Here is a 72,089-nt window from a genome sequence, read left to right on the forward strand (position 1 = left end):
ACAAAACTTAAAGATAAGATGGAAGATATGAAGATAGATTTGACATAGTTGCTACACGAAATGATTACTAATGGCGACAAGGTAGTAAACGAAACTCGTGATGAGAACAAAAGAAATGTTAGTCATGATTTCATAGACTTTAACGTAGGATTGAAGACCCACCATGTTCCAAAGATCGATATGAGGAAGTTTGATGGAAAGGATCCCGTAACATGGATACTATAGATGGAGCAATATTTCGATCTTCATAATGTGCAAAACACACAAAAGGTACACATTTCAACTTTATATTTGGAACCCAATCAGTTTGTATGGTATCGTTGGCTTTGCTCTCGTAAACAAATTGTCTGTAATATCCCTTCCCTTAATAATACATAATAAATAATAATATAATAATATAATAATAAATAATAAAAAACACAAATAAATAATAATAATAAATAATAAATCACTTAATAATAAATAATAAAAATAATAAATCATAAATAATAAATGAATTTAAAAATATACAAGAAAATAAATAAAAATAATAAAAAATGAAAATAGTAATAACTATACTAAAACTCTAAATAAGAATAAATAGAAATAAAACAAGAAAACTATCAAAAAGAAAGAAATAAAACAAGAAAGCTAAAAATCAAAAGAAAAGTAAAGAAATAAAACAAGAAAGCTAAAAATCAAAAGAAAGTTGCATGTAGACACATGGAGTGTGTGCATGTGGTTCCCCTTCCAATGTTGTTCTATTTAATAGATGGTGAGGAAATGGTGAGGAAGATGGGAGGCATTCCTGCATTCTATCATTCCGAGATTCTATCTTTCATTCTCTTGGGAGAATGGTATACTAAGACTTAGGAGCACTGGCAGTAGTACGTTGATTGAGGGCTCGGGGGTGGCCAGTTGTAGCAAGACGTTGCACAATTGAGCCTATGGTTGGGTGGAGAGTCGTCCCCAAAACCTTGTTGCAGATAGCAGACTTCAACCGAAATCACAGATAAGTGTTCTAATCATAGTTTTGAGCTTGAAGTTAATTAGTTGAATTGCATATTGATTACTTACATGTTTAGTAGGATGTTTACTTGATTGATTAATTAATTAGTTGGATGTTACATATGGTATCAGAGCTTTGGCTCAACCCTTAGGGCCTATGGGCATTTTAGAGAATTTTTTTTTTTTTTTAACTTGATTTATTTTAAAATTATAGGTTGATTACTTCCAATCAGCCTATAAGTGTTATGACTTAGAATACAAATGGAATACTATAACATGCTGATCGCACCTTCTAAAATATCGATGATAGATTTTGTTCTGTATCTTAAATATCAATATCTATCTGTTGACTATTCCTTGATTGATGTTCAAGCGATCTCCAGTAACCTAACAAGTGACTATCTCTCACATAATATGCCATATCCTGAGTTGACAAGCATATCCGTCCTGTGCTTTTATTTGAGGTTTACAGCTCTTTTTATTTAAGTTCTCATCACCTGGGAGACTTGAATGTCTGCATGGAACCCACGTCTGTGCTAGTGGTAGTTTGTAAGTCTCACAATTTGCTGTCAAAACTTCTAATATAGAACAGCGAGACGGTACCAACAAGCAATCTGTGATCTAGGATGATCCCATAGCTCTCGGAAATTTAAGTTCGCAGTTTGGAAAGCTCTGCAAATATGATCGATTTCTAAAGCAAAATTGATTTCATTCGCCGTATTGGCCACTTCAACAACCGCAATACAGGATCGAGTATCCGGCTCAAAAAAAAAATTGGTACGGCAAAGGTTCCCTGAACATTATGAACCCTATATATTTTAGTGAGCAGTTGATAATCTGTATAGTATTTTGATGTTATTACTCTGTTTGACAGCCAGATTAGTTGCCCTAACCAATAAAATTTACAGAGAATAGCCTGGTTACTCTGGGTTCGCACTGGACTCTCTTGAAAGAGAAATTGCATTATCAGTCAGATAAATTTGCAATAAGCCATTTATTAGTTAAAGAACACAGGAAAAGTTGATATTCTAGTGGGATCTGCACGATTATTTCGAAGCTAATGAGCAGTCGGAATGCCCATCTGAGGTAAGTGCAGGGGTAGAATAAAGGTCGATCATTTTTCCATTTGGAAATTTTGATTTTATGTATATGTTTGTTGCATATATGCTATTTTTTTAATAGCCTGGACATCAGGCATCCCGAGGCTCATTAAACCGTGGAATGGAAGGCTCTGTATTGCAATGAAAGCCGTGGGAATGGAAAGCTCCCTTATGTAAATGAAATTGGTGGAATTTGTCATTTGTCATTTTTAATTTATATCATAGGAATTTTTGAATCATTTTTTATTTGGATGCAAGACTGCCATGCCCTCTGCTGGTTGATACATTTCCATTTCCAGCACCAGTTAAATTCAAACAGCCGGAGTGTCCGTTAGCGTATTTCACTCCCACAGCCAATCGGGTAAGCGCATCCGTGCCTGGAGGTTGACTATCTCTGGCTCCTTTACATGATTCTCTGCTATCTTGTAGAGAAAATGAATCAGGGCAGCCATGGGGAAGAAGCTCCCGGACCCTGCCCTTCGACAGGGGGCCATGTACCAACTATCTACTTGTAAAAAGGTTACTTGTTTCCCGTTACTTTTTATCATGATACCAAATTAGAATTCTATACATGACTATCAATGGTATATACAAATTTATATTTGTTACTCTGTTGACTATGTTAGGAGGAGTTTTCTGTAAATATACTATGGATATGTCTCTATCAATCACTCATTAAGACATGACTGTTATGGCCATAGTCGTCGTTCATGGTTGTGGATCCTTCATGTCGTTCTGGATTTGATGAGTGTACCCTTAAAAAAATAACCGAACAAAAATAATGTTACATGATTTTCTTTATGGCAATGACAAGCCAAGAAATTCTATCAATATTTGACAAATTTTGATTGGTTAGATGTCATATTCCATAGTGAGTTTCCACCATCTAAAGTTATTTCCTAGCCATATTGCTTTCACTCTGGAAAAATTGTACTGCGCCGCTAGTTGGAATTCTGGGTAAATCCATTCGAATAAGTCTGCCCAACCGCCAATAGGTTGGCAGGTGTTGAAAGTTTTTGACAAGTTTTGCAGCCTTTAGGTTGAGGCGCAACTTTCGCCATCACTTTCCAGGCTTCTTAATCAGATATTGGCAGATATTGGGATATTTTGCAGAGGACTGAAAAAAATTGCAGCGGAGATATAACCGTAAATAGGCAGCAACCGCCTGCATATAGTAGACCTTGTGACTGCCATGATGAAGGCCGTAAAAGATATCGTTTGTCGAATCCGTTTGCACATTACCTCAGGTTTACATGTTTGACGAATAAGCAAATAAGCTAGGGGCATCAGGAACATCTCAGGAAGATCGAGGTTCAGGCATTTCATGCATATTGAATTATTAGCATAGAAAAACTGAGATAGAGTTGTTTTCCTCTATAAGCCATCTGAATCCGGTCCAATTTTGCAGGGAAACTTCATCACTTTACCAATCTATGACTGACATAGATTGATATGAATTCAAAATATAAGGGGCAGCCAAATTCAGTTGTCAAGCACTCGTCGATTTTTCTTCTTTCTGTCTGGCTTAAACAAGCTCTCTAGGTATAGCAGTAAATGCACCTTGAATAGGGCACAACTGTTGGAAATGACTATATGTATTGCATGATATAACTGTGCCATTTGATGATCTTTTAGGGTGGTTTTGGGTGTTTTAGATTCGCGTCCATAGGAGTAAGGATCGATATCAAAGCCATCTTCTCAAAACCCTAACGCTTGCAACATTCCGTTATTAGCGATATGAATAATTATTCCGTCACAATCTACTGAGCAAGTTCAAATCTGCCAATCAAGTTTTTCAACCATCCTGTACACATGGATAGGTAACACTCACCGTCCAGTTCAACATCACACACTACACTAAGCTCTTGACAAGACATTCTTATACGTCTTGGATCTATGTTATCTGTGGATGAGGTTGTTACTAATGAGAGATAGGTGTAATGCCGCCTTCTCCCTCTGTCATTTGTAAACCCTTTATTCTAAGTTGTTCTCAAGAGGGGGTATTATATATTAGGTGATTGCTTCATACCAACTTGGTTTAATGTTCTAATGAGGCGTGCTTCCTAGTGTGTTTCTTCTTAGTGTACTTCTGTATCTTAGTGATCTGATGGTTCTCAATCTTGATATACACAACAGTTCCGCATGTGTTATCACCTTTTCTGTTAAGGATATTTATTTAAATAAAGGTCATGGAGGGTTATTTGTGGTTGTGATGCCCAGATGTTGAATGATTTATAGTAGTGCACTAGAGGTAGCCTTTTTTCTTCCACACTTATACAACTTTTCTGTTGCTTTGTGGATGTTGCCCTCTTTGATGGTTTCACTACATAAATCTTGGTGTCTTGGTCTGTGATCTATGTGAGTTATTACTCTCTGTTGTTCATTCCTGTGGTTCCCACCTGTTGATTTCAACAGCTCAATCTGATAACATGCAGAATTTTAGGAGAATGCATGAAGACAAAATATGTAAAAGATAAGGGTAATCATTAACTTTTATTAAAATTAGTATCATTGATGCGTTGTGCTAGATGCACTTCTATTTGTGCAAAGGTAGTTTGACTATCGGACTACACCAACTACAAACATTTAACAAACATAAATCTTGGTCACCTACCTTTAATGTGACCTTTATGAAGCTCGGACATTTATGACTCCTATTCTTAATTATTGGAGTGTTACTATAACACAACTGCCAACATTTCCGTAGTTCAATTTAAGACTCTGGACATTCCAAGTTTAATTGACGAGGTGAAAAAAAAAGGTTTAAATTGTGTAAAAGTCAAACTTAGTGTTTACTTGTGCAAGATATGGGAATTGCAACCATCCTCTAGAGATGATCAGTTGCAATAAAGTAGTTTCGATTAATGGCATCACAATCAGCAAACTAACCTTCTGTTAAAAGATGATGACTTTTCTCTTTCTTATACACTTAGAATTTGTAATTCACAAATTGAATTCTTGACCTTCTAGGACATAGTAGTCTATTCAGTATCCTTTTTGCAAGAACCAGGCAATCCATTTCCTGGAGCAAGGTTTCTATATGACTAGAAATTTCCATAATACCTAGCCCAGACCACTCATGGGGACAATCGGACTTTTAATGTTGAAGGTGTTGAACTAATGAACATAAATACTCTGAACAAGAAGTTTAGAACTACCGGTTAGCACTAAGTTATTATTTCTTAATAGTAACATTTTCCTAGAATTCGACAATTTGACTATAAAGCAAGCCTGCCTGGGAATAATTAGTTTTTTTAACAAGTATTGAGAGAACTGTTTCAGAGTCTTTTGGCTATTTCAAAAATGCAAATTCATGAGGGCTTCTATAAAAAAAAATTGTCCAAAGCCAGTAAAGAAAAGTCCAAATTCTTTAAACAGAAGTATACTAACTGTGCAAAGTCACGGAAATCCAAGACCATTGAAAATATACCATTGAATACTTAAATCTAATTTCTGTTTGAAAAATACTCGACTAGAGCTGAGTCCCAAACATCTGAATGTTGCCCCTAGCATAGGGCTAGCCGTTTTGTGCATTTGCAATTTTGTAAGTGGAAAAGGACCCCAAGCAGGAGAATGATGGGACATTGTCCATTCTTCACCGCGCGACCCAACTTTCTGCCTCTATTGAACTTGCAATAGCCTCTGCTATAACCATCCCCTAGCTCGCCTTGCCACATATTGCTACCATAATCATGTGACCTGAATATAGGTCCACCAGATGAATTAGTCCAATCCTGTAAAGGTTCGCTCCCCTGCCTGCATAAGGCCATGATAAAATTACGAATTTTGAGATAAAATGTCCGCAAGATGCAGGATTCAGGATGTTCGTACAAGCGAAATTCTTCGATGCGTGAAGATTCGAAGTTTACCCAGCTGATTCCACCGTTTTGTCTCCCGAAAATAGCGAAATTATGAAGTTAATTCAGCTGCTTTCAGCAGTTTATTTCTGAGATCCCTCGACGAACCGAACCAACCGAACTTTCAAAAGCTCCCTTACCTGCGGTGCGGTGTGGTGAGGTGCGGCAACCACCTGCAACAAAGTTGTAACCAAATACATCACTTCACATGCTTTGCTTTGAATTGGATTAAGTGTGTGGTATTTTTATAATTATAATTAAAAAGGTTAATATCAAATTATTTTCGCTGTTTATTTCACAATTTCACCCGTTAAAAATAAATCTGTAATTTATTGCAACAGTTATATGTTTGTTATTTTACTACAAGGGTCGTAATTATATCCATGATTTTACCATCCATGGCGTTGATCAGTACTCTAGCTTGTTACATGTTTTATTTTGATTTGAAATTTAAAGTTTTTATATATCTTGGGATAAATAAGTTGAATAAGTTAAAATCCACCGCCATTTCCAGCACTCTCGATTTTTGTGGCTCGAAGAGAATAATTTTTATTTTATTTTTAATGCATGTGAACCATTTATTTCTCAAAGAGAGAAAAAAAAAAAAAAAAATAAAGAAAGATTATCTCTTTTAAAATGACAATGAAGAAATCTGCAAGGACCTTGTCACGTGTTAAACCGAATGTTTCCTCGTTCTCTGAACATTTCATTTATATCAACACTATTGTATTTTTTTGATTGCTGTAAAAAGTAATTTTTATAATTGTATTGATGGGTGTTCAGATTGGCTCTTGGTAAGAGAGAGCCCAGAATGCCTTTATTTTCTTTACAATTTGTCTTATTTATAAATTATTTCAAGTTTAACGAGGATTGGAAGTCACAAGTCATAAGTGGATTAATTAAGCATAAAAGAGGAATTTGATAAGTTATTTTTGGAATATTCTATATATATAGAATATTAATTAATTGACAAATTATATTGTGAACCAAGATTGATTATAAGTGAAGATTTTTAAGAGCACTTTCTAGCATTAGAGTTAGTGTTCTAACATTTTTATGTAATTATTATTTTCTTTGCTTGCTTTATTGATTATAAGTGAAGTATCTTGTTTTGAGAGATGAGAGTTTGACATTGAGTGAAGTATCTTCTTTGGATGGTTGCCTGAATTGATTTATTTTATGCTAATATTTTCAAAGTATTGGGAGTGAAACAATGTTTTATAGAACGTTGGTAAGGCTAGTAATAGCTTAATTAAAGGTTAAGGCTCTAGATGTTGAAACTTGCAAATAAATAGACTACATCAGAATTGTAGCATACAAATGGTGTGATGAACTAATTAGGAGTGTTTACTTAGCTAAGACAGTTACCTTTATGGACAATCTAAATCATGTTTTATTGTTTAAACTTTATGATGCATCTAAATCGTACACTATGATTTTAGTTTAGTTAATTGTTATGATGTTGAGTATAATGTCACATGAGGTTTAGTGATATAATCGTAGGAGGGTATGACCTCTCTACACTACTATACAACTGCTTTGTGTAACAAATAATAAAGTTGAATAATAAAGAAGGTCATTTCAATGGCCTAAAGGGTATGATAACATTAGATTAAAGAAGAGAATCCATAATAAAAATGAGCAATTCAAGGAAGATAAGTTATTGTATTGGAAGAATAGTAGCAACATTTCGAGTGTAACATGTTTTAAATTGAGACTAAGGGAAAAATAAATGGTATCTATGAATATATGGTAGGAGGAAGTAAAGCATGTTTATGTCAAGAAGAAAATTCTCTTAATGATATTAATGATTGAACTGAGCAACATGATTGGTAAGGTCAAAGTGATGGCCTATATAAGTGTCATTATTGGAAGTTCTAAGCACTTCTAATCAGTGAGAAGTGACAAATGATAAACTAGGAAAATGTTCCGAGGATGATAACTGTTTAACTTCTTGAAAAAGAAATACATGATGTAGACTAATGAGAAAACATTGAGCATGAAGTGTAGGAAGAAATATTGGTGGAAATATAGTTAGAAATTCTATAATGAGACTTGATATGGATTACATATAAATTGGCAAAAGAATTCAGATTCAACTAATAAAGGGTGCAATTGAATAAATTTCACTCACGAGGGGATTGATCATATATTGTTACCTCATACAAAACAACTTATTAGTGCACGTCATTAGTATTGAAAGAAGTTATGGTAAAAATACAATGGGCATACCAAATCATTCATAGATGATAATGATGGTAGTAGTCCCAATCATTTCAAAGTCTAAACTGAATAATTAATGAGTGAAAATTAAAGTGGAAGAATCCCTATTCCAACTTGAACATGGGTGAATCTACGACAATAGAGATCAAGTGGAAACTTGACGATAAAAGCAAATCTTTTTAGGATGAACAATGAAAATTATGCAACTAATGAGTAAATCATGAGGGGGCAACAAGCCCTCATGCAGGTAAATTAAGCATAAAATAAGACTTAAATAGAGATGACCTCTTGTATGTGCGCTATTTGGTTAAGAAAAATATGTATAGTGATCATGGAATTTTAACTTGATATTGATGATTTAAATGATTATACAAATGTTAATATCTTAACAATGAATTTCACCAGAATTTCCTTGGGGAAGGAAGAAATATGACGAGAGATTAAGACTCAAGATAATGAGGCTCATGTGAAATTTAACAATGTATTTAGATAATTATACCTATGGTGTAAATGGTAAACTTCTTAGTTGAAAGAAGTGGAAATGATTATTGAAAAAAAACTAATTGGCGTCTTGATGAAAACATCACACTAATAACATTGATGAGATAACATAAATCCTAGATGGATGTTGAATAATCTTAGTTCATAGTTGCATGTTTATGAAATTCATTTTTCTAATGAATCATGATAAGAATGCTTATAGAGTATTATTCTATATTTGATAAGTATTGAGATGTTTCTCATATTGATGATGTTTCATAAAATGATGGTATGAGGGTGATCATGCCCACGTGGTTCATATTTATATACTGGTTACAATAGTGATGATGTATACTTATGATGAGGCATTATGATTGACATATTCATTTACTACGTGATGATAGGTATTTAATGTTGAAAACTCATGATGGATATGATATGCATAACATGGCCTAGGAATTATGATGTTATAATATAAGGTTTATTGACATGTGGTTCATTTATTATGTGAAGTCATCATATATTTTTATTGCAAATATGTTGATGTTATAACTTATGATGGTATTTCATGAGGTGAAGCAGGCGATACTTCCGTAAAAATTTATGACATGCATGAGCATGTGGTTCGTTATTATTCATAATATTATGATTAACAATGATGAATGTTCTCATGATGACATGCAAGACTTGGCATGTGGATTATTTTTATGATACTATGATGGTATAGCTAATCCATTGGTTGCATGTTGAGGTGTGATGATTGACAGGACTCCACAAATGGGCCAAGAGGGCCTGTTTATTTGATGATATGGTTAATGCATTGGATGCATGTGGAGATGTGAGGATTCACAGGACTCCACAAATGGGCCGAGAGGGCCGGTTTATTTGATGATCTCGTGTGAGCCCATACGCACGAGGGAGAATAAGTAACACCATATGGGCTGGGGACAAACTCAATCAACACTACATATGCCAGTGGTTCCTTTGTCTTGTGTATAGCTCTTGATGGATAGCTCTTGAAGAGCTATGGGACCATCTTGAGGAGGCCAAGTGCCTGATGTTCTAGGCTTGGTGCCTGTTATTGGATTGGGATGCCGAAGTCTGGAAGGGTTGTATAAGACTTCGATGCCTGGGGCTGTGCGCCTTAGTAGTTGTGGAGGGAGTGGGCCAGCCTTGCCAGATGCCCGGGGTCATTGAGTACCGGACCGGATGCCTGCCTTGGGGCAGATGAGGTCTGAGTCAGGCGCGAGCCTTGGGGCCAGCCTTGGACTACGATACAGACTGGGTCAGGCTTAGACTGGTGCCGAAAGTGGGAAAAATGACAGAGATTCCTTGAGATTTCCCGGGGTGTTGGGGACTTTCGATGCCTGCTGGTTATACTAATTCAGCAGAGGGTGTTGGAAACAGGAAGTAAATATAATAATAAATAATAAATAATAAAAACAATACATAATACATAATTCAACATAACTTTGGGACAAAGTTCCTTAAAGGGGGGGAGTATGTAATATCCCTTCCCTTAATAATACATAATAAATAATAATATAATAATATAATAATAAATAATAAATAATAAAAAACACAAATAAATAATAATAATAAATAATAAATCACTTAATAATAAATAATAAAAATAATAAATCATAAATAATAAATGAATTTAAAAATATACAAGAAAATAAATAAAAATAATAAAAAATGAAAATAGTAATAACTATACTAAAACTCTAAATAAGAATAAATAGAAATAAAACAAGAAAACTATCAAAAAGAAAGAAATAAAACAAGAAAGCTAAAAATCAAAAGAAAGTTGCATGTAGACACATGGAGTGTGTGCATGTGGTTCCCCTTCCAATGTTGTTCTATTTAATAGATGGTGAGGAAGATGGGAGGCATTCCTGCATTCTATCATTCCGAGATTCTATCTTTCATTCTCTTGGGAGAATGGTATACTAAGACTTAGGAGCACTGGCAGTAGTACGTTGATTGAGGGCTCGGGGGTGGCCAGTTGTAGCAAGACGTTGCACAATTGAGCCTATGGTTGGGTGGAGAGTCGTCCCCAAAACCTTGTTGCAGATAGCAGACTTCAACCGAAATCACAGATAAGTGTTCTAATCATAGTTTTGAGCTTGAAGTTAATTAGTTGAATTGCATATTGATTACTTACATGTTTAGTAGGATGTTTACTTGATTGATTAATTAATTAGTTGGATGTTACATTGTCAGTTGGGAAATTTTTATGGAAGAAATGATAGCACATTACAAGGATACAAAAAGAAACACTTTTTTTATCCAATTGATAAATCTCAAACAAAAGGGTTCATTGGTGGAGCACATTGAGGACTTCCAAAAATTGAATATAAGGGTAAAATATATTCCAGAGGAGCATAAGATTGATGTGTTCATAGGGACTTAAAAGGGTAACATCTAACATGAGGTTTGCCTTTGGGAACCTGATTCATTGGAGAAAGCATTCAGGTTGGCAAGAAAAATTGAAAGAAAAATTATGGAAATAAGGAAGCCTACCACTCAGAACTATAAATATGGAAGTGTTTTTTCCCTAGCCTTCCACAACCTACAAGGTTGACACCATAACAATTGGAAGAAAAAAGAGCAAAAGGGCTTTGTTACAGTTGTGATAGCAAATACACTAAAGGTCACAAGTGTGCTAAGAAGAAATTATTTTACATAGATTGTGAAGAGGAGGAAGAAAAGGAACAAGAAACATCAAAATAAGAGGATACACACCAGCAACAAACCCTATATAAAGAAGAAATGAATCTGACCATATCTTGTAATGCATTGGCCAAAATTACCACTCCTCAAACTATCAAGATAGAAGAACATATCAAGAAGAAAAATGTAATAGTGTTGATTGATTCGAGCAGTAGCCATAATTTTATTCATTGTAAGATAGCCAAGGAATTGAATTGCTTCCTCTATCCAACACTAGAGTGTCAAGTGATGGTTGCAAATGGAGGAACCATAAATTGCTCTAGAAAGTGTCATAATATCAAGCTATCCATGGGAGAATATGTGTTGAGTAGTCCAATGCTTTCCATTTCAATGGGTGGTGCTAATGTTGTACTAGGAGTCCAATGGCTACAATCTTTGGGTACAATAACTTTTAATTTTCAAGAAATTTTCTTGAAATTTGTTTTGGAAGAAAAGGAAGTTGAATTAAGGGGTATCACAAGGAAACCGGGAAAGATAATCAACTCTAACGTCATGACAAATCTTCTAAAGAAAAAACAACGAGGCGTAATTGCACAATTATGTTCGCTAGAGGTTCCTAAATTGGAATCATCTATTTCTCCAAATCTCCAAAAATCCTTGGACAATCATTCCAGGGTATTTGAGACATCCAAAGGCCTCCCACCTATTCATGATCATGATCGTGTTATTCATTTGATTCTAGAAAGTGTTCCTCCAAACATCAGGCCTTACAAATATCCCTATGCCCAAAAGGGTGAAATTTAACGTATGGTTGCAGAGATGCTAGAGGCTGGTATAATTAAACCTAGTCAACCTTCTTTCTTTACTCCAGTAGTATTGGTACACAAGAAGGATGGATCATGGCACGTGTCCGGATTATAGAGAGCTCAACAAACTCACTATTAAAGATAAATCCCCCATTCTTGTCATTTATGAATTATTGGATAAATTGCATGGAGAAATTTACTTCACCAAGTTATACCTTTGTTAAGGATATCATCAAATCAGAACGAAGACTGAAGACATTTCGAAAACAACATTTAGAAATCATGAGGGTCATTATGAATTTTTGGTCATGCATTTTGGCCTTACCAATGCACCTTCTATAGTTCAAGGTTTGATGAATTCCATTTTCAAACCCACCCTTAAAAAATTTGTGTTAGTATTTTTTGATGATATACTAATCTACAACAAGTCTTGGAAAGATCATGTTCAACATGTTGACAAAGTGCTCAAACTATTGGAGGAGAAACAATTATATGCAAAAACCTCCAAATGTTTTTTTGGACTACAAGAGGTGGATGGGTCATATTGTATCTCATGAAGGTGTTAAAGTAGACCCTAGCAAAATTAAAGCCATTAAGGAATGGAAAATCTCCACATCCATAAAGCATCTACGAGGATTTCTCGGGTTGATATGGTATTATCTCAAGTTTGTTAAGAATTATGGGAGAATATCGGCACCTCTAACAACATTACTGAAGAAAGATGCATTTTCTTAGACTCCAAAAGCAATGAAGGCCTTTGAACATCTTAAAGAGGCAATGTGCCAAGCAATAGTCTTAGCCACGCCAGACATCACAAAAACCTTTATTTTGGAACGTGATGCCTACGGAAATGGAATTGATGTTGTTTTAATGCAAGAAGAAAGACCCATTGCTTTCGAAAGTCATCCAATCAAAGGAAAATAATTACACAAAGCTATTTATGAGAAGGAAATGTTGGAAATACTACATGGATTTAAGAAATGGTGACCTTACATAATGGGAAGACACTTAAGGTAAAAACAGAACATGATAGTCTTAAATACTTTTTAGAACAAAGATTATCTTCAGAAGAGCAACAACAATGGGTCACAAAGATGTTGGGTTATGACTTTGAAATCATCTACAAAAAGGGAAGCAAAATGTTGTTGCAAATGCACTCTCAAGAAAGGATGAGGATGTGGAAGCATTGCTTTGTGCCATTTCTATTATCCAACCAGATTGGATAAACGAAGCAAGGGATGAATGGAAGAATGACGAAGAAGTGTGGGCACTCATTCAAAAGTTGCAGCAAGATCCCAGTACATCTGATACATTTAGCTGGAAAAATGATTTGTTATGGTACAAAGATCACTTATACCTCTGTAAGAATTCCCAACTCAAATAAAAGGTTCTTAGGGAATTGCACACATCTCCCTTATGATGACATTCAGGATTTTTAAAAACTTACCACAGGGTTAAGAAGGATTTTTTTTGGGATGGCCTTAAATCTGATATTCAAAAGTTTGTGGAAGAATGTTTGGTTTGCCAACAAAATAAAGTTGAGAAAAGTAAGACCCTAGGTCCATTACAGCCTTTATCCATTCCAAGTCAGTGTTGGGAGGAGGTTTCAATGGATTTTATCATAGGTTTACCCAAGTCTGAAGGAAAGACTGTCATCATGGAGGTAGTTGATAGACTTACCAAGAATGCACACTTTTTTGCATTGTCTCATCCATTTAAAGCCAGTAAAGTTGTTAATGCATTTATGGAAACAATTCAAAAGCTACATGGAAATACAAAGATTATTGTGAGTGACAGAGATCCTATTTTCACTGGAAATTTTTGGACAAAATTATTTTCTTGTCTGAGTACTCAGTTAGCTCATAGATCATCTTATCATCCTCAATCTGATGGGAAAACTGAGATAGTGAACAAATGTTTGGAAGGATATCTACGTTGCTTTGTAATTGATAAACAAACACAATGGGCAGTTCCCTCTTGCTGAACGCTGGTATAACACTCCCTTCCATACTGCAGCAAAAATGACCACATTTATGGCGCTTTATGGATATCATCCACCGCCCATCACATCATATTTAAGAGAAAATTGTAAGGTTCAAGCAGTGGGAGATCACATCAAGCATCAACAAAAAGTTCTCCAACTCTTAAAGGACAACCTCACTCTGGCGCAGAACAGAATGAAACAACAGAAATATCAAAATCGCAACGAAAGAAGTTTTGATGTAGGTGACTGGGTATTTCTACAGCTACAACCATACAAACAAATGTCCCTCAAGCAAGCTAAGAAGTATAATAAATTATCACCAAAATATTATGGTCCATACAAGGTGTTGCAAAAGATTGGTACTATGGCATACAAATTGGAACTTCCTACATCTTCCCAAGTGCACCCAGTTTTCCATGTTTCATGCTTAAAGAAGGTTATAGGTGACAAGCTCCCAGTTCAAACAATATTGCTAGAGCTTGACGAGGAAGGAAAAATCATATTGGAACATGAAACAATCACAAAAACAAGAACTCAACAGTTCTGAAAACGATCAATTTCAGAGTATCTCATCAACTAGAAGAACTTACCCGCTGAAGATTCTACATGGGAGGATGATAATTTTATGCAAAAACCTCCAGAACTACTCAAGCGTTGAGGACAACACTTTTTTAAATGATAGGTGCATGTTAGGTCCCTATAATACTAGTGTATTCCCTTATTATTATTGTCATTGTACCACTTACTTTTATTGGTGTGCCCACGTTGTCCCCATATTATTAGTATTGTGCCCCATAGAAGCCCACTATTATTATTGTTGTGCCCTTACATTATTATTGTTATGTCGGCTCTGATTATATTGTGACCCCTTAGCCTCCTATATATAAAAAGGTCTTTTCATTTGAATCATCCAAGAATTGTTCATTTGTGTAATGTAAAGGAGGTTGCCCCCCTCGAAGAGACTAATTTTGAAGGCATTTATCTCTCTTTTCTTCTATTTTGTGAGTTGGTTGCCTAACATTCTTTTCAGATACATGGTTCATCAATTTATTAATCCATGTGCACATATCCTCTCTCACTTTTTAAATTTGACTTTCATTGTTGCATCTAATGCAGACCAACCTTATGTGTAGACTCATTTTAGCCTTTTAATATTGGCTTATGTTAGCAACACCCACTACGCGGCCCATGGTATTGTTGACCACAACAAGCACATACCATGTTTTCATGGCTCTTTCGTCCATACTTGGGCAACCACCAGCACCACCACGAAGGTACACAACTCCACACATATATGCTCTCTCCTGTAGGTTGTTGCAACATGATATTTTGTTGTGCGTTGGCCATCATTCATGTCACAACATGCCAAGCTCCACTATTCCATACCTATATCAAAACAAACAAGACCTGTGCGTTGAGGTGAAGTCAACGTTCTCTTCATTGCTCCACCATGCTCTTTGAAAAATCAATGATTCATCATTGAAGTGGACATATAGGGTAACCAAAAATAATATGTTGATTCCCATTAGAATCTACAGACGAGATTTATATCACTTTTCTATATTCCCGACCCTCCGACTGACCAAGTCCCACCACAGATTTTTCCATGACATGCATCTTAGGCTAAAAAGAAACAGTTGACTCGCAACTCACATCTCATCACTGGTAACAGAAACAAGAGCATCCAGATCCTCATTGGGAAACTGATACTTGAACGAAAACATTGTTTCCACAAATACTGGAAAGCTTCCTGATCATGCTCGAAAATCTGATGTTGTGATCCACAACCAAAGTCCGGGTATCTCCTCCCACATATGAAATCTAATTGTCATGGGGGCGGGGGAGGATTTTTTTGCCATAAATTCACATAAGGCGGACCCGGGAACCACTAGTCGAACTGGCAACGTCCAATCTCTCCTGTTTGAACCCGCAACCAAGGTTTACACCAACACATGCCTCAGCCTTATCAGAGCCCTGCTACCGCACTGTTGATGTATTTATTCATGCAGGAGTCGAGGCAATGGAGTCAATAGATGAGTATCTGATGATCAAAGAATTCAGAGTCTACTTCTCCATGTGTTCTCATGACACATAAATAACAAGCCCTTCGATCTCATTACCGGCTCCACTCCCTGGTTCATTGACAACATCAAGTGGCACATCTATAACAACCAAGTGAGGATTCATAACCATTTTTTTCTACATGATTGGTAGTGGTGGCCTCTGCGTCGCCCAACACCAATTGGGCTACCTTGTGCTACCACCACTATACGAATCATGTATCCTCTGAGTCTTACGATAGGTCTTCCATCTTTTTTGCATGAGATCAGACTGAGATATGTCTTCTTCACATGCAGATCTAACTAGATCTATATTGATCCAGTGCCTTCATATGCAGATCTTTCCATAATTATACTTACATCGCAACAGTGAAACCATAGATACAACAAAATCATTTCATTCTCGATCCAGATCCAATGCATCAGTGCAATAAATCATATCCCAATTCGCCAGGGCAATACAAACCCTTAGCAACAAAAAAAATGTCCTTTTAAAGCCAAAATGGCTTTGATACCAATTGTTAAGAAATTGACTACATAAATTAATTACGAAGATATACTGAGAGGAACAAAACACAGAATAACCAGCAACAATCAGAAACACATAAATACACATGTTTATCTGGGAAAACCCCAAATCCAAGTAAAAACCCAACCCAATGAGATCTCATTAGTATTGGCCAAAACCCTAGCCAATCCGGCCAAATGACCCTTCACCACTCACCTCTAGGCCTATATTTCAATGAAGTATTCACAGCCTTTTATAGGCTCCATTTCATGCAATACCACGAACCATAATACCATGGGTACACTATACCATGTGCCTAAAACCACTACTATTTAACTAGGTCAACCTTGACTCAAACCCCAAGTCAATTTTACTTAACAGAGCGTCCAGGACCAAACTGGATTGCAGAAACCCTAGCCTCCGGACACTCCCTTAGACATTGTGTTTGAGCATCCGAGACTTCCCGAACGCTCCCTTGACCCTACTGTGCGAGTGTCTAGGGACAAAAATCCTTAGTTATGAGTGTGAGTCTGAAACTCAGAAACCCTAGACACGTGCAAGATTCATCCTTGTAGTTTCATACCCTTTGCACGAGCTTTCCTCCAACAGACTCGTGTGAACCAAACAATAGAAGAGAGAAGAAAGTGCTTGATGATCGTGTCCTGTTAAAATTGGAAAGTAGGGCCAAACTCCAAGTGGGTCATATTATTTATGGCAACTAATATTTTTATTGGATCCCTCTCATTGAGAGGTGTAGGATTGATCTAAAGATCATCCGATTCCGATAAGTATTTATGAAGTTATGAATTTATTTATGTTATGGACAAATTGTTAAGTCGGCCAACAACTTATGTAGGCTCAGAAGCCCAACAGTCATGTCTATTCAACCTCTACGTTTTAGTATAAATAGAAGAGGACTTCAAGTCATTTCTACACACACTTGGATCTCTCCCTGTCTCTACTTGTCTTTAGGTTTTAGTAGGACGAGAGATCCTAAGGAAAAGTCGTAAAAGTCGGAAAATCCAAAAACACCGGAAAAGCCAGAAAATCCGAAAAAGCCGGAACTGCCGGAAAAGCCGGAATAGCCAAAAAAACTAGAACTGCCAGAAAAGTCGGAACTTCCAAAAAATCCAGAAAAGCCGAAAATACTAGAAAAGCCGAAAATACTAGAAAAGCCAAAAAAGCCGGAAAAGCTGGAAATGCTAGAATTGTCGGAACTGCCGGAAAAGCCAAAACTACTGGGAACTGTCGAAACAGCCGGAGCATCTGTCTCCAAAGGAACGCAACATGATGTATGAGATCATGGACAGCATAATAAGCAGCATGATGATATGAGCATGGGCAGCATAATGATGCATGATGATATGAGTATGGGCAGCATGATATATGAGATCATGGGCAGCATAATAAGCAGCGTGATGATATGAGCATGGGCAGCATAATGATGCTTGCTGATATGAGCATGGGTAACATAATTATGAATGAGATCATGAGCATGGGCAGCTTGATGATGAATAAGACCATGGAAGATGCAGCATGATGAGCAGCATGAAGATGAGAGCAACTCAGTCATCAAGGTTCAATACATGTGACAGTACAACAAGGTGTCACACAGTAATGTGCAACAAATAGACGAGATGAAACGCTATGATAGGTGAACAAGTCACCTTAGAGAATCAGTTGAAGCAATATGTCTTCAACTGATCTCATGCCAATATCAAAAGTCAAAGTGATTGACTTCTATTGTAAATGTACTATCTCTCGCTTTCTCTGCTAAACTTTGAAGAACATAAAATAAGAATTGATCAAGGGTTTCCCCACATTATGGGGTTTGTCACTGGCTAGCGCCACATCTTGTGTCCTCTTGTCTTGGCTTGTCTTCTGCGATTTATATTTATGTTATATTTGCTGTTTATTTTATGCTGATGTGATTGCTAATGTGGAAAAGAAATTGAAATAAATTGCTCTCGCATAGAACATACCTAAAATTAACACGGTATCAGAGCTGAGGTGAAGACAATGCCCAAGCAAGCGTGAAAGAGCAATCACCAAAGACAATAGGGACAAGACAAAAGGATCAATGGGTTCCACATCTCTCTTCTAAGTTCACAAAGGGTGAAGTCGAAGCATAACATATTATCAGAATGGCATAGCGGAAGTTTCTGATGGCCCATCTAAAGATCACTTCATTGGAAAGTTCGGATCTAAGGGTGGAAGGAAAGGAAGATGCCTTGGTTGCAATAAGTTCCGCCATTATGGGAAGGAGTGTCCGAAGATAATGCAAGTCATCAAGGAAATGGTCGACTCTTCAAAAAAAGCAAGGAACCCCGAATCACTTTTATGTACCTGATCGCAAGAAGAACCTGGTGTCCATCTCGGAAATGGAAGTCAAAGGTTTCAGGGTGGCACTCATCGATGGAAAGGTACGTGTTTGGAAATAGAATTTTCAAAGATGTTTTTGAGTTCAGGGTTGTATCAAATTGCAAGAATTCCACTGGGGACCATGTCCATTTTCACGGAGCACCGAAGGTCTGTGAGTCAGATGGTGACAGGGATGCCTAAATTCAAAAGGAGCATAAAAGTACATGTTTGAGATGTACCGAATAAAAATCTTACAAGGGGACCATTCCACTCATGTAGCAGGTCCGCAGGTCTGGAACAACCCAAGGGGTCTGAGATTGATTATCAGGAATCTCGCATATGTAGGTGGAAGAAAGCCCTCTATGGCTTGAAGCAAAAAAAAAACCACGGGCATAGTATGGGAGGATCGATAGCTGTTTGATAAAGCTAAGATTCACTAGGAGTGAAATGGATCCAAACCATCCAAAGGTTGTGGATGATAGACCTCTCATACCAACACCTTATGAGGACGACCTACTTTTAACAGGTATAGACCCTCTCATTTGCAAAAGTAAGAGGGAGTTGGATTCCGGATGTGGAATGATAAACTACAAGCCTATGACTACCTCGAGGATATTAACTTTCAGAAGTTATATGGTAGTGATGTCGGACCAGATTTGGGAAATGCCTCTGAGTTTCATAAACTCAATCATGTTGATGTCCTTGGTGAACTCCGGACATATGTTTTGCAATTAGCATGGTGAGCTCATACTTGGTTGAGCCTCACTGGATTGGTGCCAAGAATCCTCTTAGATATCTTCGGGGCACAATCTCTCATGGATTGTGATACACTGTCGGAAATATGAAAACTACATGACTACTCAAATGCTGACTAGGCAGGTAGTGTGGAGGATCACTAGAGCACTTCTCAGTGCTGGTTCTCTTTGGATTCTGCTTCGATATCATGGATGAGCAGAAAGTAGAAATCGGTTGTTATAAGTACCGCCGAGAGCGGATACATAACTACGAGTATGACCTCGTATGAAGTTGCTTGGTTGTGGAAACTCTTCAATGAGTACACATGATGAATAGCACTGTGATTCTCTGTGACAACCAAAGGTGGGATTCGATTATTGAGGAATCTCGTATTCAATGATTGCTCCAACAAATAGACATCATATACTGCCTTATCTCGGATATGGTAAGTCGATGAGCAAGGAGGCTCCATCACACTGAGATGATGTACAGGTCGTTACACTTTGTCAGAGCCCCGGGGAAAGATCAAATTTGTGATTTTCCCGAACGACTTGGAGTCATCGAGAGACCCTTGTAAAAGAGTCCTGCATGTTGCATACATTGAGCTCTGGGAGCTATGGGGGCTTGCGGTTCTTACTGGAGCAACATACGACCACAAGGTGACTCACCCTCCCGTGGTGGTGCGCACTGGGACAGGATGATTCGCTCTCCTGTGGACAGGATGATTCCCTCTCCTGTGGACAAGAAGATTCGCTCTCTTGTGGGACAAGATGATTCGCTCTCTTGTGGGACAGGATGATTCGCTCTCCTGTGGATAGGATGATTCGCTCTCCTATGGACAAGATGATTCGCTCTCCTATGGACAAGTTGATTCACTCTCCTATGGACAGGATGATTCGCTCTCCTATGGACAAGATGATTCGCTCTCTTGTGAGACAAGATGATTCGCTCTCTTGTGGGACAGGATGATTCGCTCTCCTATGTAGCAAGATGATTAATTCTCCTGTGAGGTCTGGTTGATGTGTTCTCCATGACAATTGGGTAGCAGGATGATTAATTCTCATGTGAGGTCTGGATGATTAGTTCTCCTATGAGGTCTGGATGATGTGTTCTCCATGATGATTGTGTAGCAGGATGATTAGTTCTCCTATGAGGCTTGGATGATGTGTTCTCCATGGCGATTGTGTAGCAGGATGATTAGTTCTCCTGTGAGGACAAGATTGATTAAGTTCTCCTATCGAGGCATCCTACCCATGCAGTCTGGGACTCATGGGAAGTACCTCTCATCTAATCAATGAGCAGGGAAATGAGGATAAGGACCATAGTAGTACTGATGGACGCATCACTGTATCTACCGTACTCCCTATGTTAGGATGACCTTGATTGATCTGGGATCAATGATACTAGTCTGGGACCAGTGGTAGGAGTTGTACCCACTATGACACTGACTTCAGGTTGGTTGAGGATTGGTTTGGGACCAGTGGTACATACTCTGAGACTGACTTCGAGTCAATAGAGCATTGGTCTGGGACCAGTGGTAGGAGTTGTACCTACTATGACACTGACTTTGGGTCGGTTGAGAACTGATCTGGGACCAGTGGTACACACTCTCAGACTTACTTCGAGTCAATGGAGAATGGTATGATGCATTCTCGATCAATTCTTCTTCTTCATGGTTCAACCAAGCTAAGTTGAGCAGAACTAAGCAGAGCCAACAGAGCTGAGCAGAGCAAAGCAAAGCCAACAGAGCTGAGCAGAGCAAAGCAAAGCCAACAGAGCCAACAGAGCTAAACAGAGCAGAGCTGAGCCAGCAGAGGAGAGTAGAGCCAACAGAGCTGAGTAGAGCTGAGATGAGCTGAGCTGAGCAAAGATGAGCAGAGCAGTGCAGGGCACTGATAGCAGAGATAGTACAATTGGACATATAGATCAACGGATGGAGTTCTCCCTAGTTGAGAGGGAGTGTTAAATTTGGCAACTAGGGCCAAACTCCATGTGGGTCATATTATTTATGGCAACTGATATTTTTATTGGATCCCTCTCATTAAGAGGTGTAGGATTGATCTAAAGATCATTCGTTTCCGATAAGTATTTATGAAGCTATGAATTTATTTACGTTATGGACAAATTGTTAAGTCGGCCAGCAACTTATGTAGGCTCAGAAGCCCAACAGTCATGTCTATTCAACCTCTACGTTTTAGTATAAATAGAAGAGGACTTCAAGTCATTTCTACACACACTTGGATCTCTTCCTCTCTCTACTTGTCTTTGGGTTTTAGTAGGAGGAGAGATCCTAAGGAAAAGTCAGAAAAGCCGGAAAAATCGGAAAAGCCAAAAAAGCCAAAAAAGCCAGAAAAGCCGAAAAATCCAGAAAATCTGGAAACGCCAGAAACACCGGAAAAGCCAGAAAAGCCAGAAAAGCTGGAAAAGTTAGAAAATTCGGAAAAGCCGAAACTTTTGGAACTGTCGGAACTGCTGGAAAAGCCGGAACTACCAGGAACTACCAAAACAGCCAAAGCATCTGTCTCCGAAGGAAGGCAGCATGATGTATGAAATCATAGGCAACATAATAAGCAGCATGACGATATGAGCATGGGCAGCATAATGATGCATGATGATATGAGTATGGGCAACATGATGTATGACATCATGGACAGCATAATAAGCAGCATGATGATATGAGCATGGGCAGCATAATGATGCATGATGATATGAGCATGGGCAGCATAATGATGAATGAGATCATAAGCATGGGCAGCTTGATGATGAATAAGACCATGGAAGATGCAGCATGAAGATGAGAGCAACTCAGTCATCAAGGTTCAACACATGTGACAATACAGCAAGGCGTCACACGGTAATGTGTAGCTAATAGACAAGATGCAACACTATGATAGGTGAACGAGTCACCTTAGAGAATCAGTTGAAGCAATATGTCTTCCACTGATCTCATGCCGATATCAAAAGTCAAACTGATTGACTTCTATTGTAAATGTACTATCTCTCTCACTTTCTCTGTTGAACTTTGAAGAACATAAAAGAAAAATTGATCAAGGGTTTCCCCACATTGTGGGGTTTGTTCCTGGCTAGCGCCACATCTTGTGTCCTCTTGTCTTGGCTTGTCTTTTGCGATTTATATTTATGTTCTATCTGCAGTTTACTTTATGTTGATTTAATTGCTAATGTGGAAAAGAAATTGAAATAAATTACTCTAGCATAGAACATACCTAAATTTAGCATGTCCAAAATGAGCTTGAGGTCCCTTCTATTTATAGGCTTTCATGAGGGTCCATTTGATGTTTTGGCTTACATGTCCAATTGTATATGTGTATAGGGCCAAACTTTCCAATTTTATATGTGCATAGGGCCAACCTATCCAATTTTATATGTGCATAGCACCGACCTAATCCAATATACCTGAGTAAATAAATAAATTCAAAACCCAATTTTTGCTTGTCCAAATAAGGTGATCTTTAGGTCAATTTTGGTCCTCTCAAAAAGATGATTTTGATGCAATCATTATCTCCATAATGTAATTTTTTCAAAGTGGAATTTGACCGCAGTTGCATAATTTTATGAGTTACTCCCTCATGAATTCGACCTTACTCTTCCTATATATTTGCGCCTCTCATCCTCACTAGAGTCAATTACTTGCACTTGTGAAAGGAGAATTCAAACTTGAGAAAGAGAGAGTTGAAGAGTCTAGAGGAAGATCAAGAGAGAGAGAAAGGGAGTCTTGAAGAGAAAAAGCAGATCATGAAGAGCCAAAGTGATTCAATGTTTGCATCAGATACTACTATCAGAGATCTTATTCATATTTGGGTGAACTTATTCATTCTCTCATTGTACTTTGTAACTTTATTGAACAATTGATTTCTAATAGAAGAAGAATTTGGTTGGGTTTGCCCCTTGTGGGTTTTTCCCTGGTCATTGACCTAACTTCTCTGTGTCTCATTGGGTTCTTGGATGTCTTCCATTGTGCATATGGTTTATTTGGTTTATGTTCTATCTACAATTACTTAACTTATTTTGCAACATAAATAAGTTTTGGATTTAAGTGATTGTAATAGCATAGAACATCAAAATTGCAACATGCTATTAGAGCTTTGGTGAAGAAAAAGTCAAGAAGACAAGCTCCATTTCTAGCTCTCTTTCTACTGGAATATCTTTTGTTGTCAACTCCATTTCCAGCTCTCTTTCTGCTAGAATATCTATTGTTGTCTGCTCCATTTGAAACTCTCTTTGTGTTGAAATATTGTTTTTTGTCCACCCCATTTGCATCTCTCTTTCTGCTAAAATATAGCTTGTTGTCTGCTCCATTTGCAACTCTTTTTTGGCTGGAATATCTCTTATCGTTCCTTCTACTTGCTGTTCCTTTTCTATTGAAACTTCTCTTCCATTTTGCTACTAAAATATCTATTTTATAGCTGAAATATCTCCTGTTGTCCCTTTTTATTTACAACCGAAATTTTGAGCGGATCAAGATGTTTTACTCGCACTTTAAGAATGAAGAGAGGTTAGTTTATGCTTCAAACTTCTTCCCTTGGAAGGCCAGATTGGATGTTACTCTTGAAGAACATGATGTTTTGGAGTATGTTGAAGGAGAGGTAGCAGAACCAGCTGAAAACTCGAATGTTGTTATCAAGGCCAGATACGAGAAAGTAGAAGTCAAGGTTAAAAATATTATCCTTCACTCTCTTGGAGACCACCTCATCACTTATGTTTCCAATTTGAAGAAAGACAAAGAAATGTATAACAAGTAGATTGGAATGTATCAAGTGAACAACTTGATTCAAATTATTGCTTTGAAGAATCAGCTCAAGGATGTTAAGATTAACAAAGGAGAAACCATTCAAGCATACTTCATGAGGATATCAAAAATCAAAGATCAGCTGTCAACTTCTGGTGAAGTTGTTTCCGATAAAGAATTGGTACTGATTAGCCTAGGAGGTCTTCCTTCTTCATGGGAAAATTTTATTACTACCATCAGTAATAATGCAAGTTTCCTACATTTGATGACCTCCTGGGAAAGTGCCGTCAAGAAGAATCCATAATGATTTCCAGAGGGAGAACTCCCAAGCATGAGGAGGGAGAACCTATTGCCTTTGTTGTATAAGGAAAAAAGAAGAAAGGAAGAAGAGAAATGCACTATTCGGGAATGTATGCTCCCAATGACTATTCTCAATGGACCAAAGACTTATCAAAAGTCAAATGCTACAATTGTCGCAAGCATGGCCACTATGCTCTTGACTATCCAGAAAACAAAAGAGCATCAAAATCCAACTTCAACAATCGTTCCAAAAAATCTGATTACAGAAGAAGAAGATAATCTCCTTTTGCTCGAAGAGGAAACTATCATTCCTCAAGGAAACAAAGGTATGATAATAATGCAGGTGAGACTCAATCAAAATATTTTTCTTGTTTTTTCTCTTTCTAGTTCATCTTATGTATTTTTTACGATGGTTGGTTAATAGTGGTGCTTCAAGGTGACAATTTACTGGTTACAAATACTCTCTAATCTGGTTGAGAGGAAGACATATCTGAAGATCATTCTTGGAGATAACTCTACATATCCCATAAATGGATTTGGTTTCGTTTCTTTCCATCTGGATCAAGGTAAATCTTTGACTCTTCAAGAAGTTTTATATGTACCTGGTTTAAAGAAGAATCTTGTGTCCATATGATCTTTAGAAGATAAAAGAATGAAAGTTGTTTTCATAAATGGTAAAGTTCTCACTTGGCCATCGAGATCCAACATGAGAGATGCCCTCACTCTGGGATCTAGATGTGAACATCTATACAAAGTCAATGGAGGACCCATTCATGCACTAATTCATGACATCAATCATCAAAGTGAACTTTGGCACCGAAGGTTCGCTCACTTGCACTACAAAGCATTAACTCATGTGAAAAAGATGGTTTCCAAAATGCTGAAAATGAGATCTGATCATGATGGCATTTTCCAAGGATGTGTAAGCAGAAAGCAAGTGAAGGGGCCATTCCCTTCAAGCAAATCATAACCAGTCAGGTATTGCATCTTGCACATTATGATTTATGTGGACCAATTCCTATAACTTATCTTGGTGTTTACTTGTATTATATTGTCTTTGTGGATGTCTTTTCTCGCAAAACATGGATTTATTTTCTGAAAAATCAAATTCAAACTTTTAACATGTTCAAAGATTACAAAGCTCTAATCGAAAAACAAACTAGAAAGGAAATCAAAATTTTCAAATATGACAATGGAGGAGAGTTCACCTCCCATGATTTCATTGACTTCTGCAAAGAAGCTAGAATAAAAAAAGAGACCACTATACCATATTGTTTGGTGTGGAGCCTGATGATCTTCTTTATTTAGAGGTAACACTGCATTGGACCCCATTTCGTAATGTGGCAGCAACGCCGCCCGTAATATGTGTGATGCAAGGGGGTTCCAAGGGGGGGTGGAGATCTAAGCCGTTCATTAGGCAGAGATCTGACAGTAGAAGTTATGTTTAATTTAGGGTTTTTTTCCCTAGAAGGCAACCCCTCGCTATATATTAGGGAATTGCATTGTGTTTATATAGATCTATATTATGAATGATAAAGAGAGAGGAGATTGTGTGAGAGAAAAGAGGGAATTACAACGGATCTGTTGTAGGTTGTATCTCTTCAGTTTTCTAGATAATATAAAAGGAAGGGCTGGCTATTTCTTTGTGGACGTAGCCCAAATTGGGTGAACCACGTATATCTGTGTCTCTCTTGTTTTATGCGTTTTTGTGTTTATATTTCTGCAAGATATTTTATGCGTTCTATTGGTCTGTAATATATAATTTTCTAACAAATGGTATCATAGTCGAAGGTCTATTTGGTTGATAAACTCGCAGGAGATAAGGGTTCCTGGTTCGAGTGGGAGAAATGGCGGAAGATGGTAGGTTTAGGGTCGAAAAATTTAACAGCCAAAACTACCAGCTGTGGAAGACGTAGATGGAAGATTATTTGTACTAGAAATATCTGTACCTAGCATTGAACAGAAAGACAAAAAATCCGACGAGTATGACAAACACAGAATGGGATATTCTCGACAGAAAGGCACTTGGAACAATACGGTTGTGCTTAGCGGCATCGGTAGGCTTTAATATTTCAAAGGAAACGACAACATAGGGTTTAATGGAGGCATTGGAAAAACTATATGAAAAACCATCGGCCTCAAATAAGGTATTTCTTATGAAGCGTTTATTTAATATGAAGATGTCAAAAGGTGGACTTTGTGCTGATCATTTAAATGAATTTAATACAGTTACCAGTGAGTTAAGTTCTGTAGGGTAAATTTTGATGATGAAGTTAGGGCTCTATTATTTATATGCTCATTGCCAGAAAGTTGGAATGGTTTAGTTATGGCCATTAGTAACTTTGTCTATGGATCTAGTACTTTAAAGTTTGATGATATTGTCAGTGCAATCCTTAGCGAGGAAATGCGACGAAAAAGCTCTGTGAGACATCAGGTAATTCTTTGACTGTAGAGACTAGGGGAAGAAAAATGGAAAGAGGAAAGAACCGAGGATATTGCAGTAAGTCAAGGAAAGGAAGATCCAAGTCCAGATTAGGGATAGTGTGTTCGAAATGTGGGAAAAAGGGACACTTGAAGAAAGACTGCAAGTCTCAGAAGGGAAAAGAAGGAGACACACGTCAAGAAAATAATCATGAAGCGAATGTGATAGGTGATGTGTTGCAATATGCTTTGATTATTTCATTAGAAAATATTATTGATCCCTGGGTGGTAGATTCAAGGGCCTCATTCCATGCCACACCTGATAGGAAACATTTTCATGATTATGTTCAAGGAGATTTTGGACAAGTTCGATTGGGTGATGATAAACCCTGTAAATCATTGGAATGGGTACAATTTTGATAAAACAACAGAATGGAAATCATTGGCTACTGAAGGAGGTAAGGCATGTTCTAGATCTAATAGTAGAAGTTATATTTAATTTAGGGTTTTTTCCCTAGAAGACAACCCCTCACTATATATTAGGGAATTGCATTGCGTTTATGTAGATCTCTATTTTGAGTGACGAAGAGATAGGAGATTGTGTGAGAGTGAAGAGGGAATTACAACGGATCTGTTGTAGGTTGTATATCTTTAGTTTTCTAGATAATATAAAAGGAAGGACTAGCTGTTTCTCCGTGGACGTAAGCCCAAATTGGGTGAACCACGTATATCTGTCTATCTTGTTTTATGCGTTTTTTGTCTTTATATTTCTGAAATATATTTTATGTGTTCTATTGCTCTGTAATATATAATTTTCTAATAAATGGTATTAGAGTCGAAAGTATATTTGGCTGATAAACTCTAGGAGAGAAGGGTTCTTGGTTCGAGTAGGAGCAATGGCAGAATATGGTAGGTTTAGGGTCGAAAAATTTAACAGCCAAAACTACCAGTTGTGAAAGATGTAGATGGAAGATTATTTGTACTAGAAATGTCTGTACCTACCATTGAGCGGAAAGACAAAGAAGCCGACAAGTATGACAGACACAGAATGGGATATACTTGACAGAAAGGCACTTGGAACAATATGATCGTGCTTAGCGGTGTCAGTAACCTTTAAAATTTCAAAGGAAATGACAACAGAGGGTTTAATGAAGGCATTGGCAAAAGTAAATGAAAAATCCTTGGCCTCAAATAAAGTATTTCTTATGAAGCATTTATTTAATATGAAGATGTCAGAAGGTGGATTTGTCGCTGATCATTTAAATGAATTTAACACAGTTACCAGTTAGTTAAGTTCTGTAGGGGTAACTTTTGATGATGACGTTAGGGCTCTGTTATTTATATGCTCATTGCCAGAAAGTTGGAATGGTTTAGTTATCGTTATTAGTAACTTTGTCTCTAGATCTAGTCCTTAGCGACGAAATGCGACGGAAAATCTCTGGTGATATATCAGGTAATTCTTTGACTGCAGAGACTAGGGGAAAAAATGGATAGAGGAAAGAGCCTAGGATATCGCAGTAAATCAAGGAAAGGAAGATCCAAGTCTAGACCGGGGATACTATGCTCGAAATGCGGGAAGAAAGGACACATGAAGAAAGACTGCAAGTCTCGAAAGGGAAAAGAAGGAGATGCGCGGTAAGAAAATAATCATGAAGCAAATGTGATAGGTGATGTGTTGCAATATGCTTTGATTCTTTTGTTAGAAAATATTATTGATGCCTGGGTGGTAGATTCAGGGGCCTCATTCCATGCCACACCTGATAGGAAACATTTTCATTATTATGTTCAAGGAGATTTTGGACAAGTTCGCTTGGGTGATGATAAACCCTATAAACTCATTGGAATGGGTACAGTTTTCATAAAACAACAGAATGGAAATCAATGGCTATTGAAGGAGGTAAGGCATGTTCCAAATCTCAAGAAAAATCTAATTTCAATACCGTAGTTGGGACGTGAAGGTTGTGTAACTACTTTTACAAATAAAACCTAGAAGGTCACTAAAGGAGCCTTGGTAATAGCAAAAGGAGAAAAGGTTGGTACATTGTATTTATGCAATGGTATTTCTAATTCTGTTAATGCTTTAACCTCTATAGGAGCAGATACGACATTATGCATCATAATATCGGCCACATGAGTGAGAAGGAGATGTAGATTCTTCACTCAAGAAATTTGTTGTTGGGTTTGAAGCATGTTGATTTGGAATTCTGTAAAAATCGTGTTTATGGAAAACAGAAGAGAGTCAGATTCCTCAGTGTTGGGAAAGAAAATAAGAGCGAAAAAATAGAGCTTGTGCATACAAATGTATGGGGACCTGCTCAGGTATCATCTCTCGGTGGCTCTCGTTATTATGTTACTTTTATTGATGATGCAACTAGAAAAACTTGGATTTATTGTATTAAGAATAAATCTGATGTATTTGATACTTTCAAGAAATGGAAAGCTTTGGTTGAGATTGAGACAGGAAAGAAATTGAGACAATGGAGGTGAATATTGTAGCAAAGAGTTTGATAGGTATTGTCCAGAGAATAGAATTCGAAGAGAGAATCCAGTTCCAAGAACATCACAAGAAAATGATGTGTCAAAAAGGATGAATAGGACAATCATGGAGCGTGCAAGGTGCATGAGATTTCATGTAGGATTGCCTTTACAATTTTGGGCAGATGTTGTAGACACTGATGTTTATCTAATAAACAGAGAGCCTTCAAGTTCCTTGGATGATGGTATTCCAGAGGAGGCGTGGACAGGTAAAAAGGTAAACTACTCATTTTTAAAGACTTTTGGTTGTAAATCCTTTGTCCACATTAATAAAAAAAATAGAACAAAGCTTGAGGCAAAATCAAATAAATGTGTTTTTATTGGATATGGTGTTAATAATTTTGGTTGTTGCTTTTATGATTATGAAAATCACAAAATCATTAGGAGCAAAGATGTCATACTCAATGAAAAGGTTTGTATAAGGATCAGATGCAGGAAAAGAAACAAGAAAAATAAAACAGAGAATACACAGTGCTTGATGAGATCACAGAAAAAGTAAAGGTGCCTGAAAATCATAATGATCAACAGCCGAAACAACAACAGTTGCAACCACAATAGAAACAAGCACCTCAAACACTCGAAATTGGTGTTAGAAGATCTACCAGGATAAGTAGACCCCCTAAACGATACTCTCCTTCATTATATTATGTATTGTTGACTCATTCTGGTGAACCAGAATGTTATGAAGAAGCAGTGCAGGTAGAAACCAGGAAGAAATGGGAGCAAGCCATGAAAGAAGAGATGGACTCCTTAGCACATAACTAGACTTGGGACTTAGTCAAATTCCCTGTAGGTAAAACAAAATTGCAGAATAAATGGGTTTACAAGTTGAAGGAAGAAGAAGGAGGTAGAAAAAGGTATAAAGCTAGACTTGTGGTGAAGGGGTTTGCACAGAAAAAGGGTATAGAATTTAATGAGATATTTTCTCCTGTTGTTAAAATGACTTCAATCAGAACTATTTTAAGTCTAATAGTAGCTAAAGATTTTCATCTTAAGCAGTTAGATGTAAAGACAACCTTTCTCTATGGGGATTTGGAGGAAGAGATATATATGCAGCAACCACAAGGATATGAGGTAAAAGGGAAGGAGAAACTAGTGTGCAAGTTGAAGAAGAGTTTGTATGGCTTAAAACATGCTCCAAGGTAGTGGTATCTAAAATTTGACAGGTTTATGTCTGAACAAGGTTATACTAGATGTCACTCTGATCATTGTATTTATCTCAAAAGGAAAAATGATGGCATATATATTATATTGTTATTGTATGTAGATGACATGGTTGTTGCAGGTTCTAACATGCATGAAATAAATGTGCTCAAAAAAAAATTGGCCAACTCATTTGCAATGAAGGATTTGGGTGCTGCAAAACAAATCCTTGGCATGAGAATAACTAGAGATAGGAAGAATCGAAAATTAACATTGTCTCAAAGTGAGTACATAGAAAAGGTGTTGAAAATATTTAATATGCAGAATTGCGAAACCAATTAGTGTACCTTTGGCTAGCCATTTCAAACTAAGTAAGGAGGCGTGTTCTAAAACTCTGGAAGAAATGGATGATATGTTTAAAGTTCCATATGCATCAAGAGTTGGAAGCTTAATGTATGCAATGGTTTGCACAAGACCTAATATTGCAAATGCAGTGGGAGTTGTAAGCAGGGACATGAACAATCGAGGAAAAGAATATTGGATGGCAGTGAAGTGGATTCTCAGGTATTTGAGAGGTACCACAAATCAAGTATTATGCTTTGGTGGCTCAAACATTGCTCTACAGGGATATGTTGATGCAGATATGGCAGGGGATAGAGATAACAGGAGGAGCACAAAGGGTATGTGTTTACTATAGGTGGAATAACTGTCAGTTGGGTTTCAAAACTGCAAAGTGTTGTTTCACTCTCAACAACGGAAGCAAAGTATGTCGCTGCTACAGAGCCTTGTAAAGAAATAATTTGGTTACAAAGGTTTCTGGATGAATTGTTTAAGAAACAGGAGTTGGGCAGGTTATACAGTCATAGTGAGAGTGCCATACATCTTGCAAACAACTCTGCATTTCATTCCAAGACTAAACATATACAACTCAAGTACCATTTCATACGGTCAGTGTTGGAAGATGGACAGTTGAAGCTGGAAAAGATACACACTAGCCAGAATCCTGTAGATATGTTAACAAAAGTTGTAACCAGGGATAAACTGAGATTCTGCTCAGTTTCAATTGGTCTTCAAGTATGATGAAGAAGATGAGAAACAACCAGGTCCAAAGTGGATTCATTGTTTAGCAAATGAAGCAGTGGTGGAGTTACTATAATCAGTCTCCAAGTGGGATATTGTTGAGTATGGATCCTGATTATCTTCTTTATTCAGAGGTATCACCGCATTGGACCCCAGTTCGTAATGTGATGGCAACGCCGCCCATAATATGTGCGCTGCAAGGGGGGTCCAAGGGGGGGCGGGGGAATCTGGGCCGTTCATTAGGCGGAGATATGATGGTAGAAGTTATGTTTAATTTAGGGTTTTTTTCCCTAGAAGACAACCCCTTGCTATATATGAGGGAATTATATTGCGTCTATTTAGATATGTATTCTGAGTGATAAAGAGAGAGGAGATTGTGTGAGAGCGAAGAGGGAATTACAAAGAATCATTTGTAGGTTGTATATCTTCAGTTTTCTGGATAATATAAAAGGAAGGACCGGCGGTTTCTCCGTGGACGTAGCCCAAATTGGGTGAACCACGTATATTTGTGTCTCTCTTGCTTTATGCATTTTTTGTGTTTATATTTCTGCAATATATTTTATGTGTTCTATTGCTCTGTAATATATAATTTTCTAACACATATAACCCATAAAAAAATGGTGTGGCCAAGAGAAAGAATAGAACTATCATGGAAGCAATCAATGTTATGTTGCATAATTAGAAATTGCTAGTATTTATATGGGGAGAAGCTGGGAACACAGTTGTTTATGTTCAAAATAGATCTCCTCACTTTACCCTAAACAACAAGACTCCTGAATAATTCTTCACTGGCAAGAAGCTAGAAGTTGGGCACCTAAGGATCTTTGGTTGTCCTGTCTACTTCCATGTCCCAAAAGAGAAAAGGAACAAGTTGGAAGTTTCAGGTAAGAAATATACTTTTGTTGGTTATTGTGCGAATTCTAAAGCTTACAGAGTATACGTACCTGGTCAAGGAAATATATAATTTAGCAGGGATGTAAAATTTAATAAAGATGCATCTCTTGGAAAAGTAATAGACACTCCTCTTCCTCCTGCTAATGGTGATAGTCAAGATGATGTATTTAAAATGCAAGAAGATCCTAAAGCTAAATTAATCTTGATGATGAACCCATGGAGCCCATGGATCCTTTGGATCCTCCTCCATGTGATCCTCCTTCTAAATAGAGACCTTTATGGCTTCATGATACTCTTCAAGACGCTGATAAACATGCTGCCCACAAAGGAACTTTCATAGAAATTAAGAAAAAATTACGGTTCCAAGGATATGTTGTAGCCATGAGAAACATTATTCAAGTTGAATCGTGCACTTTTGAAGAAGTTGTAAAGGCCCAAGTGTGGAAAGATGCAATGGCTGAAGAATATGAATCCATCATTCATAATGATGTATGGGAAGTGGTTCCAAGACCCCAAGGTAAATTTGTTGTATCTTCTAAATGGTTGTATAAAATTAAACATGGTGTTGATGGCAGTATTGAAAAATATAAAGCTAGATTTGTGGCTAGAGGTTTCTCTCAGAAAGAGGGAATAGACTATGACGAAATTTTTGCACCTGTTTCCCATAACACCACCATCTAATTTGTTATAGCTCTAACTGCTAGCCAAGGATAGTATCTTCACAAAATGGATGTAAAGACCACTTTTCTGCATGGCTTCCTTAAATAAGTAGTATTTGTGGAGCAACCACAAGGCTTTGAAGTACATGATCCAAAAACTCGTGTGTAGGCTGAAGAAAGCCCCCTATGGTTTGAAGCAAGGTCCAAGAGCTTGTATGTTCGCATAGATATCTTCTTGATGAAGCTTAGTTTTACCAAAACCAATGAAAATCCAAATCTTTACTTTAAGACAGTCCAAGGTATGCCTTTGATTTTTGTATTGTACGTTGATTACTTATTTCTGACCAGTGGTGAACCTCTTATTCTCCAGTGTAAGAAGGAGTTAGCTTCTGAATTTGAAATGAAAGATCTCGGTTTGATGCACTACTTTCTAGGCTTGGAGGTATGGCATAAATATAGTGAGATTTTCCTTTCTCAAGGAAAATATGTTATCAAACTACTAGAAAGGTTTGGCATGACTAAGTGTAAGTCCATGAATACTCCAATGGAAATTAATTTCAAGAAGCTTTGTGGTAAAGTTGCAGGACCTGATTTGGCTAATCCTTTTGAGTACCGTCAACTGATTGGGGCACTGATGTTCTTAGTGAACACTAGACCAGATATATGCTTTTCAGTCAATACTTTGAGTCAATACATGATTAAGCCTGCTCATGCACACTGGGTTTCTGCAAAGCATGTGTTGAGGTACCTGCATGGGACCATCAATCTTGGATTGAGATATACTGTCGAAGATGTAAGGCTACATGGATAATATGATGTTGATTGGACTAGTAACTCTATTGATAGAAAGAGCACATCAAGGTGTTGCTTCAACTTAGGATTTGCCATGATATCTTGGATGAGCATAAAGCAAAAGTCTATTTCCCTTAGCACGACTGAAGCAAAATACATTGTTGCTAGCATTGCTAGATGTGAGGTAGTATGGCTAAGGAAGCTCTTTGGAGAGTTGTTTGAGAAAGTATTGGATACTAAAGTAATTTACTGTGACAATAAGAGTAGGATTCGACTTGTTGAAAATCCCATGTTCAAATATTACTATATCCGAGATATGGTGAAAAGAGGAGAAATAAGACTTCATCATATAGCGACTGATGACCAGATCTCCGACATTCTTACCAAGCCTTTTCCAAAAGGAAAGTTCTTGATTTTCAGAGAGAAACTTGTATCGACACATGTGAACCTTCCTAGAGAGGGTGGTCATGGATGATAAGCCTTGGATGTTTGAGATCCTAGTCATGTGTTAACAAGTGGATCCCCCCAAGTAGTGATGCGCCTTGGATGAGCGAGATCCTTATCATTTGTTGACAAGTGGATCCCCCCAAGCAGTGATGAGCCTTGGATGCGCGAGATCCTTGTCATGTGTTAACAAGTGGATCACCTCAAGTGTGTATAGGGTGATGGATGCATCTCCCCTATGATGATTCTTCTTCATTAGATTGTAGCATCATTATTCAAAATCAGAGATAGCAGAGATCCTTGTATCAGAAAGAAATTCCTCCCTAACTGAGAGGGAGTGTTGAAAATTGACAGCTATGGGATAAATTTCCTTGAATATAATTCCATTTCTGACCTTTCTAAAGTGACTTTCTAAAAATAGAAAGTTGTGTCTATCTTTGCAACCATGACTTTTAAAAAATAGTAAATCACCTCCCATCAATTCGTAATCATATATACATGATGGAAAATCACTTGACTTGTCCTTATTCAATCTTAATTATTTAATTTTTAACTCAATCATCAATATTATTATTACTATTATTCTCTTTATGATATTATTATATTATTATTAAAAAGAAATTCAAGTCTCTCAATCATGTCATATGTAACTCCCCTCAATTAATGCATATGTTACTCTCTCTCTTAATGGATTCATTCTTCTCTCTCCTTAATTATCTTATGAACCTCTTACACTCTCTTACACACTTTAATGACTTGTCATAAAAAGATTCTTCTTACAGCTCTTTAATGCATAAGTTACACTTCTCTCCTAAATGCATAAGTTACACTCCTTTCATTTATGGCATAAGCTACATTCCTATTTTGGCATATCTAACTCCTCCTCAAGGCACGGTGCCCCTAATCCTCATAGTCAAAAACTTGGGTACCCCACGTAGAGATGCAAGGACCCCTCTTGATGGAGCAAAAGGAGATCCCCCTGGTCGGGGTGGTGGTGGTTTCCCCCTCTTTGCCTGCACTGCGCTGTCATCTCCACCCACCTCCAAATCTACATCATCCTCCAAATCATTGTCAGAGAAGACCTCAATGTAGTGGGCCTTTCTTGCTGCACATCTATGGCCTGGGACCCATGGTTCCTAATAGGTAAAACACAACTTCCTCCTTCAGAGGTCTCTCTGGGTCTCCTCATCCAACTGTCCACGCCCTTGGTTGGATCTCAATGGTGGAGCTCTAGTGTCTCTCCCCCTCTGTTGGAAGCCCTTTCTAGGTGGTAGTGGTGCTCTAACCCTCGGTAGGGCATCCTGCAAATCTTTGGCCCTCCCCACTGCATCCTGCAAGGTAGTGGGTATGTTGGACTTCACCAATCCCTTCAGTGGCTCTACTAGCCCCTTTATAAACATGAAGACCCTCCTAGACTCCAATAGATCGGCACCATCAGTGACAACCTCAGAAACTCCGAAATGTAAGCCTCAACGCTCCCGGTTTACTTGAGCCTTGTCAGCTCCCCAAAGTGCTCCTCTGGATCCTTCCTCTCAAAACGCTCCAACACTCTCCTGGTGAAATCCTTGTAGGTTGTCACCCCAATATGTCCCATTGTGGTTAGCCCATGGAACCACCAATCATGGGCTTCCCCCTCTAAATGTAGTGTGGCAATTTTTATTACCTCCCTTTCCATCATTTGGTTTAACTAGAAGTAGACATCCAACTTCTCTACCCATGCTCTATCCAAGCTCTTAGAAGAGCCATCAAAAGAAGGGAGAAACAGTATCCCCACAATACGCTGCAAATATATCCCTTGCGTGTAGTTTCCCCCACTTTGTCTCTTACACTTATTATTGAAATTCAGCTGGCGAAAGTCCTTGAAAGTGATAGCTTCCATAAACTCGAGTACATAGAACTGAACTCCAAGAAGTATTCCCCCATAGGCAACTCCTCCAGCCCTTGCTGCCCACCAACTCCAAATGTCAAGAAAGTTGGAATAATGGAGCTAGGTGGTGTGTTGTGAATAAGAGGCATGTTGGGGTTAACAGATGCATGGTGCTATGAAGTACCAGAGCCTTCACCTAGATGGAATTCCCCTTGAATTCCCTTACCCTTGTTATTGCCATAAATTTTTTGCCTTAGTTCATCAATACTCTTGGACATGTCCTGCACTGCCTTCAACAAATGATGAGAAAACTCCTCCCCCTTATCGCTTCTTATTGGATTATTGGGGCTTGACCCAGGTTCAAAGTTAAGTTAGCCAAAAAAATCTCGGTACTACTGGCCCTTTCGACAACAATTTGCAGAGCGCGGATTGAGGTCTCACCCAAAGTAGTATGGGAGGGTGATAGAACCAGGTTTCCGCACCCTGGAGATGTCCGATGAGTTCAAGTGGTCCACGGTTGGACCCTGCACGAAAGTCGCTACGCGCACTTTCCCGTACCTCGCAGACTGAGATACCGTCTTCACGCAACTCTACTTGGGGATCGAACGCTGTTATTACCCAAGTCCTTACTAGTATTCCAATGTTAGTTGATTATTTTAGCCTACTTGTGTGCTTTAAGTTATACTTAACAACATAAATCATTCATACAGGTGCGCGCAGTAAATAAACAGTATATTTGAAATTTATACCAAACATGCATTAACCCAAGAACAAATACACAAATTAATAACAAACTTCTCTTTATTGATTCCTTCCTCGGTTAAAGACTTAACTCCGCCCTGCGCACTCAGCTGCGGACTACTAGGCCTCTCTGTAGTCAATTGCAGAGCCTTCTCCTACTCTACGACCCAAAGACACACTCTACCCTTGTGACTCAATCCCTTAGACTTGTTATTCTTCTCTTCTTAGAGCCTCGCTCTATTTATACAATCCCATGGTTCGTGGACCATGGGTAGGTCTATCCAGCCGACATTACATTACAAAACTAGGGCGAACAACCCTGTGACTCTATCATACATTTTACGCTCCGCGTCTGCAATTCGCGGAGTCTTTAGAACAATATTGGGTCAAAACTTGGGCTTTGAGCCCCAAAACATGCCTTGAGGGGGATTCCATGCGCAACAACCCCCCAACACAAACATCGTGACTCGCCCTCGAGTCACTCTGTTGGCGCGGCGATCTTTGCACAAAGTCCCTCCAACTGTTCTCAAACCGCACGGAGGTCAGCAATGCACTGAGTTGCTGCTTGTTGGATCTGCTGCATGCACTGTTCCGAGACCTCTGTGTCTGGGTTGCTTCTCTGAATCAATGTGTGCATCCCCTGTATGTGTGCGAGCTTTCCTTGGATGTCTGTCGTGATAGGGATGGGCTCCTCCAGCCATAAATACCCATCAAGCACCAGGCAGAGCAGCTGTGTGATGACGAAAATGGTTATTAGCACACGGTGGAAATGCGGTACCCATAGTAAGTTCAGCAATACGACCTTTTCCACACCGTGCAACCACTTCCGTGGCTCTAATGTCGTCACCACCCCCGCGATGTTCTGCTTCATGGGATTTCTAGTCTCAAGGCGAGGAAACTTCTCTCGGTCAGCGAGGTCCCAATCTTCAAATTTCATGGTCGGCACGCGGCCCAGGTGTGTTCCTTCAAACATAATGCCATCTAGGAGGAGTGGGGTCTGGAGAGAACTCTTGGTCTCGTCCAGGTCTTTGGGCACTCTGGCCTTCCCTTTTTGCAGGGGGACATAGGTGGACAATTTTGTCACAGAGTGCGTAGGTTGAATATCCACCTCCACGCCTTCGTCTTCTTCCTCTGCGATGATAAGGGCCTGCAAATCTTCTTCTTCTTCATTTGTCTCTACCATGACAGCTTTCCCTTTCTCCTCCATCGATAGTTTATTGCGCAGCGGGTTCCTCGGGGACACGCGTATGGGAGCCATTGCTTGTTTATCTTTCTTGGGTCTCAGCGTACGCGGTGATTTTGGGATCTCTGCCACAACCTCGGCACCTTCTAGAACATCCTCCACAGTTAGGGCCTGTGCGGCCTCGCCGGCGATTACCTCTTCTATTCCCAAACCATCCTTAGTTGTTCTCATTGTCGCTGTGTTGTAATCTGTCACTCGCGAATTCAGGGGTACAATCAACGCTCGACTCACAATACTCAGGGCTGTGCTCAATCGCTCAATTCGCAAATGACCAAGTATTGTTTGCTAGGAAGCCTTTTGTGTTTTATAGCGCTTTTTGAATTCGAATTCGACCATTCCCCCCAATTTTGGTTCATTAATGCTCTCTTGGTGACAGATTTTCCCAAATCTTGCCCATAATTCGCATCTTAAATGCCTGTCGCCCGCTCCATCTAGCCTCAAGTCGAGCATCCCATCATGAATAGTAACTTCAACGGTCACTTTCTGGCCAACTTGCGCGGCAGCACAACCCCCTGTGCGCAATCGCAGACCTTGTGACTATCTGCTTATGCGTGCATCTCCAATATCGCACAGCCCCCGGGCAGAATAGTTTATAGTACCGCGCTCCCTTCCAACTGCTTGGAGCGCTAAGACTGTCCTTTCCTTCGCTAGTCATGTGGTCGCACCACCCATGTAGATGTCCATCATGTCCTCTGTCATGGTTCCTGGAGAATCCCCAACTTGGATTGTTACAGTCGGAATCACGCACTTCACCATTTGCAACACGCTACCCTGGTCACTATGCTTAGAAATATGTAGTCCAAGCCAAGGCATCAGACTGATCAATTCGCGAAAATCGGTCCTAACCCTATCATCGTGATCGCATGCCTCCTGTCTTACCATTCTGGTCTTTTAGCCGAGAAAATATTTCTTTATTTCATCTTGTTAAGATTAGGTATGTTCTATGCTAGAGCAATTTATTTAAATTTTCACAGTTAGCAATCACATCAGCATTATGATAAACTGCAGATAGAACATAAATATAAAACGCAGAAGACAAGCCAAGACAAGAGGACACAAGATGTGGTGCAAGCCAGGGACAAACCCCACAATGTGTGGGGAAACCCTTTGATCAAATCTTCTTTTATCTTCAAAGTTCAGCAGAGAAAGAGAGAGAGAGAGAGAGAGATAATACATTTACAACAGAAGTCAACACTTTGACTTATCCGGATCTGAGCATAGATCATTTCCTATTATGATGAGATCAGTTGAAGACATTCTGCTTCAACTGAATCTCCTAGGTGACGACTTCACCTATCCATTTCGTTCATCTGCTGCACCTTACAGTGTAGCATCATCATTATGCATCCTGCATATTCATGTTGCTCATGATCACTGCTGCCCATACATCAAGTTGTCCATGACTTCATACTTCAGCTGCTCATGCATCATCATGCTTCATGCTGCCCATGATCTCACCAAGCTTCATGCTGCCCATGCTGCATCACACTGTTCTATTGCTGAGTTGTTGTACACAACTTTACTGCCCTCCATCATTATGTTGTACATACTTTGCTGCTGTCATCATGATGACGATTAGGGTACCAAGCACTATTGAAAACAGTCCTTCAAACAAACTAGGACACTTCTCTGGATGTGCGTATTAGTCCTCTCTTATCTATGGTTAGGGCCTCCTTAGACCAGCGATCTTCATAATCATGTTGGACAACAGTTATAACAGAAGTAGATATCTCTGTGCATATGAACAGCGTATAGATATGTCATATTATGAACAGCGTTGAACAACGTGTATATATATATATGAACTGCGTGTAGTGATGGCAACGGATCCAGGGTTAAGGCATCACGCTGACTGTCTTCATGAAGACAACGTATTCTCCATGTTGTGTGTTATGCTATGTCTCATTATAGCGTATGATGCATATCATTACAGCGCGCTGTAGCTAGGTATATATATTACAGCGACAGCGTTTAGGGCTTCTTGAACAGCATGTCTCACCCATTATGAACAGCGTATAAGACAGTGTATAACCTTCACTTAGAACTGTGTGTAACAAGACTTATTGCAGCGTGTGTATATATCTATTTCAGCTGCATATTGCCTGTGCGTATTCTCCATGATCTGCGTATACCTGTACACAAGATTCACGTGGATTCAATGTCTTCTTTGACTGCAAGAACAACTGTGATTCTAATGCCTGCGGCTTCACTTCATGTTGCGGCCAACTATGCTTCACGTGGCTACCATGACTGCGTCTTCATGCCTTAATACATGACTGCGACTTCACACCTTGACAGTGCTTTCATTTGCTGCGAGAACATATCTTCTTGCTGCGTATTAGGATATATTGTTGCATTGTATCATAGCCAGCGTATAGATGTTTCCATAGACACGAATTTAGGGCATCACTTTGAGGGCAACACGTTGACTGTGATTAGGACTTTATCTGCAGCTAGGGCTTCTTCTAGACCAGCGTATCCTTTTGGTTCTCCTCCTTCTCCAAAAACCCAAGACGTGGAGAGGAGGAGTTCCCATGGAGAATGTGTTCTAAATGACATCAAATCCTCTCTTATTTATACTAAAAATGTAGAGGTTGAATAGACACGTCGGTTGGGCTTCTAGAGCCTACATAAGTGCTGGTCGGCTTGATAATAATTACATAAACAAAATAAATTCATATCTCCATAAATACTTATCGGAATCGGATGATCTTTGGATCAATCCTACACCTCTCGACGAGAGGGATCCAATAAAAATATCAGCTGCCAGAAATAAGCTAACCCACATGGAGTTTGGCCCTAGTTTCCAATTTAACACTCCCTCTCAACTAGGGAGAACTCCATTCGCTGATCCATATGTACGACTGTACTATCTCTGCCATTAGTGCCATGCACTACTCTGCCTAGCGCTGCTGGCTCTACTCAGCTCTGTTGGCTTTGCTCTGCTCTGCTCAGCTCCGCTGGCTCGGCTCTGCTCTGCTCAGCGCTGCTGGCTCTGCTAGCTCTGCTCTGCTCAGCGCTGTTGGCTCTGCTCTGCTCTGCTCATCTCCGCTGAACTGTGAAGAAGAAGAATTGATCGAGAATGAGTCATATCATTCTCCACTGTCCTTAAGTCAGTCTCAGAGTGCATACCACTAGTCCCAGACCAGTCTCAACTGACCCGAAGTCAGCTTCATAGTAAGTACCACTCCTACCACTGGTCCCAGACCAGTACTGCACTGACACGAAGTCAGTCTCGGAGTATGTACCACTGGTCCCAGACCAGTCTCAGCCGACCCGAAGTCAGCGTCATAGCATGTACAACTCCTACCACTGGTCCCAGACCATTGTCATTGATCCCAGATCAATGGAGGACATCCTAGCGTAGGGAGTACGGTAGATACAACGATGCGTCCATCTGTACTACTATGGTCCCTAACTTCATTTCCCTGCTCATTGATCAGATGAGAGGTGCTTCCCATGAGTCCCAGACTGCATGGGTAGGATGCCTCGACAGGAGAACTTAATCAATCCTGTCCTCACAGGAGAACACATCAATCCTGCTACAATCGCCATGGAGAACACATCAATCCAGGCTGCCATGGAGAACACATCAATCCAGGCCTCACAGGAGAACACATCAATCCTGCTACAATCGCCATGAAGAAAACATCAATCCAGGCCTCACAGGAGAACTAATCATCCTGCTACACAAGAGAGCGAATCATCTTGTCCCACAAGAGAGCGAATCATCTTGTTTCAGTGCGCACCACCAGGGGAGGGTGAGTCACCCTGTGGTCGTATGTTGCTCCAATAGAACTGCAAGCCCCCCAAAGCTCCTAGAGCTCAATGTATGCAGCATGCAGGACCATTTTACAAAGGTCTCTCGACGACTCCAAGTCGTTCGGGAAAATCACAAATTTGATCTTTCCTCAGGGCTCTGTCCTGTACATCATCTCAGTGTGATGGAGCCTCCTTGATCATCGACTTACCATATCCCAGATAAGGCAGTAATTGATGTCTATCTGCTGGAGCAATTGTCAAATACGGGATTCCTCAATAATCGAATCCCATCTCTGGTTGTCACAGAGATTCACAGTGGTATTCATCATGTGTACAAACAGCTCACTGAAGAGCTTCAGCAACCAGACTGCCTCACAGAAGGCCATACTATCAGCAATGTATTCTGCCTTGGTGGTGCTCAGAGTCACCGACTTCTGCTTCCTGCTCATCCAGGATATCAAGGCAGATTCCAAACAGCACTGAGAAGTGCTCTAGTGATCCTCCATACTTCCTGCCCACTCATCATTCGAATAATCATGTGGTTTCATATTTCCGGCAGTGTATCTCAATTCATGAGAGATTGTGCCCTGAAGATATCTTAGAAGATTCTTGACACCAATTTAGTGAGGCTCAACCAAATATGAGCTCACCATGCTAACTGCAACACAGATGTCCAGACGGAGGTTCTCCAAGAACATCAACGTGAATGAGTTTATGAAACTCAGAGGCATTTCCCAAATCTGGTCCGACATCATTACCATATAACTTCTGAAAGTTAAGATCCTCGAGGCAGTCACAAGCTTGCATCTTATCTTCCCACATTCAGAATCCAACTCCCTCTGTCTCCTATAAATGAGAGGGTCTGCACCTGTCAGACATAGGTGCCGGTACGAGAGGTTTATCATCCACAACCTTCGAGTAATGGTTTGGATAGGTTTCACTCGTAGTGAATCTCAGCTGCATTAGACAGCTATCAATCCTCTCATATTATGCCTGAGGTGTTTTTCTTCAAGCCATAGAGGGCTTTCTTCCACCTGTATACATGAGATTCCTTGATCATGATTCTCAAACTCCTCGGGTTGTTCCAAACTTGTGAACCTGCTGCATGAGGGGAATGGTACCCTTATAATATTTTCTTTTGGTACATTTCAGACATGTACCTTCATGCTTCCTTTTGAATTCAGGCATCCTAGTCACCATTTGACTCACAGACCTCTAGAGCTGAGTCAATGGACATGGTCCCCAGTGGACTTCCTGCAACTTGATACAACCCTGAACTCAAAAACATCTTTAAAAGATCTATTTTCAAACACGTACCTTTCCATCGATAAGTGCCACCCTGCAACCTTTGACTTCCATTTCCGAGATGGACATCAGGTTCAATCAGGTACATAAAAGAGATTTTGGGGTTCCTTGCTTTCGTGGAAGAGTCGACCATTTCCTTGATGACCTGCATTACCAGTCATTCTTTTGATCATTGAAGATGTCCCAGGAATGATTGTTATCTTCATCAAGAGATGTGTCTCTGCCATTCGGACACTCCTTCGCATAACGGCCGAACTTATTTCAACAAGGCATCCGCCTTTCCTTCCACCCTTAGATCCGAACTTCCCAATGAAGTGATCTTAAGATGGACCATCAAAATCTTCCACTGCGCCATTCTGATAACATTCTTTGCTTTGAATTCACCCTCGGTGAATTATGAGGAACCCATTGATCCTTCTGTCTTGTCCCAACTGTCTTCGGTGATTGCTATTTCACTCTTGCTTGGGCATTGTCTTCACCTCAGCTCTGATACCATGTTAAGATTAGGTATGTTCTATGCTAGAGCAATTTATTTAAATTTTCACAGTTAGCAATCACATCAGCATTATGATAAACTGCAGATAGAACATAAATATAAAACGCAGAAGACAAGCCAAGACAAGAGGACACAAGATGTGGCACAAGCCAGGGACAAACCCCACAATGTGTGGGGAAACCCTTTGATCAAATCTTCTTTTATCTTCAAAGTTCAGCAGAGAAAGAGAGAGAGAGAGAGAGAGATAATACATTTACAACAGAAGTCAACACTTTGACTTATCCGGATCTGAGCATAGATCATTTCCTATTATGATGAGATCAGTTGAAGACATTCTACTTCAACTGAATCTCCTAGGTGACGACTTCACCTATCCATTTTGTTCATCTGCTGCACCTTACAGTGTAGCATCATCATTATGCATCCTGCATATTCATGTTGCTCATGATCACTGCTGCCCATACATCAAGTTGTCCATGACTTCATACTTCAGCTGCTCATGCATCATCATGCTTCATGATGCCCATGATCTCACCAAGCTTCATGCTGCCCATGCTGCATCACACTGTTCTATTGCTGAGTTGTTGTACACAACTTTACTGCCCTCCATCATTATGTTGTACATACTTTGCTGCTGTCATCATGATGACGATTAGGGTACCAAGCACTATTGAAAACAGTCCTTCAAACAAACTAGGACACTTCTCTGGATGTGCGTATTAGTCCTCTCTTATCTATGGTTAGGTCCTCCTTAGACCAGCGATCTTCATAATCATGTTGGACAACAGTTATAACAGAAGTAGATATCTCTGTGCATATGAACAGCGTATAGATATGTCATATTATGAACAGCGTTGAACAACGTGTATATATATATGAACTGCATGTAGTGATGGCAACGGATCCAGGGTTAAGGCATCACGTTGACTGTCTTCATGAAGACAACGTATTCTCGATGCTGTGTGTTATGCTATGTCTCATTATAGCGTATGATGCATATCATTACAGCGCGCTGCAGCTAGGTATATATATTACAGCGACAGCGTTTAGGGCTTCTTGAACAGCATGTCTCACCCATTATGAACAACGTATAAGACAGTGTATAACCTTCACTTAGAACTGTGTGTAACAAGACTGATTGCAGCGTGTGTATATATCTATTTCAGCTGCATATTGCCTGTGCGTATTCTCCATGATCTGCATATACTTGTACACAAGATTCACGTGGATTCAATGTCTTCTTTGACTGCAAAAACAACTGTGATTCTAATGCCTGTGGCTTCACTTCATGTTGCGGCCAACTGTGCTTCAGGTGGCTACCATGACTGCGCCTTCATGCCTTAATACATGACTGCGACTTCACACCTTGACAGCACTTTCATTTGCTGCGAGAACATATCTTCTTGCTGTGTATTAGGATATATTGCTGCGTTGTATCATAGCCAGCGTATAGATGTTTCCATAGACATGAATTTAGGGCATCACTTTGAAGGCAACACGTTGACTGTGATTAGGACTTTATCTGCATATCCTTTTGGTTCTCCTCCTTCTCCAAAAACCCAAGACGTGGAGAGGAGGAGTTCCCATGGAGAATGTGTTCTAAATGACATCAAATCCTCTCTTATTTATACTAAAAATGTAGAGGTTGAATAGACACGTCGGTTGGGCTTCTAGAGCCTACATAAGTGTTGGTTGGCTTGATAATAATTACATAAACAAAATAAATTCATATCTCCATAAATACTTATCGGAATCGGATGATATTTGGATCAATCCTACACCTCTCGACGAGAGGGATCCAATAAAGATATCAGCTGCCAGAAATAAGCTAACCCACATGGAGTTTGGCCCTATTTTCCAATTTAACACATCCTCCATCTTCTTGACTTCTGCGCCCATCAAGGCACTTTTCTTCCTTAATCGTACCCTTTTTTTCAAGTTCGTGGAGTCTAAGGTTTCCCTGTTGGATTTCTTCCTCGAGTCCCATGTGTTCTGTTCCTTGTAGCTGTGTGATCCCTCCTTTCCGGGCTTCGCGAACCATTGTATCTAAGGGTGCCGCTGTGCACAGTCTAGGCTCCATATTTTCCATAGAGATTACAACATCTACTTCGTACTTCATCTTTGGAAGTGCGTGCGTGGTCAGGGTTTTGCACATGGTCCTATAAGCCCATCGAACCACTGGTATGGGCAGGTCCCAATCAGTGGGTTTCACATGGTGGACCGTGTTCAATACTTCGTGTACTTTGTCAAAGGCTTCCATGCGGATAATCTTTTGTGCGCTTCATCTTATCAGACTCTTGGTCTTGCTCGCTCCTGCTTTTTGGTCGTGTTTCCTATTGCGAGAACGGTGTGCGTTCGTGCAGGTTGCGCACCATACGCCTGTACCCATCTGGAGAGGTGGGCGTGCAGGCTGTTTCGTCCATCATACCCGGCTTTCATCTGCATCTGAGGCTTTCCAAACTACCTGAGCATCATCCTTCTACATTCGCGCTAGTCCTCAAAACTTCTTTGATGCTTACCCCACCATCCTGCGGGCGTAGCGCGCAATGTTCATTTCAGAGCGTCAAAATGATGTTGTTCTGGTACTTCTCTTTCAAATTTGTTTAGGAAATCATCCGCCTCGGTCAATCCATCATACACAGGCAGATCTCTTACCTCTATTGTTACGCAGTGCAGCGACCTTGTCATCATGTCGCAGTTGAGCGTGGTTACCTCGTGTAACCAGTTTTGCCATCGTTTTATCTCCTCGTCCAAATATGAGGTGCAGGAGCTTTCGCGCTCCCAAGCAATCCTATCATCTGCTGTTGGATTCACCCAGTTCTGATCCCGAGCAATTATCTTGTAGACACAGTCTAGATCGTCATCACTCTCGTAGTTGCACACTAGCTCTGTGTAGCGCAATCCCTTCGCAGGGTCTAAAGGTACCACTACGCGTAGTGACTTTTTCTCGAAAATCATCTTGCGCTTCTTCAGATTTATCACTCCATTCATGTCAGTGGCCCAATCTATTCCCAGTAGTGTGGGATAGGGATTGTTGTCATCAACAATCTCTATCACTTTGAAATCTGCAATTGTGCTCGCACCTTCGATATCCACCATTATTCCCTGCAATCTTCCCATGGGTAGGATCTTTTGCTAGTTCGCCATTCGCAATTGAATCGGAGACCATTGCAACGCAGGCCTGCCCATGCGTTCCCATGTCTGCTTTGGCAGGACGTTCGCGTCCGATCCTAGATCCAAAATCACTTGATCCATTTCATATTCCCCGATCTACGCAGTCAATCTCATTTCCTGTCCTGTTCGCGTTGTGTGTTTCCCGAGCTTTTGGACTACGCGTGTTTTTCCTAGCGTAGTCCCAGCACATCTAGAGATGAGTTCTTGCAGTCCCTTCACCGCTTTGTTGCCGTGCAGTAGCTTCATGCATGTCTCCAAAAAGGTAGTGACCATTCATGGGTCCATTTCCGGTTCCCGTTTGTCTTTACTACCTGAAGTGGAGGCCTCCGCGAAGCTCTTCTTAGCTTCCATGAATGTCTCCTTAGCGCGCTCCAAATCAAATTTTGGTTCCTTTGTTGGAGACTTGCGAACCCAAGCACTCTCTTCGGGTAGCTTTCCTTTGTCATCTCCTGTCGTACTACCACTTCGGAGCACGATATTTACATTCAAGTCTTCCTCGTGTGGCTCAGACCTCATCATTTGCAGGTTCTGGGTCAGGGGAGGTTGGAGCACTCCTTTATCGTGCAACCTCGCTATCAGCGTGGGACAATCCTCCATCTCATGATCAAACTAGGTACAATATAAGCATGATGGTCTTGTCGTATTTGTACAATCGCAGGCATAATGCCCTGGTCCTTCGCAATTGTAATAGTTCAGTTGTCTGCGACCTCTTCCTAGTCCCATTCCACCTTAACCTCGTCCACGCCCTTGAAATCCAGTGCGTTATCCCTTTCTCTACGTTCGCCCAAGCATAGGCTTGCTTGTTAAGTAAGAAATGAGTGGATTAAAGTTCGCATGGCGCTGTTGGATCTATGCTTCAAATTGAAAGGTCTTTAAATCAAAGAGTCGCCATCCATGCATTTTGATCGAGGGCCCATGTTTCGGTCTGAACTCTATAAGTAGCAGTCTGATCCATCATCAGTTCATAACTTCTACAAGTGCATTCATCGTGGCCTATGGACCTGCAGAAAACAGAGCAACTGTTGGGAACTCTGTGTATACTTCTGTAATAGATGGCAATTATCTGTAGCATGCTTTCCTCCTATCTGACAAATCGCGCACCAAAATGCAGGCGCCGCGCTCGGCCCCGCTTGTGCCTGTAGACTCAATGGCATTGGTGTTCCTACTGCCAGGTAGTTTGTGAATCTCGGACAATGGTCCTTGTCATATCCCTAGCCTTTGCACTTTACACACCATACCTCCTTGCGCGCTTCTAGGCGAGCCGTCCTGTCTTGTTTCAAACTCTACATTTCAAGGCACAAGTTTTTCAACTGCGTGTGGATCTGTTGGACTCCCAAGTTAGGATCTTGTATCGAGGTCTCATGCAGTTTATTCCCTCGTTGAAACCATGAAATCGACATTTTTCTTGCTTAATAACTACTTGTAACTTTGAGCTTTATGTTATCCTTGTTTGACTCTTTCCACATTCTCCTTGCCTTTTTGCATTCCTCGTCAAACCAAGCATTAACTGGAAAGCAATTTGTTTCAGTCTTCTTAATTTTTGCTCTTTTGCGCTTTACAAGTGTGTATTAAGTATAAGTAATTACACATTAAAATTAAAGTCGTTAATACAAATTCATTAATTTAGATTTTATTTAAATAATTAGTCCATATATTAGCATAAGTAGTTACACATTAAAATTAAAGTCATTAATACAAAATTCATTAATTTAGGTTTTATTTAAATAACTAGTCCATATCATTAAATGTGATTAATCTATGTCATGAAAATATGCCCTTTTTTCAAAAAAATTACTTATAATTATTATTATTATCATTAAAAACTAAACAAATTAAGTAATATTTTTATCATGTATAATTTAATTTTTATTTTTATTTTTTATTTTTTATTTTTTTTTGTACCTGGGCGATATCCCGCGTGGCTGGGACGGCGCGTTATTTGCCTCCCCACCCAGGATTGACCCACGGACTACATGTTGTGTTGTCGTCTATTGACACAGCTATTGTAATCATCGGACTATTGTATATATTGTAAATATTGTGTTCTGGGGTTAATATAATGCTTCTTCAGAGGGATTTACCCCTCATTTAAAAAAATATTTTTAAATTTTAATCAATTTAATAAATTATATATATGTAAAATTACAATTTAATTATTCAAATAAAATAAAATAAAACAAAACATTATCATATTTAAATTAAACTTTTCAAAAATATAATATTGATATTTGATGGTTATAAATATGATGAAACCTCCTCCTCATCCGCCATATATGTGGGAGTGAGTTGGTTTCCTACATTATGTGAGGGAGAGAATTTTACTTAAACATAAATTAAAATATTATAAACATATAATTATATTAAAATAAAATGAAAGAGAAAATAAAATATTTACTTAATATTTTGTATTATATATTTTTTATTCTTTTAAATATATATCTTATATTATATATATTTTTAATTTAATTAAATTTTTTATTTTTTTTTATTTTAAATATAATTATTATTTATATAATATATAAATTATGCTTTAAAGAATTATTAGTAAACAAGCTCCATTATACACAATATGAATAAATCAATATACATTTAATTCCGATTAATTCAATTGCACTCTAATAGAGAATAATGTTGTTCCACGATGCCGGAAATGAGAGAATGTTATAACTCAGAAATATTTATTATATTTATGCATACACTCTCCACAGTTTAAATGTAACATGAGTGACATCAACAAAAAAAATCAAAATCAAGTTCGCGATGGAGTGGATTCACCCAGAGAATGGTAATTTTTGTTTAAAATTCTTCAGTCACACGGCCAATGGCAATGTTTTTTAGTGCTTTGGAGTTTTCATAGTCACGGAACTCTTCGCTCTCTGGGGCCCTGGTCCTTATGTAGCCTTCATCATCACTTTTAACCTGCATTTATTTGGATAATGTGTCATCGGCTTATCCGCATCAACTTCGTCCAATTGTTGTAAATGGAAAACCAAAGTGCAGAACAGAGCAAGGAGATCAGGATTCTCTAGGTTTACAATCCATTCATTGCAGATAATCGTATAACCCAGATATATTGACTCACTAATACCATAAATGAGGGATTGTGTGTGCAGAATTCCGCGTGATCATGGATGTTTAAAGTAGACATTTTTTGGTCGGCAACACGTAATCTTCGTCACATGAACAAAGTAGAAGCCACGGTTTAATTGCATCATACAGTATACCCCAAATCCCAATTGAGCAAGTTTTGTGAGTTGATACAGGTTAAGATATTTTATTGAATGTAAGACCTGAGTACAATGACCGAGAGCAAACTCTATCCAGATCACGTGGGAGTCTGTATTAAAAATTGATTAATCCACGTGCAGATAGAATAAAAGTACGTCCACGGCTTTATTAGTTTTCTTTTTCAAATTGGAGTAAAAGTATCTTTGTCTTTTTGGGTGTTTGTATTTTGTTCTTTCATCTCGAGTTTGGAGATATCTTTGTGATCTTTGCAAGCGATTCTCAATTTTAGCACCCCTCCTTTTCTAGCGGTTTTGTTAACCCCGCTCTTTGAGTTTGTGAGTAAAAGACGAGAGATAAGAATGGTGAGGGGAAAATATCCAGAAGAGGTTCGAGAACGCCATGAGCAGGCATGTTACGTCTCCCAAGCGGGTGAATGGATTGTTGTAGGTGGGTTACGTTTTCCAAACATAGCAATGGATTGTTGAAGAATGTTTATCCCCTCTTAATGCTTTGAAATGAAAAAATTGGGCTTATAATTTTCTCGTACAAGAGGGAATCTCCATGAGTTCACTAGTCCCAGCCTCCCAGGTATATACTTGTGTATTTGTCGTCGTTGATAGAATGCTTGTTGTTGTGTAGTTGTTTGACAATGTTGTTTCTCTTTCTAACAATAATATGTAATAATGAATATTGTTTTGGGGCCTCACTTCTTAGCTCTCAATTGTTGAATTGTCAAGCTATTTACAAGCCATTATTTTGGATTTTTAAGTCTTTTAATGGATGGTGCTGCCCTTCCATCTTCTCAGTGTGTTAGTCCGTAATTGTTGAGTTAGAACAGATTGCTTTATCATACCGGGTTATTCTTTCTGTCACTTAATATGATGGTTCTCTATATGTTGAGAGTCCATCACAACTTATCAAACTACCATTTTCATCTTATTTTGTATGGTTTAACCTAAGGATCAATGAAGTTACATGATCTCATGATATAAATCATAACGTTGCAAGAAAAATATAATCTATCGAGTACGTCGGACAAATATCAAATAGCACCCTTTGATGCACAAGAGGTATACAAAATAATAAAACAAACAAAAAATGGAAGTTTATAACCAGAATGACGGTTGCCCCTCACAATGTTCACCATGGTTGAAAAAACATACTATTAATGATTGCCCCTCACATTGTTGGTCATGGCTGAAAAAATATACTAGTATTAGATCCCATCCCTCATAAAACAATCTATTATTAGACAAAACATACCTTTAATAAATTATGGCGTTCTTGAAATCAAGCATTATCTAGATAGATGTTGGCAGTCCCATAGCCTAAGAACCGTGAGAGGATGCACAAAATAGTTGTTTAGTTTCTTAATGGCAGAAATGAGGCCTTTTTCTGAGTGTATCCCATTGTAAAAGGGCTAAAAAAGTTTAAATGATATTCAACAAAGGTGCATCTTTTGCCAACATGATATAAGTCCTCCATGTTATGGATAAAGAAAATGTTAGATTGAGGGTGAATTTGAAAATTAAGGTTAGAAAGAAAGTGAAATTAATATCCAAACTGACACTAAAGGATGTCTGGTCTGAAGGTTTCAAGAGTCACAATTTGTAATCAGTTGTGGCAGCCTCGTACTCTGAAAGCTATGATGGTGAAACCTTGCTAGTAATTATATTACTTGCATAGTACAAGGCTTCATCATCATAGCTTTCAGAGTACGAGGCTACCACAACTGATTACAAATTGTGACTCTTGAAACCTTGAGACCAGACATCATTTCCTGTCACTTTGAATATTAACTTCACGTTCTTTCTAATCTTAATTTTCAAATTCACCCTCAATCTAACATTTTCTTTATCCATAATATGGAGGACTTATATCATGTTGGCAAAAGAAGCACCTGTGTCGAATATCATTTTAACTTGTCTAGCCCTTTTAAAATGGAATACACTAAGAAAAATGACTCATTTATGCCATTAAGAAACTAAACAAAGATTGTGTGCATCCTCTCATAGTTCCTAGGTCTATGGGACTACCAACATCTATCTAGATAAGACTTGATTTCAGGAACACCATAATCTGTTAAAAGTATGTTTTGTCTAATAATGTATATTAGCATATTTTTTCAGCCATGACCAATAATGTGAGGGGCAATCATTAATAGTATGTTTTTTCAGCCATGGTGAACATTGTGAGAGGAAATCGTCATTCTCGTTATAAATTTCCATTTTTTTATTGCTTTATTAGTCTATATACCTCTTGTGCATCAAAGGGTTATTTGATATTTGTCAACATACCCAATTAGATTGTATTTTTCTTGCAACGTAACTTCATTGATCCTTAGGTTAAACCATACAAAATAATATGAAAATGGTAATTTGATAAGTTGCGAGAAACTTTCAACATATAGAGAACTATCATATTAAGTGACAAAAAGAATGACCTGGTATGATAAAGCAATATGTTCTAACTCAACAATTACGGACTTTAACACAGTAAGAAGATGGAAGGACAACACCATCCATCAAAAGACTTCAAAAATTCAAACTAATGGCTTGTAAATAGCTTCACAATTCAGTAGTTGAGATCTAAGAAGTGAGGCCCCAAAACACTATTAATTCTTACATATTATTGTTAAAAACAGATACACAACAACAAGCATTCTATCAGGAACGAAAAATACACAAGTATATACCTGGGAAGCTAGGACTAGTCAATTCACGGAGATTTCCTCATTGACGAGAAAATTATAAGCTCAATTTTTGCATCTCAAAGCATCGAGAGGGGATAAGCATTTTTCAACAATCCATTTCTATGTTTAGAAAACATAATAACCTGCCTACAAAAATCCATTCGCCTACTTGGGAGACGTAACATGCCTACTCATGGAATTCTCGACCCTCTTCTAGATATTTTCCCCTCACCATTCTTATCTCTCCTCTTTCCTTTTCCCTTCAAATAACCACTCACTAACTCAAAGAGCGGGGTTAACAAAACTACTAGAAAAGGAGAGGGGGCTAAAATTGAGATCCAATAATGGCTTGCAAAGATCACAGAAATATCCTCAAACTCGAGAAGAAAAAAGACTCTGGCACCCAAAAAAGACCAAGATACTTCTACTCCAATTTGAAAAAAAAAAAATTATACCTGTGGAAGTACTTCTATTCTATCTAAATTGATCTACAACCCGTGGACGTACTTCTATTTTATCTAAATATGAACCACGCGCATGGATTAATCAATTTTCAATACAAACTCCCACATGATCTGAACAGATTTTTCTATTTGTCATTGTATTCAGATCTTTCATTCAATAAAATTTCTTAACATGTACCAACCCGCAAAACTTGTTCAATCGGGATTCGGGCTATGATTCAATTACATTGTGACTTCCACTTCGTTCATGTGACGAAGAGTGTGTTTCCGGCCAAAATATGCTTGGTTTAAACATCCAGATGATGGAGTTCTGTACACACAATCCCTCATTTATGGTATTTGTGAGTTAGTATATCTTGGTTGTACGATTATCTGTAGTGAATGGATTGTAAACTTGAAGACTCCTTATCTCCTTCTTCTGTGCTGCACTTTGGCTTTCCATTTACAACAATTGGACGAAGTTGATGTGGATAGTCGAGGACACACATTATGCAAATAATTGATTAGGTCAAATTGTATGATGAAGGCTATAGAAGGACCATTAGACAGATCATAGAAATCTGTGATTGTCAAAACTCCAGAGCTTCAAAAAAAACCACCATTCGTTGGGTGACTAAAGAACTTTAAAAAAATTGCCATTCACTGGGTGAATCTGCTCCATTGTGAACTTGATTTTGATTTTTTTGTTGGTATCACTCGTGTTACATCTAGACTGTGGAGAGTGTATGCATAAATGTAATGAATATTTTTTTCGTTCCAACATCCTCGCCCTCTCCGGCACGGTGAAACACTATCATTCCCTTTCCCACATCAAATCCCAATGCATTTATTTCATTAGAACGCAATTGAATTAATCAGAATTGAAAGTATATTGATTTATTCCTATTGTGTATAATGGAGTTGGTTTACTGAGTAGTACATAGTAGCTAGTACCTTCTACTTAGTTTAAATATAGTTAAATTTAAGTAAAAAACAATGAAGAACTAAAATTGCATATATCTCATCTTACAATAATAGGACAATTGCATTTAGGCAAGAAAATGTAGTAGGTTGTGATGCATTTATTATTTATTAACTTTGTTCATGCTACCATTGATGTAGTCGTAATAATTTTGGATATCATTGCATTGTGAACTTGGGTTGTTTCTCAAGTTACCATATTTCATATCCCCTATATTAATTCATATTCCCTATATTAAACACTTTATGTGCTAATGGTTGGATGTTATTTTTTTAAGTGTTATATATCAATTTTATGTTAGGCATAAAATGAATCATCAATCTTCCTTTCATTAAAGCACTGTATATTATGACATAGAAGATGTCTTTTCATAAATTGTCGTTAATAATTTTATAGTTATATGTTTTAATTATTTTCATACCTTGTGGACATCCAGATGTGGTATATACCTTGTAGAGGTAGTGTGGTATCACACATAAAGCCTCCCAACATAATGCTCTTAAATAGAGAAGAGCTTGTCCAGTTATGGACAGTACTAGATGTACAATTATGAATACCTCCCTAATTAAGAGGGAGCGCTGAGAAATGTAACTAGTTTCGGTCTTCATAATTGTTGTACTCATTTCAATATGTATACTATGTAACAAACAATAAAAAGAAAAGAATATTATTATTAAAGCATGGGTTTCATACTCATTATTGACGGTCTTTTAGGTAAAAACATGTTCTTCGTGCTTCTAGGGTTTGTTAGGTCTTAAGATTTATTGTCATGAGCCAAAAGAGTCAACGACATGATAATAAGACCTTTTTAGACAATTTGTAATTGTAAAAAGAATTCTTTTTTAGTCTAGAAAGTCCTGAAATCTCCAAGAGTACAAGTCGGCCTTAGGAACATCAAGTTGGCCTAAATGATGGAATTCAACCCCTTGAAAAGGCTATGAAAGGAAGTGGTTCGACCTCATTTATAAATACTTGCAAGTATGATCTACAAAGAAAAGTTTGATCTATAGTTGTGTAGATGTAAGAAGGAGAACAAAGGTCAAGGAAAAGAAAGAGGGATGAAATTTCTTGGTTTTTCGGCTCTATCTCTCTCACACATGCGAAACTCTAGAGTTTTCTCGGCTGCAGGAAGAGGCCTAAGTTAAACAGGGAAAATCTTAGAAACCCCCCTAACTTTATATATATAATAAATGGGTGAATCCCCATGATGTTGGGTGTGGAGCATGATTATTTAGAGGTCTTTGTTTCAGCCGGATGTATACCCCAGAAAGTTTGAACACCCCTCCACGCGGGGGGGTGCGGGGGGGACTTGCCCCCCCCACGGGGGTTCGGGGGGGCCGATCCCCCCAGCTGGGGGGTCCGGGGGCCAACAGTCCCCCAACAGGGGTTTCAGGGGCAGCGCCCCCGAAGCTAAAAACAGATGTAAAATTGCTTTGTAAAAGTATAGTAATTTCTAGTCAAACTGGATCGTTCATTAGGCGGATGATCTGACAGTAGAACTTATGTTTAGTTTAGGGTTTTTTGCCCTAGAAGGCAACCCCTCTCTTTGTATGAGGGCATTCTATTGAGGCTATGATATAGATATGTATTCTACGAGCGAGAAATAGAGAGATGAGACTGTGAGAGAAAACAGAGGATATTACAGTGGATCTGTTGTAGGTTGTGTCTCTTCATTTCGTTGGATAATAGAAATGAAGGATTGGTTGTTCGGGGTGGATGTAGCCCAAACTGGGTGAACCACGTATATCTGTGTCTCTCTAGTTTTATGTGTTTTCTATGTTTATATTTATGCAATATTATATGTGTTCCATTGCTATGTAATATATAATTTTCTAACAACTGGTATCAAAGCCGAAGGTCTATTTGGTTGATAAACTCGCAGGAAAGAAGGGTTCCTCGTTCGAGTGGGAGCAATGGCGGAAGATGGTAAGTTTAGGGTTGAGAAATTTAACAGCCAAAACTTCTCGTTGTGGAAGATGCAGATGGAAGATTATCTGTATCACACAGATCTGTACCTACCATTCGGTGGAAAAACAAAGATGCCGACGGGTATGATAGATGAAGAATGAAACCTTCTCGATAGAAAAGCACTCGGAACAGTACGATTGTGCCTCATAGCGTCGGTCGCCTTCACCATTTCGAAAGAAACAACCACAGAGGGTTTGATTAAGGCGTTGGCGAAACTATATGAAAAACCCTCTGCCTCAAACAAGGTATTTCTTATGAAACAGTTATTTAATATGAAGATGTCGAAAGGTGGATCTGTTGCAGGCCATTTAAATGATTTTAATACTGTTACAAGTCAGTTAAGTTCTATAGGGGTAAACTTTGATGATGAAGTTAGAGGTCTATTATTCTTGTGCTCATTGCCAGAAAGTTGGAATGGTTTAGTAATGGCCATTAGTAACTCTGTTTCTAGATCTAGTACTTTAAAGTTTGATGATGTTGTCGGTGCTATCCTTAGCGAGGAAATGCGACAAAAAAGCTCCGGTGAGACATCGGGTAATGTTTTAAGTGCAGAGTCTAGGGGAAGAAAAATGGAAAAAAGAAAAATCTCAAGATATCGCAATAAATCAAGGAAAGGCAGATCCAAGTCCAGATCGGGGATAGTGTGTTGGAAATGCAGAAAAAAAGACACCTAAAGAAAGATTGTAGATCTTGGAAGGGAAAAGAAGGAGATGCATAGCAAGAAAACAATCATGAAGTAAATGTGACAGGTGAGGTGTTACAAGATGCTTTGATTCTTTCTTTCGAAAATATTACTGATTACTGGGTGGTAGATTCAAGGGCCTCATTCCATGCCACACCTGATAAGAAATATTTTCATGACTATGTTCAAGGAGATTTTGGACAAGTCCGTTTGGGTGATGATAAACCCTGTAAAATTGTTGGAATGGGTAAGGTTCTTGTAAAACAACAAAATGGAAACCAATGGCTACTAAAGGAGGTAAGGCATGTTTCAGATCTGAAGAAAAATCTGATTTCAATAGGGCAATTAGGCAGTGAAGGTTGTGTGACAACTTTCACAGATAAAGCTTGGAAGGTCACCAAAGGAGCCTTGGTAATAGCAAAAAGCAAAAAGGTTGGTACATTGTATTTATGCAATGGTATTTCTAACTCTATTAATGCTTTAACTTCCAAAGGAGCATTGCTGCATCTCAAGCCTCAGACACATTAGTGAAAAGGGGATGAAGATTCTTCACTCAAGGAATTTGTTGCCGGGTTTGAAGAATGTTGATTTGGACTTCTATGAGAATTGCATTTATGGAAAACAGAATACAATCAGATTTCTCAGAGTTGGGAAAGAAAAGAAGAGCGAAAAATTAGAGCTTGTGCATACAGATGTATGAGGACCTGCTCAGGTATCATCTCTCAGTGGCTCTCGTTATTATGTTACTTTTGGTTGAGATTGAAACAGGAAAGAAATTGAAGTGTCTCAGATCAGACAATGGAGGTGAATATTGCAGCAAAGAGTTTGATAGGTACTGTTCAAAGCATGTAATTCACAAAGAGAAGACAATTCCAAGAACACCACAACAAAATGGTGTGTCAGAAAGGATGAATAGAACAATCATGGAGCATGCAAGGTGTATGATATTGCATGCAGGATTTCCTTTACAATTTTGGACAGATGTTGTAGATACAGTTGTTTATCTAATAAACAGAGGGCCTTCAAGTTCCTTGGATGGTGGTGTTCCAAAGGAAGAATGGACAAATAAAAAGGTAAACTACTCATTTTTAAAGCCTTTTGGTTGTGAGGCCTTTGTCCATATTAATAAAGAAAATAGAACAAAGCTTGAGGCAAAATCAAAGAAATGTACCTTTATTGGATACGGTGTTCATGATTTTGGTTATCACTTATATGATTATGAAAATCACAAAATCATTAGGAGGAGAGATGTAATATTTAATGAAAATGTCTTGTATAAGAATCAGTTGCAGGAACAAAAACAAGAAAAAGAAAACAAGGAATACACGGTTCTTGATGAGATCACTGAAAAAGTAAAGGTGCCTGAAAATAATAATAATCAACAACCACCACAACAAAAACAGGCACCCCAAACACCTGAAAGTGGTGTTAGAAGATCTACCAAAATAAGTATACCCCTTGAATGATACTCTCCTTCATTATATTATTTATTGTTGACTGATTCTGGTGAACCCGAATGTTATGAAGAAGCAATGCAAGTTGAAAGCAGGAAGAAGTGGGAGGTAGCCATGGAAGAAGAGATGGACTCCTTAATGCATAACCAGACTTGGGACTTAGTCAGGTTTCCTGCAGGAAAAACTACATTGAAGAATAAATGGGTTTACAGGCTGAAGGAAGAAGATGGAGTAAACAAAGGTACAAAGCTAGACTTATGGTGAATGGGTTTGCACAGAAGAAAGGTATTGATTTTGATGAAATATTTTCTCCTATTGCTAAAATGACTTCAATCAGAAATATTTTAAGTCTAGTAGCAGTTGAAGATTTGCATCTTGAACAGTTAGATGTAAAGACAGCCTTTCTCCATGGGGATTTGGAGGAAGAGATATATATTCAGCAGCCACAAGGATATGAGGTAAAAGGGAAGGAGAAACTAGTGTGTAGGTTGAAGAAGAGCTTGTATGGCTTAAAACAGGCTCCAAGGCAGTGGTATCGAAAATTTGACAAGTTTATGTCTGAACAAGGTTATACTAGATGTCACTCCGATCATTGTGTTTATCTGAAAAAGCAAAATGATGGCAGCTATATTATATTGCTATTGTATGTAGATGACATGCTTGTCAGGGTCTAACATGCAGGAAATAAATGTGCTCAAAAAAAATTGGCAAATTCATTTGTAATGAAGGATTTGGGAGCTGCAAAACAAATCCTTGGTATGAGAATAACTAGAGACAGGAAAAATCGCAAATTAACATTGTCTCAGAATGAGTACATACAAAAGGTGTTGAAAAGATTTAATATGCACAATGCAAAACCAGTTAGTACACCTTTTGCTAGCCATTTAAAACTTAGTAAGGAAATGTGCCCAAAGACCCAAGAAGACATGGATTATATGTCTAAAGTTCCATATGCATCAGCAGTTAGAAGCTTAATGTATGCAATGGTTTGCACAAGGCCTGATATTGCACATGCAGTGGGAGTTGTAAGCAGGTACATGAACAATCCAGGAAAGGAACATTGGATGGCAGTGAAATGGATTCTCAGATATTTGAAAGGTACCACAAATCAAGCATTATGCTTTAGTGGTTCAAACATTTCTCTACAGGGATATGTTGATGCAAATATGGCAGGTGGCAGAGATAACAGGAGGAACACTATAGGATATGTATTTATTGTAGGTTGAACAGCTGTCAGTTGGGTTTCAAAAATCCAAAGTGTTTTTGCACTTTCAACAACAGAAGCAGAGTATGTTGCTGCTACAGAGACTAGTAAAGAAATGATTTGGTTACAAAGGTTTATGGGTGAATTAGGTAAGGAGCATGATACGGGCACGTTATACAGTGATAGCCAAAGTGCCATTCATCTTGCAAAAAACTCAACATTTCATTCTAGGACTAAACACATACAGCTCAAGTACCATTTCATACGATCAATGTTGGAAGATGGAAAGTTGAAGCTGGAAAAGATACACACTAGCCAAAATCCTGCAGATATGCTAACAAAAGTTGTAACCAGGGAGAAACTGAGAATATTCTCAGTTTCAATTGGTCTTCAAGGATGACGATGAAGATGAGAAACAACGAAGTCCAAAGAGGAGTCATTGTCCAACAAATGAAGCAGCAATGGAGTTGCTACATCATTCTCCAAGTGGGAGATTGTTGGGTGTAGAGCATGATTATTTAGAGGTCTTTGTTTTAGCCGGATGTATACCCCAGGAAGTTTGTACACCTCTCCACGCGAGGGGGTGCAAGGGGAATTTGTCCCCCACACGGGGGTTTTTTTTGGGGGGGCGATCCCCCCCAGCTGGGGGGTACGGGGGCCAGCAGTCCCCCGGCGGGGTTTCAAGGGCAACTCCCCCAAAACTAAAAACATATGTAAAATTTCCTTGTAAAAGTATAGTAATTTCTAGTCAATCTAGGCCGTTCATTAGGCGGATGATCTGATGGTAGAACTTATGTTTAGTTTAGGATTTTTTTCCCTAGAAGGCAACCCCTCTCTTTGTATGAGGGCATTCTATTGAGGCTGTGATATAGATGTGTATTCTGCGAACGAGAAATAGAGAGGTAAGACTCTGAGAGAAAACAGAGGATATTACAGCGGATCTGTTGTAAGTTGTGTCTCTTCATTTTGCTGGATAATAGAAAAGAGGGACTAGCTGTTCGGGGTGGACGTAGCCCAAACTGAGTGAACCACGTATATCTATGTCTCTCTGGTTTTATGCATTTGCTGTGTTTATATTTATACAATATTATATGTGTTCCATTGCTTTGTAATATATAATTTTCTAACACATGATACATAGGAAAAATGGAAGGCGATTTTATCAATAATATAATATGTATATATAATGTTTTTGGCGAATCTCTCACCAAATTATATTATCTTGTAAAATCATGGCGAATCTTTCATTGGATTATAAAATCTTGTAAGATCTTGGCCCTTTATAAAGGCTTTGTAAAGGGATAACAAAGTTCATAATGAGTATTTCGTGTAATGGCTTGAAGCCTTGCTAATAAATCCATCAAGAACCAAAACAAGTATATTCTTTATATGGAATATAAAGATATTTCTCATGGAAAGTCAATTAGGTTTAACGTAGGTGGTAGGGAGAAATCCTACATGTGACAATGTGTTGGACTCATAATGAGTATTTCTTGTAATGACTATGAGCCTTGTTTTCTAAGCAATCCCTCGAGGACTGAAATATGTATATTACTCATATGGAATATAAATATATTTCTCATGTATTGGAATATAAATATATGAGTGAGGAGTGGGAAATGAGCCACAATAAGTCCTTAGAAAATTGACATGAAGAAGATAAGTGCAAAAAAAAGAAGGTGAAAATGGAAAAATTGAGAAGAAATACAAGGGAAAAATGGTGAAACAACAAATTAATAATCCATGGGAGGAACAATGATTAGAGATAGTGAGGGAAGATGTTCCCTCAGCCTAGGGGTAACAAAGGTAGACATTAGAACTCTCACTTATGCAAGTGTAGCTAAACAAACATTAAGCTCTATGCCAGTCATGAGAGGGAGGAAATCTAGGAAAGAAATGTGAGAACAAGAATTTAAATGGAACAAAGCAATGGGATTACAATCCTTGCTCGTTTAGGGATACTTCCCTTGAGGCCTATTGAAAAATTAGGAATGATCTATCTATGTTTCTTGTTATATAATTAATTTGTAAAATAGTTGCCAAGTAGCTATGTTAGAGCATGCATTTTGTGAAATGTTTTTTACTCATCCTACCTATCTTTAGATGGAGATGAACAAATATGAGTATTGGAGATAGAATTCTCCCATCTTTTTGTTGTAACAAATTGTACAGGTGTAGCCATTTCCATCATTAAGTATGCCCCAACTGTATCGACAATATTCCCAAACCAAAAACTTTTTAGTACTAAAAAGCATAAAAAATCCAACATTACATACTAAAAGAACATATTAATAAAATCTGCATGGTGAAAATCAGCACGAAAGGTTATAGGGCATAAAGGTTTGCAATATAAATCGGCCTTAAAACTCCTGCGGCCAAGCAAAACAATGATAATAAGTTCGTATCTCCCTTGGAATTTTATGTATCAAGATGAAACCCCAAAACGTAAAGCCCTAGCCGAAAATAAGTGAGAACCCCTCGCATCAGTCAAAGAAGAGGTTTATGCCCTGCAAAAATGCTCAACATTTCAAAGCGACATCCTTAAAATGTAGAGCCCTACATATTTTCGCAAGAGCTAAGTAGGAAGATGATAATTTACTATTTGTGAGCAGGTAAATAGCGTGATCATGATTTAAGTAATGTTATGTTAAATTTCGAGGGTTGCGACTTGCAATTCAACTCATAAAAAATCATAATGTAATTAACTTATTTATTCTTTATCTTACAGTATTTTTTGAATTTCCAGTTTTTACATCTTAGTATCATCCTCCCAGCACTCTGAGTGCAAAGAAACCTATCATGTGGCAAGGAATATTTTTTTCTACTAGGGTTTTGGATTTTAGACCATCATTGGAAAACTTGGCTCGGTGTGAGTAAAAATAAGTTTTGAATATTTAGTTTTTAAATATGTACTAATTAAAAAAGATTTTATATAACATTTGAAACTAAGGAGAGATTTAGTTTTCAATTTTGAATATTTATTTAATGTATATTAATTAAAAAAGTTTAGGGAGAGATGTAGTTTTGAGAGAGATTAGTAGATAAGTATTGTTATGATTTTGCTTAGTGAATTTTAGTTTTAAAATTGTCTATATTGACAAAAATTATTACAAAATATTTAAATTTTAACATGAATATACATAGTCACCTTAGGTACTATGATTGTTTTCGTAACATGATAAAAATTGAACTAGCTAGAATCTAACAGCACTTTAGGATACCTCTAAAGACACATATAAAATAATAATTATAGTTATCATACTAAAATAATAATTTATGTTTTAATTTAACGGAGTCAACATAATATTATATTGCATGATGGTTAATTTTCATATATATATATATATATATATATATAGACAAACCCTTGTAACTTGAAATGACCTCTTTAGTTTTGGAATTAAACAATATATATATATATATATATATTTTATTATGTTTTGTGAGTGACCTCCTTGTGGAAAATATCATGTTTGAGTGATGATTATATAAATAAACCATTACAAATTTAATTATATCTCAATTCAGAAATTGAAAGTGAAGATAATCATTCACTCACAAATTTGCACAACTTGTAATTATAATTATCAAATCACTTTCCCTTTATATAATATTGTCTCATCAATAATTTTTACATCAAGTTAATTAATTATAATTTAAATGAATTAAAAAAATTAACCATTAAGATAGAAAGTGATCAAGTCGTTAATATACCATAATTTACTGTACACAAACTATAAAATATAAAACAACAAAAAAACATTTTTCTCGTGATATTAGAAAACCTGAAATCTCCCAACAACTACTAGTCCTTCTAGCTTTTTTTCAGCCCCGTAATTGATATTTTTCACATTATTGATTTTTATTTTTATTTAAAATGAAAAAAAAAAGATTAATTAAGTGGATAGATGCCTTTGTTTTGGAATAGGGTTTCACAATCATAATCAACCTATGCAAACCTCCCAAGTGATATGTAGAATATGAGCACTTAATAGGCAAGGATCATAGATGCTTCACCTGATCAAAACCATAATCAAAAGTAAACCATATCCCTATATAAAAAAACCTTACATTTTGCAAATCCAATAAACTATATGCCTATGTAAAAAAACCTTACATTTTGCAAATCAGAGAATACTACTTTAAGAATTCACAATATATACCTCTCTTTTGATACACGCCAACCTAGATCCATGCTTAGTTAAGGTGAATGGGAAATGAGAATCAAAACCTAGTGTTTCGAGGGATACCCAGAGAAAGAGGGAGAAGATGGATCTAGGCTAGTTTATGAGAATCAAAACCTAGCGAGTGGGAAATGAGAATCAAAACTGATGGTTTCGACGAATAGAAACAGGAAGAGGGAGAAGATGGATCTAGGCCAGTTTAATTCCCCCTTTAAAAAGACTATATTCCACATGAATATCATGGGAAATGCCATGGATTCTCATAAACCTAGAGCTCAAAAACCATTGGTAACTTCACAGAACAAGACAACATCCTTGGATGCAATAAAAAAACCTCCTAAATGATATCTAGAATATGGGCACTTAATAGACAAGGGTCATAGACGCTTCACCTGATCAAAACTAGAATATAGACACTTAATAGGAAAGGGTCATAGACGTTGATCAAAACTAGAATATAGACACTTAATAGGAAAGGGAACTAGAATATAGACACTTAATAGGAAAGGGTCATAGATGTTGATCAAAACTAGAATATAGACACTTAATAGGAAAGGGTCATAGACGTTGCACCTGATCAAAACCATAATCAAAACTCATCAAAACTAGAATATGGACACTTAATAGGCAAGACCAAAATAAACGATATCCCTATGTAAAAAAAATATTACATTTTGCAAATCCAAGTATACTACTTTAAGATATCCTATGTAAAAAAAATCTTACATTTTGCAAATCCATGTATACTACTTTAAGAATTCATAGCATACCTCTCTTTAGATATACACGAGCCAAGATCCATCCCTCTCTAAGCTTGAGAGATCAACAGTTAAGGCTAATGCAAAATGTGAATCAAAACTGAGGGAGAGAGACAGAAAGAGGGAGAATGAGAAGATGGAATTAGGATGGTATAATTCCCCCCTTTAAATAGACTACATTCCACATGAATACCATGGGTTCTTATAAACCTTGAGCTCAAAAACCAGTAATGGACAAAACAATATCTCTTGATATAATAAAAAAATAATCATGTAGAATTTTCATTTTTACATAGAGTTATTTTTATTTTTATTTCAAATTTACTTTTGCTCAACAAAAATTGATTAAAAAAGGAATAACCTAAAATTTTTACATAAAATAATAACCTAGACTTTTCGTTTTAACATAGGGTTATTAATTATCAAATCTCTCGATAGATCCAAAGTTAAAATGGATCTAGGTTTGTTTAATTATTAATTATTAATTATTATAATTATTATAATTATTAATTTTATTTTTTTAATGTAATTTCTATTTTTATGTATTGAGTAAAAATATTGTAATTTTTAATTAATCATTTTTTTTTAATTTGATTGAGTCAATAACATGACATTACAATATATTTTCCATACCAAAAATGTAATAACATTAAATTAAATAAATTAAATTAAATAAATAAATAAATAAAAACTATAAAATATTTTGATTGTAAAATGAGAGATGGTTTTTGGGCATGTGGTATTCATAAGTCATGGTATTGGCCCATGGTATTGTAACAAAGCATGTTCACAACTTAATAATGTCCATCGTAAAGTGGGGGTGAATATCCATAGTTTAAAAAAATGATATATTATAAGTATTAAATTTTTATGTGCTTATTAATAAAGTTTAAATATGGTTACAAAATTATTAGACTAACTTATATGGTAAAATGGATCTTAATTTATAACTATTATTTATATCTCATATATTTGAATGTGATAAGGGATTTAGATATATTTTAAAAGTAATTATAATATTTTTGCTTTTAGATTTAATTAAAAAAATGTTATAAAATTAAATTCAAATAAAATATTTATAAATATTTTGATTGTGAAATGAGAAATGGTTTTTGGGCATGTGGTATTGGCCCATGGTATTAAAAAAAATTGCGCCCAATATAAGGTATTAATCATTTTAATCTCCCAAACTAGGGGCAAATATCAAAATTCAGCGATTTTAATGGAATACGATTTCCCAAAACAAACTAATCGGACCAAATGAAGGTTCAATTAATTTATCCGCCCATTTTTTATTTTGGGCTAAAATCAAAAAATTAATTATTTTTTAAATAAAATTGGGGCTAATTATATGAAAAGGGTTTTTAATAAAAAATTCGTCCTCTTAAAATGTAAAAACCCTCAAATTGCGCGTTTGGGCTATAATTCGCCCCTAAAATTTACCATGGAGTTGGAGGACCACGTTGCACTAAGACAAAGTGCAGCATCTTGTAGTTGGGAGGAAGGAAACTCTATATATACCTCGCCTAACTTAGGAAAAGTTGTCTTGCTCTTAGAAGGTCTTAGGAGGGTGTTGAATTAGGGTTTCCTCAAAAATTGCAAGGCCAAAAGGGTTGAAGTTGCAGATCACGTAGCAGTATTGTAGCTGGCAAGTCAAAGTTGCAGTGTGAAGTAGTTTGGTGCAAAATCAAGGAAGGACTTGTGGAAGGGTTGACTTGGTACTAGGAGAAGAACTTGGTCTAAGGTTTGGGTCTTTGTATCTCATTTAAAGAAGATTCTAAGAAGAGAAGAGTTTCTAAGTTTTCCCCTTGGCAGGGTTTTTCCCTGGCTAAGAGCCTATATCTATGTCCTCTCTTTGTTGTTGTTGTTCTTGATATTGTTTGATGAAAATATCTAACTAAAGAACATAAAAGAAAACAAATAAGGTTCACAAGAAATTATAAAGGTTAAATAAAATAAGATTAATAGTTGCCACTTTACATTTTCTAACAAGATTATAAGAAGAGAAGAGTTTATGGGTTTTCCCCTTGGTGGGGTTTTGCCCTGGCTGAGAGTCTATATCTTTGTGCTCTCTTAGTTGTTGTTATTCTTGATATTGTTTGATGAAAATATATAATTAAAGAACATAAAAGAAATCAAATAAGGTTCACAAGAGAATATAAAGGTTAAATAAAATAAAATTAATAGTTGCCACTTTACATTTTCTAACAAGTTTTGCCTTACTTGGACTTCACAAGTCTTGGAAAGGGTTCTAGGATGTTGTTAGTGGCAGAGAGAACTTTCTCAATTGGCAATGGTTTTGGACTAACTGCATAGAGGAAGGGATCTGAAGGGGAACCTTAGAAGGGAGATCAATCAACACAGAGGATGAGGAGAATCTTGCTCTTGCAAGAAAAGCCAAGGGCAAGAAAGGAAAAGGGGAGGGAGAGTCTAGTCAAAATAATGACAAGAAGAAGAAGGATCTAAGTAAGATCAAATTCTTCCATTTCCATGATTTTAGACACTACACTAACAAGTGTCCTAATTTGGTTGAATAAGGAGCATGTAGTTGCATCCACTGAGGTAAGATGGATTTGTTTCTCAGTTTGAGAAGGATTTCTCATTGATAGCTTGCATGGCAAGCTTAGTAGGCAGAAGCGTGTGGTATATTGATCCAGGTGTCTCCTTCCACATGACAGGGAACAGGGGGTTCTTCAGCCACCTAGAGGAGAAGGATTTGTTGGAAACACTGAGAGGCGGGGTGAATCAGTATTCCTTTTGAATCGCTACTTTTACCAGTTAGATCACTTATATTTAGAACACAAAATTAACAATAGGAATAAATGCTTTTATTAATATAATATTTACAATGAACCAAGTACAATGTATATATGGCTCCAACCCTAGATGAAGACACCGATCTTCAAACTCCCAGGCTCCAACCTGTTGCCAAGCACCAACTTTTTGTGAGGCTCCAACCTCTAGGGCACCAACCTTGTCTTGTCAAGGCACCAACCTTGGGTTTAGGAGCACCAACTTCAAGGACATCAATCCTTCCAATTCTGAGGCACCAACCTCAAGGGCTCCGACCCTATCTTGTCAAAGCACCAACCTTGGATTTAGGAGCACCAACTCCAAGGACACCAATCCTTCCAATTCTGAGGCACCAACCCCAAGGGCTCTGACCCTCTACTATATATTGTCGAGATATGTTTGGTAGTAATTCTCTGCTCCCCAAAAAAAATTCACTAAATTTTGTCTATCTACAACTTCACTGCTACATCAATGACAACTATCTTCATATGAAGGAGTCTTCACAACTCTTCATATTTCCCAAACAGAGTCTGCAAAGTTACCTCATGATGATTTCAAATGGGCATCATGATCTCTAATAATGTTTCCAAGATTTGTTGAAGCTTTCTAACAAGATATCTATGCTAAGCCTCAATGTATACACAAAATCAATTCTCTGTTTTCAAGCCTCTGTTCTTATTGTCGCAATAACTTCTTTAGGAGTGATTGTCGTGATATCTTACTTCCAAGGAACAAACTCACAAATACTTCAACGCTGGTGTTTTCTACTGCTCCCTTCAACTGATGACTGATGAAATCTTACTTGGTTGGTTCGAGGTCAAACAGATCTTCACAAAAAGATTGTTCTTTAGGTTGAGGTTTGTACTTCTTCTAATTCATCACAGGTCCGAGCCTTTCAAAGATTAACCCAATCAACAAAATTTCTCGACCTTCGGCTTCCTTCCTTCCCGCTCGACCTTCAGCTTTCTCTATTTCTTCAAGTTCACGAGTTATGAATTGTTACTTCTTCTCTGTGTTAGATGCACGAAATCTATTTCCTGAAGTGAAGCATTTCAACTTGTATATATATGAGTTTTGCCAATAACCAAAAGACATGTTCATTGGGAGGAGAGGTCGACTTATGAGTTTGCACATAACAATGATTCCACTACTTCCGACAGAGCGGATGCGATATGATCTCAATCATTTGTTAATAAACCCATCGGTAGCGGGTCCGCAATATAATATTGCAATCGGAGGTTTTACCGTGACATTTATGACCTAGAATATGAAAGTTCATACGACGGATGCGATATAGTATTAAGGTGTATTATAATGGAACCGTCGGGTCCGTAGTACATATCGCAATCGACGTTTTAACGTGACATCCCGTTAAGACTTGTGATATGAAAGTTTCGATGTGGTAGACACGATATAACATAACAGTGTATTCTAATGGAGCGGTCGGGTCCATATATCAAATCACAATCAAGGGTTTTGTGCGGTGGCATATAATAGAACCCGCCGATATGATATGTTAACTCCTCCAGTTTATGCGCTGTGAAATTTTAAAAGGTTTCCACGGTTTATTCCCTCCTCCGATATTGCTCTTAATCTTGGCATATGCGATAGATCTACTTTGTCTTAGCTTGTCGCTCTTGTGGCTTCTCTTCACTCCTATGACTTCTGATACACTACTCCGATAGATCTTCTTCTGATAGTGCTTCTATGATGGCTTTTGATATCTTTCCTCCACGGTTCCACTGTTTCTATTATGTATGTATTCAATCCTTGGATCCTCCATGCGCAGTGTCATGATCAATGAGCATCAATGGGCAACCTCACATGTCACAAGAATTTTCCATCACAAACACTGCCATATTGACATCAATGACAACCTAGATTAACAATCTCCCCCTTTGTCATTGATGGCAATATTCTTTTCCTTTCAACATTCTCTCCCCCTTTGACATCAATGGCAAACGGGGTGCTCAAGGACTCCCCCTATCAAATTGCTTTTGTTCTTTATGAATAGTAGATCTTCATGGGTATGTTACTCCCCCTGTCATGGTGCTCTTCTTTTTACTCAAGATATAAGGATTGTTGCCTCATCATCAGCTAGCACATTATCCCTTCTTTATGTCTCAAAAACTACTTTATCATGGCTTCAACAATGCTTCAAGATTCTCCATTTCAATGCTTCCAAATAGACTCCAAATAGCCATACACCAAATGTTCAAGTCCAATTTTTTATGCTTCTGCAATCCGAATTTTGTTGCCTTTACAGTCAGAATTAAGGAGTCTTTGCAGTCTGAATCAAGAGAAGATGCCACTGAAATTGTTATCTTTCTTCATATCCAAGTTCCTTTGTATCTCTATGCTTCTCCTTAAGTTACTGAGCTATATTCGACTGCACAACATTCTCCTTTCTATAGTCCTTTTGATGAGCCATCTTTTCCTTGTGTTCTTGTAAAAGTCTCTGCAAGTTATCTCCACTAGCAGATTTTGATATCCAATCTGTGACTGTCTTTTAAATTCTTTTTACTGATTGGCATATTTTTGCAATGCTTCAGTTTTGTTAGATGCTGCCAACTGCTCTTGCTTCAAGCTCCATTCCCAGATGTATCTGTTTGTTTGAAGGTTGCCTCTATTTGTGTCCATAATTTACCTGTTCTCACATCAAATCCCTGAGTCGAGACATTTAACATCTGTAATAACAGCAACATAGTTATTTTCCTTATTAGCATTAGATGGCCTTCTCTGCTGCTCCAATTTCTGCTTAGTGATCAAGTGGAAAACATCTTCAATAGCAATCCATTGGATAGTTAGGAGATCATGTTTTTCAGTGGAGTGATCCTGAGAAATTATCTTATCAAAGAATGATTATCAATATAGCTCATCAAGGATTTCATAAGGATCCATTCATGAATAACTTCTGCAAGAAAGCCTAATCAACATAAGCTCCTCCTAACGGTATGCTTTTAGCATAAACCTATCATCAAACACTCGGAATATCAAGGATATCTTCATCAAGTCAACAACATGTGTTGTTGGCAGGAGAGTTCAGGAGATTTTCAAATTGTATTTGCTTTCTTCTCCATACTTGTGTAACTTTTTTCTCTGGCATGGTTCTAGCTTGTGTAGGTGCCCAAGTCAAGTTACACCCACGTGCCATATGTCCAATGTTATGACACTTGAAGCACTTTGTGTTGTTCATGAATAAGAATTCATGACTTCTTCTTGCAAAATTGCTTCTCGAAGATTGTCGGGGACCATAATATTTATCTTTGTGATATGCCCTATAATCCTTTGCCATGTGTTCAAAGTTTGTACAAGCATAACAATAACCAAGAAATAAACTTTGGTACCTGGAGATGGAGATTTCCTTGATGTACTTCTGAAGTATTTCTGCCTTGAGATCCTTTGATGATAATTATTGCTCCTCGCATCCCTGACAACATCTGCATTTCTTCTTAGAATAGGACTGACTTCATTATCGCCTTAACTCTTATATTTACCTTTGCTGAAACTGGGAGCATCAACATTTCTTTATTACTTCCTCATATCCTTGTTGTTTGAAGCATTATCATACTTGCTTGAGGATTCACCTGCATACCCAAGACCTAATTTATCAAATGGAGATCTTTGATGGCTGAGCATGTCGTCCAAGGCTTGAGAGCTCTTCAAAAATTTGTCCATCCCTTCAACCTTTTTCTTGAGGGAGACAATTTCTTCTTCCAATCTTTCGCAGTGTTTATTCTTCTTAGCAAGTTGTTTCTCAATCTCTTCCTTGATACAAGTTGCTTCATTTTCTTCTATTTTAAGAGAGATGATATCTGATTTCATTCTGAAGATTTCTTCATCTTCCTTAGCTATATTTGCTCTCCATTTCCTCCATGATCCTGGTTACTTCACACGATTTGGCTTTAAGAGAAGTGATTTCTGATTTTAACTTGGTGATGTCATCATCCTTTTCTTCTAGTTGGCATATCATGGTGTTTCTCTCCTTTTCTATTTCATCAACTTGTCCTTCTATGAATGTCAAAGCTTCCATCACCTTCCCAGCTCCTTGCGCTTGTTTCCTTACGTCTTCTAGTTGAGATTTAAGGGAGGAGACCTCTTCCTTTTATTGATCAATCTCTGCTTCAAGTTTGTTCAAGCTCTTGTGCCTTTGTTCAAGGTGGCTTGACAAGGTATCTTCCCATTTATTTGCCTTATCCAATTGATTTGTCATGGATATGACTTCTTCATGATGGTTTCTCTTATTTTGATGAAATTATTGATTAATCTTGGCGAGGTCCTCATCTCTTTCTTGTACGTGAAGCTTAACAAGGTCAACTTC

Source organism: Pinus tabuliformis, chromosome 2_1 (assembly GCF_031772625.1).
Source record: "Pinus tabuliformis cultivar Carrire ecotype Pingquan chromosome 2_1, CPIR1, whole genome shotgun sequence".
In the NCBI taxonomy this organism is placed as follows: Eukaryota; Viridiplantae; Streptophyta; class Pinopsida; order Pinales; family Pinaceae; genus Pinus; species Pinus tabuliformis.